Here is a 72,089-nt window from a genome sequence, read left to right on the forward strand (position 1 = left end):
TCACCCTAAGGTGGGTATATATTCCAAAATACAATATTTATATTCAAATTAGCGTATTATTTTATTTCGAAAATATTGATTCCTAGCTGTTTAACATTAAGAGGACAAGACTATGAATCAAATTGAGTCATATAAATCAGGAAAATTATTAATATATGTGTGTGAGTGGGCGGGATGGGGGGTATCACTATTGCAAAACATGCTTAAACTCAAATTGACTCCAAATCAACTCAAATTAACTCCCGCCGAAAAAGAACCGCGCTATTTTAATACAAAATAATGACTAAATCTTGAGGCTCAGGTAAGCAAAAAAGACATCAGATTATACTTTATTGAGGCTCTCACCCACCAACGAAGTGAACCACCACAAAATGGTCTTCAGCACGTATAAAATACATTTATATATACAATATCTGACTTAGTCTGAAAAATCCATTTCAACCATAGCTATATGGCTCGTTCAGCATTTGTTTCCATTGTTCAATTAATCTAAAATAAACTAGGAATTACAATTCTAGATAAAGGTCTTTTTATCTATTAAACAAATCTCCAAAATGCCCCTTGGTATTTAAAAAGAAAAACTTTTTGCATCAAAAGCACATTCTTATGAACTTCGTGTAGTTAAAACTTTACTGTGAAGAAGATCATGATCGATCATGATCGCAAAGACTTTCGAAAAATCAACTTAAGGGTAATTCCAATCATCTATATCCCATAGAGACCATGTTCAGTCAACGCGATACGGCACTGTAATATTCGCAGATCCCAATAGTTGATGGAGAAGGCAATAGGAATAGTAATGATATTAACAATATTTTGCTCTTGTATGGCACATATCACGTTAAGATACGATGTCTCTAAGTGCGATCAAAGGCCATTGGACATTCTTTTCCCAGAAATTTGCTAATATTTCTCGAAAGTTTTTGAAATCGTGTTGATCTCGAAAATGTCGTATCGAAAGCCTGAAGGGCTATAAGCGATACGAGTTTACTCCCCTACTTAGGTGAATATTTATGCCAATACAAAAAAAAAAAAAAAAAAAAAATCAAAATTCAATCTCATCCTCATTATATGTTTTGTTCATCACGTACGGACATCTTTCTTCTTTTCTATTTGTTTTCCTTTTGGGAGGGGGGAGGTGGCTGAAAAATAAATAAAAATCTTAACAACCGCTGAAGACAGTTGACCATTGTACAGATTTCAGGCTTTTTGAGAAATGCGGGAAAAGAAATAGCGTCATCTTTGTTACTTAAAACGATGGTTTGTTAGAAATGCATAGGGAATATAAAATATAGTCCTATCTTTATCTACACATCATTTGTATTTTAAGAGCACATTGAATACAAATATGTGAGTTAAACTGAAAAACCGTTGATGAATTACACAAATCCATGAAAAATGCTAAAGAACATATAAACACAGCTAAGAGTTGAAATTGGTATCTTAAAACTTGAATTATTTGACGTTAATTCTTTACACTTTCAATTAACCCGAATAAGGAAATGCACATTCCATTTTGTCAATTTAAAGCCTTGTTAAAAAAAAAAACATCTACAAAATACACTATGATTGGTCAATGTATGTCATGATAAGTTTAAATCAACGATAACATTTGATACAGGTAGAAAAAATGTTAAGTGTAGCAGTATTATACCAAAATCTCTTCTTCAACTACATGTACATTTCGTTTTATTAAACATTTATTTATAAGCATTTATCTCAATACTGTTAGATATGGGGCCAAAATGCCCTCTATATGGGGGAGGCGGAATGCCCCTCGCCGGAACGCCGTAGGCCCATTGAATTTTTCTCAAAGAGTCATTTAACATTGAGGCGTACAGCATGTTCACATTGGGCTCAACATACCACTGTTTCGTTGTATCTGTTTAATGACATGTCAGGAAAAAGTAAACTTAGTAATATACGCCATTCATGGAGTCTTGAATATACGTTTATGTCACCATGGTAACACAGTACTTATAATGGAAATACATTTTAAGATTAGTCCCATTAATATTATCTGAACAAATACATAAACATAATAGCAGCACAAAAATCCACTAAACCGCTAAAAAACCCACGAAAGAACAAACATGCAGAAAACGTCTGCTAGATATTTATAATTATACAGAACAAAGCTTTTATACTGTAAGAAAAAATACACAATTTGGGATATTTCAAGTTGAATTATTGCATCTCATGTAGATTTGTTTGATTACAAGAATTGTGGATTCGTTGTTCATGTTTGTCATGCAAGTATGCAAATACTCCTGTGCTCAATAGCAACATAAACACTGGAGGCCAAATTGTAAATATATTATATAGAATACAACGAACAGAAACGCTTTTTCAAAAAAGAATCAGCCATCTTGTAAAAGCGGTTGTGGTATAAAAATGGTGCGAGTGAAAACATGAAAGTACAACGCTGCAAAATCATATTTCATTTGATTTGAATATCTCCACATGTGTCCGACACAAAAAGCGTAATCGGGGTTCTCAAGACTGAATATAAAACTAGCGAATAAAGAAACAATACACTAAATATCACAACTGCACCGTCAAAAGTGAACAATTAAATCAGACAGGATACACATTTACACTCTTCAATGTGCACGTATTAACATACAGTAACCCAGAATAAAAGGTTCGCTCTAACACACCAGTCCTAGCAGGACACAAGCTAGGGTGAAATGTGAAATTTTTGTCTTATAGTGTGCATAGGCCTAGGGGCACAATTCATAAGGGGCTGACGTCATTAACTATCATTTTGTTACCAGAATTTCAAACTTTTAACTACCAAATATTGTGATCGATCGAAGAAGGTGGTTTAAATTCTAGATATTGTAATGTTTTTTTTCAAAACAATATCCCCCAAAGTTTTTAAAAAGTTAAAATCAGACCACCTCGCTGCATAGATATGTGATGGCGGTTGCCTGAATGATGGTAGTTTTTTGTTTTCAAAATTCAGGGCGGCTGCAGCCCCCTCCGACCCTTGCGTCTCTTATTCCCATATTAATGTGATAACATAATACCCGGGATCAAATTAAATGAAATTCAAAGTGCAAATCATTATCATGGAAGACACATCACCGATGGTTTGAATTTCAGACATTTAATGTATTAGACTGCATTTGTTAAACAATTTAAAGACGCTTTTCTGCAAACGTTGGCACAATCTTAAGATAAACGAGTGGTGATTTAAATTACAACCAACCATCACTCTGATCATGTGCTGATCACATTTAAAGAGTTGTCGTTACAGAGAAATAAACGATTCAATCAATGTGGAAGCAGTAAAATCAGAAAGTAGAAATAAATGATTTGACGAATCTGACAAACAAATTAATTAAATATTTCAGTGACAGAGGGTGCGTGGTGTCATACGATTGGAACTGCAGAAAAGTAAACGCAAAATATCTCAATTTCTACATTATAGGGGAGTATCTACTTACCTAATCTTATCTTATCTTAGCTTGATTTATCTTCTTTTTGTTAATATAATTAATCCTCCACCTTGGGACAATTGCAGGAATACTACAATATACATGACATTTTACTTTCTGATGCATGTACATCCACTAAATATATTTGGTAAATCATCATACCCACGGATAAATGTATACGATGTTTAGAATACATTTTGATCATACAATTCCGATCATAACAGGATAATTATTTGCTTCAAGAAGTGACTCGTAATCATTCGAATTTATAAAAGAAAATGACATCAAGCAAATGGAAATAAATGCATAGCAAATCACTGCCCCATCAGTTCATCCTACGAAAGTATTCTACTTCCTTTACAAATGAAATAAGTTTCCGACTTAATTACGAGATTTTTTCCTCGTTAACCGTTGCAGGTCTACAATTAAAAGTTTAATACAAAAATACATAGATTATGAGTTTTTTTCACATGAAAGCATGCATGTTCCAATAAAACATCATCGAAACAGGTCTCTAGAAATATATATGACATATTTAACTTCGTTCAACTTTGATAATCTAGCACACATGGCATGCTAGATCAAACAAAAACCCGCTAGACCGTATAAGAGGCTGCAGTGCACAGCACCACAATGTTTTGCGAGTCACATATTCTATATATTTATAATATATATATATTATAATTGATTTGAAGGCTTATCTCGCAATCATGGTCCACAAGTTGTTCACCAGCTCCGAAAGAATCCTGTGACTTTAGGCAGATAAAAGAGTTTCACAGTATCATACATCTGGTTATAGAAATCATGGTGTCCGTCCATTCTGTCCGTCACCTTTACACCTCGGTCGTTCTCGTGCTTAATTCTACACTTTCCATGAGCGGACACACAACATCGACCATATCATCATCCATTGCAGTGTTGTCGCCGATATCTCCGTTCATTTTGTACGAGTAGTTCTCCACCTTAACCTCCGGGATCTCCTCGATCTCGGGTGTCTTTGAAACTGTACTTGCGCCACTTCCAGGCCGGTACTTGACAGCCAGGCTGCCGCCACTACTGCAGCTACTTCGCTGGCTTCCTCCAGGCGTTGAGCCGTTGCCGATGAAGTTTGGGGATTTCTTCAGCAGGGGGCAGCCTTGGTCACCGCTGCTTATCCGGTTGTTGACGGGTGCGGTGACGGTACAGGCTTCGGTGACCGTTGTGGTGTTTGCGTAGCGCCCTCTAAAATCACTGTCTCTACGCCACCAGTGGTGAGCAAACCACTTCCGCCTTACTTGCATTTTGACCTTTAGGGAAAGAAGATAATAAACAAAACTATTCTACGGGCCCTGACCATCCTCAATGTAGGATACCCATCATTCATGAAGTAGCAAACAGAACGAAACGTGCACTGCAAATTCGTTGTGTAACGACTTTACACAACATTGGGTGGTTTACTGCTTACACAGGGGTTGTGTTAAGTTGTGTAAAAAAAGATTTACACAACTTTACACTGCAAATTCGCCGTGTAAAGTTGTGAATGTTTGTTTACACAACTTAACACAACCCCTGTGTAAAAAAAAAGTGAACCACACAATGTTGTGTAAAGTCGTTACACAACGAATTTGCAGTACATAGAATCAAAGGAGTGTACAACTTTGTTTCCTATATCAAACTACACTGTTGGTTATAATGGTGGAATATTTATTTTTACCCCAATTTATTGAATGATTTTGACAATGATTTATTCCTAATAGATCTAGATAATAGTATACATTCTCAGATTTTATTAAATGACAATTGGGGAGTTATGAGAAATAAATCATTGTCAAAATCATTCAATAAATTGGGTTAAAAATAATTATTCCACCATTCTGACCAACAGTGTATTTACCTAGTCTCAAAGGATACCACTCAAAAGTTGCCGTTATTTGGCCTGTCAAGCAGCCATCTATTTCATTATCATTTAGAACAAATCATTTTACTTAACTACACTAATATACAACGCAACAACAACCGAATGATACTATATGAAACATAAAATGTCTATAAAAGATGAATGGATGAATATCTAGCATGATGACTATATAAATGGATGGAATCTACTTTGATGAAAATAAACCGAAAACTTACCAGTAATAGATATAACTTAATGTCATGGCTAACTACATAGAATGAACGACTATTGAAGCCATGGTAAACGTAAACGAAACGAAACGTATGAAAGCAAAGTAGTACTTACTAGAAACATGGAATAAAAACAGAAACTTAGACGCACACCTCTCTTTTCACGGTCAGCTAAAAAAAGGACAGCACGGATGAAAGGTTGGGAACATGTAGTGAACAGAAAAATCTGAAAGTTGTTCAGTACCAAGATTCTTATAAGAAAGAAAGCAAGCAAGACAATGGAGGAGGAACACTCGCATGCTGTCACGAAGAATGAACGATTCACAACAAAGCAACGTGCAAAACATGCCGGTAAAGCTTCTACATACCACCCTAATAAGACCGAGGCAACTTTACCTTGGTGATTATGATCTTAAGACTAATTCCTATCTATGATACCGTCACCAAAACAACTCCAGCTTGATGGTTATACTCTAGAGACAATTACATAAATCGGATGTTTTCCGTACAGTCAATAACCCCTCAAGGCTCGTTTAGATATGACGAGGCAAAACCGAAGCGTTTTTCTTTTTTTTTCTGTTTGATGATGACGTAAAATGCAATAACGCTTCAAATATCTAAATCTTATAACACATAGCTCAATAAAAACGCGGAATTCCACCGAAAGAAATTCGAATTTACACCCTAATTGTCAGATTTTGGAAATTTGCTGCTGGTGCCACCATGAAGCATTCCTGGCACCTTCGAATGGTTTGCATTTAACACTACTCTAGGCATGAAATCAAATCAAGTTGGCAGGACAGACCTGCTTTTGGAACGCTTCGATCGACATAGAATGTAACGATAACTTTACATTCTTGCGATTAGTTGAAGACGAACATTATAAAAACATTTATGTTGGGCGCAGAGTTTACGGACAGATGTCTTGAAATAAATCCATGAAAACCACATGGAACTATGAATTAAACGACAGCTTTAGAGTGAAAAATCTATTCTGCACAGCTACTGCTAAAAGTTTTGAATTTCTTCCTCTAATATCTTTATATTTCCGCATCTTTAGCACTACATTTTCCAATTTTCATTTGATTCCGATGTCGTTTGCAACTATGTCGTCGGTTGAGTCCCATATGTAACATGTTATATTCAGCCAGTGCTTCAAAGCAAAAAAGGAATGACAGATAAACAAATTATGAAAAAAATATTTCAAAAAACTAAGTGAGAGGAATTGTGCGTGATTCACATAAACGAATGTAGTTGAGTAATTACTTCAGAGCAAACACACAAACAACAATTGAGCCATGCACATTGCATTGTGGGAGTCGCAAAGCACGGATGTATAGTCAAGGTAAGGATGTTGCAAAGTGGAGACGGGAGATTGCGAGATTGCAGGGGGCGGGGAAGGGGGCGGGCTATAGAGTATATAATTTGGACGCAAACGACGAGTAGTGATTTCTCTGCAATTTTAAGAGAGAGAGTGTGTGATCTTAGTGTGTTGTTTAATTACCGGACCGTGAACTAACTTTGGTATGACGGGGAGGGCAGGCGGCCGAACCGAGAGAAGAAGAGGTGTGTGTCAGGGCAAAATTATTGATGCACCTAGACACGGTTTGCATTACCTCGCCGTTGAAGAAGCAGAAGATGCAAGCAACGAACAGACCCTGGAGAAAGAGAAAGGGGAAGATAAGAGATGTAGGAGGAAGAGGGAGAGGAGAGGTGAAAAAAAAATTGTGAGAGAAGAAGTAGAGAGGGGGAAGAAAGAGAGAGAGAGAGAGGTGGATAGAGAGAGAAAGGGGGAGAGGGGGAGAGAAAGAGAGAAAGAAGGAAAAATGGACAGTGCAGAAGGGAAAAGAAGCATATTAAAAGAGAAAACAACATGAGAGTTAGGAGACGTGTAGGAGGAATGTGGAAAGGAGAGGGGGAAGAAGGAGAGACGGGGAAGAAAGAGAGAGAGAGAGATAGAGAGAGTGGGAGAGGGGGAGAGAGAGAGAGAGAGAGAGAGATGGGAAGGCAAGGTGAGAAAAGGCCATTCATAGAAACAGAGAAAGACATAGATATATGGGGATTTTCAAAAAACGGTAGAGAATAACACAAATATTATGTTAATCAATGTTATGTATTGTGCCAGAATTCATATACAATAATATTGTGTTCGTCCACTATATATTTGTCCTTGTTTTTACGAAGTGACGGTAGTGAATGAAATTTACATACAATTTGCGTGCGGATTTTCCTCACTACCGTCACTTCGTGAAAACCTATCGTTGCATGGAATATTTTCGATACAGGTAATCGAGCGATGGAAGAACTTGATTTATTTTAATTTAATTTTAATTAAGGAACTTTACAAAACTATCTTGATCTGAGGAGACACGAACGAACGAACGATCCGTGATATGAAATGTATCTATCGGTGGGCATAACTAGTTTATCCTGTACCTACTGCTTTGCGCTTTGGCGCCATCTACGGTTGATCAAACTTCACGGTGTCGTAATGAATATAAATGAACATTTTATTAGTATTATTATTAGGAATCGTAACAACTTACTTGGAAAGAGAGAATGACAGCCATTACGTAAGAGTAGATATCCGCAGCGAGTCCTGGGGGAGGGGCGGCAGGTAAGATGATATAATGAAGACCAAGGAGGGGTAGTAGGATGAGGGTTGCCCGTACGGCTCGTCTGTAATGAGAAGAAAGAGACAGGAAAATAAATAAATGGTTAAATTTGGCAGCATTTAGATGCACCCAGGTATTCCTGGAGGTATTTGTTAAATTGGTTAATTCCATTTTCCAATAGATAAAGGAGTATAACAAAGGCATACAGATGATTGCACAAAATTGTCACAGACATCAGTGAGCTGCCAAATGTGATTTATAAAAGTAATTAAATACAATCAAGACAATTATTGTAGGTCCGAATCGCTTTGTTTTAATACAATTCGGTTTGGAAATAGAAGGATGTTACATAATTCCATACCATCGAGCCTGAAACCTTAAAAAAACGTACACTCAAGTCGAAGGCAAACAAAGCATTACTTTTAAACAACTACAAAATAATATTTAAAAACATTTGTTGAAACTTGGTGACTTACGTATAGTTCTTTGATCCTGCCATCGGTGTCGCTCGTAGTTTGGTCACCAACACTCTTACAATGTTTAATAAGAGAATAAGATTGACCTGAATGAAGGAATGAGATAAAAAAAAAAAATGATTTGAAGTAAATCCCTATTTGACAAAATATTATAATGTATGTATTATGAAACACTACCAATTTACAAACATATGATTTTCGCTAGTACATGTGTTATACATCATTTCATATATAAATTATACTTTGACCATACTGTGGACATGATGCTAACGACATGTTTCTTTAAAACATACATTACACTACTACGCATATACGATGTATTCCCTTATTGTGTTCTTGAAAATAAAAAATCTCACCGCGAGTACAAAAATGACGAATCCAGCTATCAACCACTCGAACGGTGTACCTCCAACCCAGCATCTAATGGAATCACATGCAGGAGAGAGGGAGGGGGGGGGGAGAGAGAAAAGGGAGTGTTGGAGAGAGAGAAAGAGAAAGAGATGAGAGAGAGAGAGAGAGAGAGAGAGAGAGAGAGAGAGGGAGAGGGAGAGAGAGTGAGAGGGGAGAGAGGGGGGTGGAAGAGGGGGAAGGGAAAGAGAGGAAAGAGAGGTGTGGGATTGGAGAGAGAGAGAGAGAGAGAGAGAGAGAGAGAGAGAGAGAGGGAGAGAGAGGGGGTGGAAAAGGGGGAAGGGAAAGAGAGGAAAGGGAGGTGTGGGGTTGGAGAGAGAAAGAGAGGGAGATGGGGTTAAAAAAGAGAGAGACAGAGAGAGACAGAGAGACAGAAAGTGAGCGTTATTGGATTACTATCCAGGTCAAAGTCAGCATCTCGATAATTCGTAAACTGAGGGATCACGGAATCGAATGTATGCGATATCCTTGGCAATGATAATGAAAAATGCCCATTTATTTGTATTTTTTTATCTTAATACTTGTTATATAAAGAAGTGAACGAATGTGAATGGCAAGCAGCAATGACATAACCAGTCGTTATACCATTATGTTCGAATCTGAACAGCCTGCATTCGGAAGAAATAGGCCAATAAAACATGTATCATTGCCAACGACTGATTCGTATAAGACGCACAATGATTCCGATTGTATTGTTTCTTATTCAACAAAACAAATCTAGTTGGATAGAAGGTTTATTCACGAAATGTCATATTGCATACTCTCTGCAACAAAACAATTATCTTTCATTTTATATTTACTCGATGTATTCTATCATAAAGATAAAGGCAATGCATTATATTAAAATGATCAGACAAAATTATTAATGATGTTATGAATCAACCATTTCCTCTAGCTGATTAGGACTACTACAACTCATTTGGAAACAAGATAATATAAGTTTCCAGATTGCTGAATTCTTATTTTAATTTGATAAATACTTACGGACCAGGCGGATAATGTGCCACAAATCCTGCGTACAAACAGGCTGGAACAATCGGTATCGCTGTTGGAAAAAGATACCACAACAACACATTTATTTTCACAGGTGAATAGGTTATACAGTACACGCCGAAAATCTCCGCAACACGATTACACGATTTATTTTTAGGATTACACGGTTTACACGATTCACCTGAATCGTGTAACTGTGTAATCGTGTAAATTTACACGATTGAAGAATGTCGCTCTGAATCGTGTAATCGTGTAAATAGTTAAGTGCATTGGTCGGATGATTCGACCAGATGTAACAATCGTGTAACTGTGTAATCGTGTAAATTTACACGATTGAAGAATGTCGCTCTGAATCGTGTAATCGTGTAAATAGTTATTAGGGTTATAAGGGCATTGGTAGAACGATGCGACAAGCTGCAACAATCGTTAAATCTTATCCTGCTGACACCAATTGCTTTATACACAACTTACCTTCAGTGTACATCAGTTAATTACTGTACTTTATATTCGTGTATAAACCTCAGCACTTTCCACTAACATGTATCGTATACTAATCCGTGAGACAAGGTAGGAAAACGTCAGAAACAGGAAGACATGATAGATGAAATAGTAAAGGAAAAAAGATAGCTACGAGGAGAAGGGAACATATAAAAGGAAAATGAGGGTTGAAAGGCACGATAAAGATAAACAGAAAAAAAGAGAGAAAAAAGGGAAAACTAAAAAGTTGACCGGAAGAAAAGAAAAAGTGAAATAGAGTGATAAAAAAAAGAAGGGCGAAACCTAGTAAAATTAACAGAAATGAGAAGGCTATGAAACGGAGAGGAAAAGAGACAAATTAATAAGGTAAGAGGGGAACATAATGAGGGAAAGAGAGGCGAGAAAGATATGGGGGAATGGAAAGATATTGAAAGAGAGAGAGTGAGAGAGAGAGAGAGAGATAAAAAAAAGCTTTAGTTGAAAGAAAAGGGGCACCGATCAGATTTTAATAGGGGCATTTATCGGAGTTGATGGGGGCATTTATCAAAAGTGAAGAGGGGTACTTCTCGTACTTAAAGAGGGATACTTGCTAGAGATTAAAAGGACACTAATGAGAATGGAAAATGGACACTTATTGTAAAGGAAAATAGGAACTCGTCGAAGGAAAAGGGGTGTGTGTCAAAAGAAAAGGAGCTCTTATCAGAGTTGAAAAGGGGAAGGGGCACTTACAAATTAATAGGGACACTTGTCAAAGTAAAATAGGTACTTTTCCTACATACAAAGGGGCACTTTGGGGGAACTTGAAAAAGTGGGGGGACACTGTGCCGCTAGCTAAACGTAACTCAAAGACAGTTGGCCATTCACTTATTCTATTCATTCTCGGCTTGCAACTGTTCCTTACACTCTGTAGCCAGTGGCTTACATACTTACATACATGTAATACCTATTGTTCAGGGGGATCCTATGTTCAAGGGGAACCCCCTGAACAATAGGTATTATGTAAGGATCTCTGCCTGTAGCTAGGGCAACGGCCTTTGTCCCCGGCGAGGGTCAATGGCAGGCCACATTCAGAGTAAGCTTCTTTTGTATGTGACAGGAAGTGTGCCCTTAAGCCTTGACCGTAGCTCTTTATACATATAGCTGAATAATGCAATGTTGTAAAAGGTAATTTACGAAAATAAGGAACGCTAAAAAAGCAATAAGTGATCAAAGTCTAAGGCCCGAATTCACAAAGGAGGTTTGTCGACAAACCTTGGTTTTCGTGCGTCATATGACGCGTTTTTACAAACCAGGTTTGTAAAATGGATAATGATTGAATAAAAAAAAGTATAACGATATTCATAGTAACGAATGAGCTGGTGAACCGTAATTCTAATTGGTACAGCCTTGTAATGTAAGAGTATCACAACATACTTAATTATGTTAGCCCTCCTTTACATTTTGTAATCATTTTTACTTATTTACAACTTAGGAATAACAAAATCCCCCCCTTCCTTCGTCGTTCATCGCTTTTTTCTTTTTTCTTACCGAGGATTAAATCCGAGAGTGCTTTTCGGGAAGTGGACTGATTTTTTTAACTTTCAAACATTCTATAATAAAACTAGAGACAAGACACTGCAATTAAAAATATATACAAGAGAAAGAAAGCGTAATCTTCGCTATCCCCTCGTATCGTCCACGTTGTCCTCGTTCAACCAGGAAGTAACTTCTTGCTTTTACTGAACTAGACGTCCTTAACCTGCTCACCATCACCACTGAAAATAAATTGTAACACAATTCCAGCGAGCAATCGAATCGTGTAAATTTTGAATCGTGTAATCGTGTTGCGGAGATTTTCGGCGGGCAGATTACACGATTACACGATTCGACCTGAATCGAGGAATCGTGTAATTTTACACGATTACACGTTTACACGATTCAAATTTCGCTTCATTGGCAAAAAACGAATCGTGTAAAAATAAATGGTTACACGATTCCCGCGAGCAGTCGAATCGTGTAAATTTTGAATCGTGTAAATCGTGTTGCGGAGATTTTCGGCGTGTACTGTAAGTTTGTGAAGAATTATTTGTGATGAAACATGGGAACACCATCAAGATTATGATGATTATTTAAAGCCTTGTGTCATCGAAACCGGCGCCTAGTTCGTTGTAATGCAACACAATCAAGAAGACAAGAATTCATCGTAAAGGCAATTATAATACCCAGTTATATAAAGAAATTATGTGTGGATATGTGATGATAAATATGGCATTGTAATGTTCATGTAATTTCAAAAGGCGACCCCAAAGGCTCTTAAGTTGATTATTCTGAAGGTCTTTGCCATTGTGTTGAATTGCAATTCACTATAATTGGATAATGCACGAGTTTGTTATCAAATTATATCTAAATCGTTTTGTCACTGGTTACAGGTCCGAATATTTACGAAATGACATTTCGAGGGAAGTGTCACGTGAGGAAAATGTCGTGCTTTCAATTTAGTTTCATATTTCATATTTCACATTTCATATCTACAGTACGCACTACGGCAAGACTAAAATGGAGTTGTTACACCCTTACCCCACCTATGTAGAGACCCCCCCCCACCTGTTTTTTGTATTTCCCTCAAGTCGTCGCGACATACAGACGAGGAAGGGGCGCTTGTCTAAGTCATTTCACACTTATACCACCCCTCCCCTTCTTTCCTGAAAATTCTAGCCCTGCCCCTGACTATACCTACCCCAACCGATGATGAAGTAAGGAACAAGCTGATGGTTTTCTGCTGAGAATACAGCCACTACGATGACAGTGTGTAGATAAAGACCCTCACTCAACATCCAAAAGTAATTGCAGAGCTGGAAATACTGCTTTAAGACGTTATGGACCTTACAGTATACCTAAAAGATAACAAAACAAAAATATATATATATATATGTTTTTACAAATGAAATATAGCGTCATCTAGTGTAATTAGAACGCACTATACATGGATAGATATATGTATAAAAATAACATAAAATTAAAGTCATTGTATTGTTAAGAAACTGTCTAGACAACTTTTAAGTTTTTGGAAAAAATATTATTTTGTTGTATATCATTATGTGCAAGAAAAGTTTAAGCTATCAAATATCCAGGACGAATCCATTGCACTGTACCTATATATGTTTTGTTTTTCTTCAGAGAAATGAAGAATCATTCGCTTTTCTTTTGCTCTACTCTCTTTGAATCTGATATGAACTTTGTTTTGTAACCTGCTTTCTGCACGTATACAAACTAATGTGCGCAGACATGATATAATATACATGTTTATAAATATATAATATCAAGTTTAAATCATTTTTATTGTAAAGAAACTGTCTAGGAGCCAGTGAATTTTTTGGGAAAAGTCGATCGTGTTATATATTGTAATGTGAAAGTTGTAAGTTGAAGCTTTCAAATTCCAGGACGAATCCATTGCACTGTACCTAAATATATTTGTTTTCTTCTTCAGAGAAACAAAGAATCAATCCCTTTTCTTTTACTCTACTCTCTTTGAATCTGGTATGAACTTTGTTTTGTAACCTGCTTTCTGCACGTATACAAACTAGTGTACGCAGACGGTATTAATGTAAGAATGTAATCCATAAAATGACCCCACGGGAAAGTGTTATGTTCTGATCATAGACAGTTCTATGATTGGATTTATCAGAAAAATGCAAGATAAATTACAACATATATTGTCTTCTAACTTTCAGATACATTTACAAAATGAACATGGTCGATTTCGAACATGATTTGAGCTTTATTTCATCTACTCCATCAAGCATGTGCACGATCGATCATGTTGATGTAAGCATTGGGAGTTTATCATCAGCAAGGTAGAGTGGATGGGAGACAACTGCGTCCCTCCCGAATAATAGATACGTTAATATATTAATTATTAAAATGATTTAGTGTGGATAATTTAGGCATTTTATCAGGTCACTTTACATATTGTTCTCCCCGAATTTGGAATTTATTTCAATATAGGCTTTCGTGATAGTTAGAAAATGGATGGAGGCATCATTATTTTGTCTGTATTGTAAAGGAAAATAATACCGCCGCCATGCGTCCGATCATTTACTTGGGATGTCGCCGATCATTAACAAAAATGATTATGTTTATGTCCCTCGTACGTTGCATCAGTAAAGCCAGGGGGAAAAAATAGGTACAAAGATAGAATGTTAGCTCAAATTTTACAACTTGATGCAGCTGTTTCCATATTCCTAGACACATTTCCGAGACATTTCCCAAATGACACAAACTGATTAGCAGTAAAGATGAAAATTCTCGCGTTTTGTGCAACGACGTGTGACATAATGGCAACTGGATTATAACAAGGACCTTTTCATTTCCTTTGTTTCCAAGATATGGGTCATTACAGAATTTAGTCATTTTTCAAATTCGTTCCGTGCAGAGTTAAATTTTCAAAAGGCCATGGGCGCTTGTTATACATTCCATTTTCGTAATGTAACATATAAAGGTGCACAAATGTTTGGTAGGTGCCTCGTATCAAGAAGATTAATTCATCTGTTATCAAGCATTGTATTGTTCCGTGCTTTTAGGTAGGACAAGCCATATTTTGTGTCTAATTTATGCAATTCGCATTCTGACTATTGAAATACAATCACTTGCAAAAGGTGAATGACATTATTTCTAACGAGGCACTTCAACAAAGATGTGTGCAATAATTTGATTACATTACGAAAATGGCCTATTGCTCTAAAAACTTCAATTTCGCAGCTAAAAGCGCAATCGAAAAGAATGCCTTGTGTGCAGCGGGTATTGTGAATGCAGCGGGTATTGTGAATGCAGCGGGTATTGTGAATGCAGCGGGTATTGTGAATGCAGCGGGTATTGTGAATGCAGCGGGCATTGTGAATCCAGCGGGCATTGTGGATGCCAAGAGAAGAAAATGATATTCCTACCCCATCGTTTTGGATGACGTCCTTGTTGCTGGCTACCAGAGCGAAGAAGGTGATTTGGAAGAGAGCGTCGAAGATGAAGGAAAAGAACAAATTCTTGTGGATTGTTACCCTTGGGCAGCTCAACGACCTGATAGTAAGGAGGAATTGGAGTTTAAAAAATGATAATAGTAATGATAATGGTTAAACATCTTGTAGAATATTGGTATCTACCCAAAGGCGCACAAAGGCAATTTCGTAAGTAGTAAAATTATGGCGCTGACTGTACCAAAAATAAGTATGTGATTTCCAGACTAGACAATCATAATAGTGAAATCCAACTTTGTACACTGATTAAAAGTAACCATACTTTAATGGAGGGGCACCTGTACATCATTGATTTAACAGGATAATTCGATTATGTAATCATGAAAGACTAAATAATAAACACCTCATCATAATGCGTGCATATTTCTACATTTGAATCACAAGACTATTGAAATAGAACATTTTCGGATTGTAATCAAATTTAATGCACAAATCATTGCTATTAAGTGCTTCGTTACAAACTATATCATTCACCTTTTACGAACAATTGTATTTCAATAGTCAGAATGCGGATTGCATACATTAATTGTTGCTAGGTAGGACAAATAATATGGCTTGCCCTACCTTAATCATGACAATATGTAAATTCCAATTCGCATTCTGACTATTGGAATGCGATTATTCGTGAATGGAATAATTTGTACCGGGCATTTAACAAAGATTCGAAACTAGTCTATTACCTTAAGTTTATTTCCTGAAATTAGATGCTTTCTTGGTACTGAATTATGTACAGGTCATATGGATCCCCGCTCAATCTTATGAGGGAATATCGCTAAGAGGGCAATCTATTATGTACTGCAGGTGATTATCAAAACTGACATAATGTGTCATATAAGTGTAGTAAATGATACATACTTGAAGTTGAAGAAGATGAATAGTGCGATGGATAGTGCGATGATTGATATGCTGTAACCAACGTAGAACACAATCATCACATTGGTCTGCAAACATAGAAAACAAAGAGACAAAACAAAAACAAATATAGAGAAGACAAAACATTATCACATAGCTCTTCAATATGATAATCTGATAATAATAAGATTTTTAATATCTGATTAAGTATACCGCATACACATTATGATAAAATGTCCATATACGATTCTAAAAAGTTTTGGAAAGTATTACCACGACTAAGTCTAAGTCTGTGCGGGCAAGCACTGAATCCAATGACCGGGGTAATAGTATATATTTGTAAAGCGCTTAGAGACATTTGTATTAAGCGCTATATAAAAATTAAATATTATTATTATTATTATTAACTCTAGTTTTCAGCGCAGACTTAATTCCAAGGAATAATGCTACAATACAGGTACCCATTAACCTGACCTGGGTCAAATGATTCTTTCCCCAACATTACTCAATAATAAACAGCACAGTCGACAGAGAGCGGTCTACTATTTCATCGGAGTTGGGGAGGGGGAGGGGGTTATCAAAGTCTACAAACAGAGAGCGGTCTATTATCTCATTGGAGTGGGGGGGGGGGGGTAATCAAAGTCTACAAAGACTTGACAAAGTCAATGTACAAGTGCCCTTTATACATAACTCTCAGAAATATTCCATACATACTTACCTCTTTAACAGGTTGATAACACGTTGAGTAGTTGGTCCAAGTTTGGTTGGTAACGGTACTCACATACCACTCGCCGTTGGGCATGCATATTTTGGTCGCATTTCCTGAAAACAAAAATCAGAATTCGGAATTTAATAAGAACTTAAATGCTGTTATCACAGTAATATTTTGCCCACAGCCCATTAATACAGTAGCTTGTATCAGTAGCTTTTATCCCTTTTGCTTTTTAAATAGGCATGTCAGTGTACTAGAAATCAGGGCCCTCAGTGACAATGACATTGGACCCTTTTTTGATTTTTGACGGCCTCTTCAAGAGCAGGCAAGAAATATCAGCTCGCCAATCAAACATAATAAAATGGATATGAAATATCCACGATTTTATAAGAGAGAGAAAAAATTACATGTGTATACATTACTATTAATTACCACCTACGTAGCAATACAAATATTCACATGTAACAATAGCATGATGAACATGAGTAAAAGCATATTAAAAATTAACCTAAGCAATTTAAAATGAGTGAACATAACATTTAGGTATTATAAAATCCAAAAACGATTTATATGGGTATAAATAAAGTATTGAAATATTGACCTTTCGCTGATTTCTTGAAAGTCTTCGGGATGGCGGAATCATATGAAATCTATGAAATTATTATTTTAACAAGTGTACTCACGTAGTGAATCTGATGACGGTATCCACCAAGGACAGGGGTGAACAGCGACCTCACCGGCTCGGGTAAAATTCCAACAGTCCCAATAATCGAATGTGAGATTACAATACAACCCTGAAAAAAGAATTATGTTTCATCAATGAGCATACATATATCGTCACTAAAAACAAATTGTATTCCCCTTTCTTTTTACTAGGGCGTTCCCCCCCCCCATCCCCCTTCACTTAGGGACCACTAATCGATTCGCATTAAGCCAAATCTATATTGGTTGCTTTTAAATCACGGAGGAACATTTTGGGGTATACGTCAATATATCTTATATTATTTGATTAAACATCAGTAATACAAAAATTAATGCGTCGACACTTGGGAAAGATTTTGACGCGGTTTGTTCTTGTTGAATGTAGATAATGATGATGACAATAATAATAATTATAACGATGATTGAATTATGATAATGCTAATTATGATAATAATAATAATCAAGAATAGCATAATCATGTTAGTAACAATTATGATAATACATCACATTATTAGTAGCTGTAATCGTCTTGTGACCTTTACGATGTATACATGTATATTATTTTCGATGCATGGCTATATTTTATGTTTGATTGTTTTGGGGTGTTTTTTCTTTGTCTGTATACTCAAAATTATTTTACTTATTTTGTTTCTCTTGTTTTCGAATGTATATGTCTATTTGTGTATCATTGTAGCATGTAAAAACCTTGAATTTCCATTGTTAAATGGACAAAAAATATGAACCCAATGAACCTTATGAACCTTTGGCCTTGCCTTGAATTTTAAAACATTCCCGATAATATGTAGGTCTCCTTCTGGCTATGTATGTGAATAAGAACGTTAACTCCACTTTATGAGCTTACAATTCATTTTTTCAGTCTGCTAACACATTCCCAACATAATTGCAATGAGAAATGACACGTTCGGCAATTTCTTAAACGTGAGCAAATCCCATTATTGCGTATAAAATGCTTAACACTTATTGTTCAAACCTTCAGTGCATATTGCAATATTGCATGCGGTACAAATGTTAATAATGATCATGATATTGCAGGAAAGGCGGAATTGGTATATTAGTGGTGTTAATGTGGGTCAATCCAGTAGGGAGGAAGGGGTTATCATGGGTGGGGGTCGCTGGTCTCCAACTTCGAGAGAGGATTTGGATACCCCGTATTATGTTCTTTCCCCATCATTTTATCCTCTTCCCTTCTCCCCGCCTCTCCCCCTCTCTCTCCACTCTCGCTCTCTCTCTCTCTCTCTCTCTATCTATCTCTGTCTCTTTCTCTCCCTCGTCTCTCTGTCTCTGTCTCTCCCTCCTCTCTCTCTCCTAACACGCCCTCTCTCTCGCAAATCTTATCGTATTATCATTTAGGAGCACATACTCAATTGATCCTTGTAGCTGCCACTCGCAAATTTATGTAAATAAATATCGATATATATATATATATATATATATATATATATATAGGCCTATACATGCACCACTAATTTGCCCCATTTTCTAGCTCCCATTCCCCTTCGTAGTAATCAAAGTCCCCCAATGGGAAAACCGCACAAAAATATCATATATTGAAATTCCAACTCTTTGAAATTCCAGACAAACAAATTCATCAGTTTTCTTCTCTTTCACTCATTTATTTTCTCATTTGTTTATTGTCAAAATAAGGAACGTTATAACGTTTTAAAGTAGTTACCTTAGAGTCCAGATCAAGATAATTCATAGAATTGTTTCTTTACATTTAAACCCATTTCGTTGATGTACGTTTCATCAAATGAAAGAGATCGAAATCCCCTTTCTTTTAGATTGATACCCCAAGTCATTCATTTCTATATTGCTTCGATATTGACAATTCATGTGAAGCATAAACCATGACTCCGAACCCTCTTTGCTCTCTCAGTCATGCGAATTTCTAGCCGTCTTCTTTTGTGATCCATGAATTATTATGCCCTCCATTAGAATTACAAAGTGCACTTGAACTCATTAAATAAGTCGGAGGAGGAGGAGGCATGCATGTATCCTAAAATGCCTGCACTTTTATGTAGCGTGCGCAAGAAAAACTATGTAAATCAACTAGAGTACTCGTCACTTAGCGCACTTTGCATAAGAGAGAGGGTTAACCTTGTATAGAGAGAGACGTTCCCTGTTTTGGATTGAACGACACATGCTCCTGCATGCAACAATTGCACCGCGATCAATTCCCTTCACTGACCGAATTTCTTACTTCTAACCTGGAGAAATCGCTTTGCCTATTAAACCCCGTATCTTTCACATACACCTTCAACCAAAAATTAAACCTTACTGCAACCCTATAGCTCTATATATCTTTGAAAAAGTAAAGCTCGGGTAAATTGCCACCGGGGCAAACGGATGATCTGTCAATTTTGAGAAGATCTTCCTAGAATTAAAAAAAAATTAAGAAGGATAAAACTCATCTGGTAATGATGGTCAGGGGTTAAAGATCCTTTAAAATACCACTTGTCATCTTTCGACATCCCCCCTTTCCATGTAGTGATGCAAGCCACCCATGTCATTTTCGCATGGGCATAACTGTACATCATGCCAGAGAACAAGCTCTGTGTACTTAAGAATCATTCAAGTTCACTCTAGAAGGTCGAGGAGCATCTGTCAAATATAGACACATCTGATTATTTGCTAGGAAGGGACTTAAGGATTACATGGAAAATTGTTGCCACTATTTGTCAAGATTTCGAGATTTTCTTTTTCCTAGAACGCTGTAGATCACTGAGAACGCAATGCACGCCGCCAAAGCGATCGCAAAGACGTTCTGAAAAAAAAATTCCTAGGGCAATTTCAGTACCCTAGTATGAAATGTGCCAACATTACAATGAAATATGTATGCGACTAACACTTTAATAGGGTAATGAAATATCCCCTGATTTATAGACAATATTTGTAATCGGATTCTCCAAGCAAATACGAGTACTTGCTTAAAGAGGGAGGGAACAGAGAGTGTGGGAAGAACGTGATTTCCCATTACATTAATTGATTGGGTATCCCCACCCCCACCCCATACTGTTGATGCCCCTCCCCTCTGCTGCCTCATTACTTACCATCATTGGGTGAAGGTAGAATTCAGTGAGCTCTCGAAACATACATGCATAAGCATACGGCCAAGTCCAAGTGTTTATACCAAAGCTCTGCGTTTTTGTGCTCTATTCTGAAAAGAGGACAACCCCCCCCCCCCTCACTCCTCATCTTCACCCCAGCCCATAATGGATTTGCTCCCTCAACTCTACACCACTAGTTATCGTTATCGGGAGGTTGTTTAGTGAGTTCTCTGCAAAGTTTTCGCCGTTTTACTCCGCATCATTGTGCTCACCCCCCCCCCCCCCAGAAAAAAAACGGGCCATTATTATCTTCCCCAAGCTCCTACCCCCAAAACGCCAGGTTTTCCTTCCCCACTATTCAGAGTTCTTGAAAAACAGGGCCACCCTATCCCCGACTTTCCTCATCTGCAGCCCCCCCCCCCCCCCCATTAATGTAGGTGCCCATTCAGTGCTTAGGTACGCCAGTACTTACCGTCGTCCGGGGGCTGTTCCATGAGTTCTCGCAGCATACACTCATACGCTACGGCATGGTGTTTATCTCGTTGTTCTGCGTTCTTGTGTTCTACTCCGAAAAGTAGGTTATTATTATCATCCCCTTCTTGGAGTTCTGCCTCCTCCTCCGTTGCAATGGTCTGTGCTGAAATTTGGAGCTGGATTAAAAAAGGAGAAGATGTATTTACATAATAATGCTCATTAGAGGCCATTGCACAAATTACGATCAATCTGCAACTATTTTTGCTTTTGGGGGGTACTCAGGGTGATAGTAGAATGTGGGGCGGATTCTGGATTTGGTAAAAAGAGGGCCGTGCTGAGGGTGAGTTAAGTGTAATTTTTGCCGTGTAGTTACAAAAATGCAAGCCGTATGTGCCGACGTGTTTCCAAAGCATGGACGTGTTGCTCCCCCCCCCCCAGACCCCCCTCCCCATTACATTCGGATAAGGAAATCCGAGGTGCTGAATTTTAAAACTGCAAAATATCTAACACGTTATAGATGAAATAGTCGAACAAAGGCTACCATCATAACGAGAAACACTAGTTAAATAGTCACCTAGCTATTAAATATCGCACCCAAAACATGATAAAAAAAACACTCATATCAGGATGTGTTCAAGTTGGTGTGGATAGGAGGGGGAGAGGGTATTCGAGTGACATAGATCAAGAGTGTCTCCTAAGCAGAAGGCAAACATACAAATAAACAAACAAGGTAATTTACTCGCACACAAAAGGCAAAGTGGAATCGTCTGAATGACGCATTAGCAAAAGAATAACAACTGTCTTACTAAATCAACATGTATTATGAAACAACTAAAATGAATTATTTGATATAGGGAATACGAAACGAGAAATTATATATGGTAAACGCCATGCATCATGACACATTACCCGCCTCTGAAACCGACTCACTGATAAATCTAATTATAGAACATGGTTTCTAATGTTCCTCATCCTTCTCCCTTTTATAACTGTACTTTATCTTGTTGACGTCAGGTTTCCAGATTTTTACAAAATGATAAATGGGGGATGCGGACAGTAAATCATCACTCAAAAGAAAACAAAAGCAAATAGTTACCAACGACTACACAAATATAATGTAAAAGAAAAAACCAAGAGCAAAAAATGTACATGTGAATCGGATAAAGTGTAAAATATTGCAGACTGAAAATTGATACGGAAAATCTATGAAGGCAGCTTTCACACTTCCGAATACGAATGTTCTAATAGCATGAATGGTATTGGTGTGTCAAGTTGATTTGTATCCGATCTTCTCATTACAACTCATGTCCCAGCAAACCTCGATGTTTGTGTCCACACGTATCGCTACTTGATACATTATCCGTTTGGTTGGATCCTAAACGGCATTGGATGGGTCCGTTCTCATCCATTGGTTACCCTTGAAATAATAGTCATAGTGATTAAATTGATGACATGGTAATAACAATAATCACATCAGTTTTATTGGCAATTAGCTAATGCTGGTGATTTATATTCTTAATTACATTGTGTGAATGGACGTATGCTCATGAAAACGAACCCTCTTTAATGACGTTTCATGATGACGTGCGGTAACAGATGACAGAATAATGGGAAAGTACGTTTGTGATGTTTAAAGGTGAGAACGACCCCTTCCAATGCCGTTTCCAAGGCATGGTACGGCACGATCTACATGTACGTGTTTATGGGATTATAAATGAGAACAAATCCTTCCAGCGCGGTTTACCGCTGCAATGGTAACATAAAGGAAGGCCGAAGGAGATGAGGAAGACAGAAGCTTAGAGGAACGACGCGTCGTTTCTCTAAGCTTCTGTTCGACGGAATATAAGGACAGTTATCATGTTTTTCATTCGGCTCAGCTCATCGTATGGCCCAAGACAGAACACTCTGGAGGTCCATCATCGACAGAGTCAGTCATGACTCACAAGACCATCACGACGGTACCATATGGTTACAGAGTGATATACATGTAGTGTTTATGAGATTGCTAATGAGAACGAACCCTCCAATGCCGTTTACCTCGGCATGGCGACATACGACTACATCATGATATATGCGTTTATGAGATTGCTCATGAGAACAGACCCATACAATGCAGGGTCATGGTTACAGCGTGATCTACATGTATGTGTTTATGATATTGCTAATGAGAACGGACTTCAATGCCGTTTACCTCGGCATGGCGATAGATTTTTCTCACTACCGTCACTTTGTGAAAACAAGGACGATATGACTACATCATGAGCTGTTTATTTATGAGATTGATAATGAGAACGGACCCATACAATGCCGTTTAGGATCCAATCATTCGGATAATCTATCACCACTGCCGCCTACCACCTCGTCTGTCACCTGCCGTTATCTCCGTGAAAACTATCGCTTCTTTCCCCCCTGAGCCATCAACGATAAATGTCACAGCAACGAGCTCATCATCAATCCCACCTCATACAAATTAATTCTTTTAATAGCGGGATGACAGGTCTTAAAGATAAAGTTGAGTTCTGGTCATGGGATTGCATTGTGAGAGAAACGGCGTGGAATCGATCAGAAAAGGTTGATAATCCAACATATAAGTATTGGTGTGTACTGCAAGGTTCTGGCATCATCAAAATGATAAGAAATTTGGCCCAGTCTTAGTAAAGTTACAAGTACAATGTACTGTACAGAGACAAAATAAATAGGACTACATGTGGCATACAAATCCGTCTCGATTTGTATGCTGTTACATGCCATACTTAGAATATTCAGACATTTGAAGAGCCATGCTTTTCAGGGAACATTTTGTTATCTGATGTTCTTCCAAACTAATAACGCTCACAAATTAGTTTCACCTCTTCCCAGAACTCAACTTTCCCTTTAAGTTCCTTGGCCAAACAGATAGGTCCATGAGAATAACTATCAGGCCGAGGAATAGGAGCATCTTCATCATATGGATGATGCTTTCGTGAAGGAAATCATGGTGGAGAGATATACTAACGAAGGTCTAGAAGCATTTCCTTTTGCAACGCTGGCCAACTCAACATTAAACTTATGCCCAGAGCGTACAATCCAGTTCGTGAATCGCGCAAGGATCTATTCACAAACGCATTTTTTTTTTAAAGTTGTCTGTGATCAAACGGATGAAAACATTGCAAAGTCTGAATAATTACTGCAAAAAAACAATTCTATGTATTCAGAAGATCCGAGTAGTATGCTACCATATGGCATATAACCGATTCATTGGTAACAGAATCGCGAAAGCATTCGAGAAAGCAACTCCACGGTAATGTCAATGCCATATTAATTATCACATAGAAATCCTATTCCGGTTTAATACGTAGATGTTATGGTCGCATATTTCAAAAGGGAATGGACAAACTATACCAAAAAACAATTGCCTTCGGTTGGTTCTTTAAAAGTCTTAGCAATCCTGTTTGGTGAGGATGGTAATGGATTATATATGCTATTCATTGGTTGCCCTTTTAATAATCGAAATAGTGATTAAATTGATAAATTGGTAATCACAATATTTACATCAGTTTTAATGGCAATTAGTTGATGCTATATATCGGTGTCGCTAGTGAGTTAATACTGATTGCCATCATTGATATTTTCAAGGATGGGGGAAATAGCTATAATATTGATGCAGTTCAATTACGCAAATGACTGCAATTAATATTCAACCTACAATAGAGGTTCTGTTCCATACTGTTTCACACTTTTAGGAAAGGTTGAAAGTGGATTAGATATGCAAACATATTTTCCCTCTCTTAGGATTAGAAATATTGTCAAAAAACTATAAACTTTCAGGCGAAAACATTCTCTGCACCAACGATTTGCTTCTTTGATAATTTTTACTTTTTTCAGTAGCGGTCAGTAAAATGTTTCATGAAGAACACCTCTTAAGTTACAATGGCGAAACAAACATTGGTAAACCACTGTCGTCAATATACTAACATGAGAAGAGAAGAAGAAGATGGTACAGAGGATGTGGAGAGGGAGGGGACGGGGAAGAGAGGGGATAGATAGTTGAGAGAAAGGGTTAAAGAGGGAAAGAGAGGCAAGGGCGGAAAGATATATAGAGGCAGAGAATGAGTGAGAGAGAGAAAGAGAGACGGGACGGGGGAGAGCCGTTTAACAAATACAGACGGAGACATTTTTATCGAGCGGATAGGTTTCACATAAAATATCTGAAATATGATGTAAAAATCTAAGTGCTATGCAACTCTAAACCACGGAAATTGCTGGAGGATTGATTTTTGTGCATATTCTTGGTAACATTTGTGATTGCATTTTTTTAAGAGTTGAAAAGTTCGGAGTCGATAACAAACCACAACTTGACAGCCGTCACTCAAACAACATTCTGTAGAAAAAGCAATAGACTGCATTGTTTCACACTATTTCCCATTTCCTATTTCACACGCGGCGTCACTTCAAATGCGGCATTACATACACATGTGCGTCAATCACGTTCATGATTGAAATTAGAGCATGCGTCATTAATTCAACGCAATATGATTAAGAACCGTTCCCTTCGCATTGCTTTTGTGTTTTCATCACGCGTTTTTTCATTGTCACTCTCATATAGTGCGTCATAGACCACCGTCAGTCACTGACGCAATGCTACGTTAGCGAAACGACACCTCGTGTGTAACAGGCATTGCTTTAGTGTTTGGTTGTGTTTTTATCACGCGTTTGATAATTGTCACTCTCATATGGTGCGTCAATGACAGCCGTCAGTCATTGACGCAGTACTACGTCATTAAGACGACGCCTCGTGTGAAGCCAGTATGGAAGCCAAACGCATTGTAACTTACCAGGATACAGCTACTGATGACGATGATGAAAGCGATGCCGAAAACGCCGTGCTGATGGTATGGTTTGATCCGCATCCCGCTCGACGCCATGGTCGAAATGGTTGATGAATTATCAGAGATGCGTCAGCTTGTGTCAGGTCCCGATTGTTAATCCTGAACAAGTACTCAGACGTAGAAACAAGTCCCGTGTCTATTGAGCGTCTTTGTAGACCTGTAATATTATACAAAAAGAAACAAATGCAATATTGAATGATAATAGTTTGGTGTTATTAAGGGTAGCGAAATCAGTTTAAAGATAAAGTTGAGTTCTGGTCATGCGATTGCATTGTGAAAGAATTGATCATCCAGCATATAAGGATTGGTGTGTACTGCAAGGTTCTAGAATCATCAAAATGATACGAAATTCGGCCTAGTCTTGGTAAACTTACAAGCACTTTACACAAAAAGTTGTATATGGGACTACTATGGGACTGGCATAAAAATTCGTCCCGATTTTTAAGATGTTACGTGCCATATTTAGAATATTAAGGCATTTGAAGAGCCACACTTTTCAGGGAACATTTTGTATCTGATGTTCTACCACAATTGCATAATAACAATAATAACGCTCACAAATTATATTTCACCTCTTCCCAGAACACAACCTTCTCTTTAATATTACTCTTTTTGCGGGCCCTGCAATTATTGAAACGCAAGTTTTGCCAGGTACCGATGTAATTCACCAGGGTCGAGAGGGTACAAGTATGTGGGTAAGATACATTGTAAGTACCCGTCAATGATCGGACTCAGGGCCGCTCTTAGGTGAGCCAAGAGCCTTTACCAATTATACTGACCACAGTGCTCCCAGCCTCCCACTATATGCCTACTAATACACCACGCCATCCATTAATTATTCATTGGGACTTCCATCCCAAACGATAAATTACAGTCGCATTTGACTAAAAACGATAAGGATTTTGATAGATATATATAATACATATAATTATTAATCTTTTCCAATCGCTTTTCTGAAGCATTTTGTTGAACTCGTATTGGGTCTGCCAACGAACCCAGCAAAATTGTGCTGAAGGTTCGTGGGCATACAATATACATCAGGGAGCTGCAACACCGGCATTCAATACCCTTTTTGCATAGCTTCAGCAGATGGGTTTGGGAATTATTTATAATTACATCTTATCGTTTTCATTTTCAGTCAAATGGGACGGCAGGTCCCGCCTGAAATCCATTACCACCCGTAGCCTCTCGCTGTCACGATAGAGCGTCAGTTTATTTTGCGAGTCACGCACGCCTGAAACGAGAATCTTCTTCCATAATGTACATACATGAATAAACAAAACAGAGACAGCTACCCAAGGGCAGCTTGTTGAATCAGAGATTCCATTATGCTTCTCATATCCTGCCATGTGAGAACCCCCTACCCCCCCCCCCCTCGTCCACCTCCTCCCTCCAAAACAGTTCAAAAGTTGTACATATGTTGTTTCTTCTCCTTCCATTTCACATAAAGTCCCTCAATCTCCGTTCGCCATTTCTTATCTACTTCCCATAGTCTTTTTGACTTCCAAATTAATTTGCCTGTAGATAATATAGAAATTATCGAGACCGCCCAAAATGGAATATATTTTGTTTACATCATACCTTTCTTTCTCTTGTTACTTTATTGATTTCTTAATCTGTTTTTCCGCAAAGAGGTGGAGGCGTCCCCAATGCGCTACCTAGTTACGCCACTGGTATCAGGTGCACGACCTCATGTAACATTATGACGTCAAGTTTTATATCCTTTAAAGTGAAGACACGAATACCAGGAATAATATTTCTAGCTTGGCACAGAGGTCCATTAACTCTAAGACCTGGTGGCAAAGAATATTGTAACGTGGCGAACATTAAATCTTAAAGATATTGCTTAAAGACTGGAGGGGGTGGGGCTTGCGGCTGGAACGAAGATGAGAATGGTCTTTGGAATAACATAAACTGCCAGAGATTGTGCAATATTAAAGGGCAATGAACTGACAATATTAAAATCGAAAGTCTTGTATTTTGAAAATGTTGAAGTAGGGCCATTAACTGTACTTCAACCACTCATTCGATATGGTAAGTAGTCTTGAAGTTCTTTTCTAATAATCATCATGTGTATTAATTGATGAGGGTTTCTACATGTTCTAATAAAATAAAACTAAAACAGGATAGTGAAACGACACTTGAAATACAACTACAATTCAAACAGGCTCGTGAAGGAGACACTTAAAATACAATTCTAAAGAGATTCGACACAACAGGCATACAAGCCGTAGAAGATGGCAAATGAATACGCTGCAATTGATGCCTTTGCAATTGGAATATGTGGTTGGGTTTATCAGTTTTTGTGTTGCATGTCATTGTGATTTTCAGAATATTCAGGGAAACAGTTCATTTTGTTGAAGTTTAGCGAAGTGTCTTTTGCTCGATCCGATTAAATGCCCTTTCGATAATACATGGATTCTCTACGCAAGAAACCCTTTGATATAACCATGGATTTTACTAAAGCCGTAGGTGAAATGTTTGCTTACATTTTCCTTATCTTTCGAAAACGGTTATATTGAAATAATCAAACAATCTCTCCGTCAATCACTCAATCAATCAATCATTATTTTTAGTCTCACTTGAACTGTTAAAGTACACCTCCATGTAAAGCAGAAGATCGTTCTCTACAGATCCCAGCAAAGTATGTCACTGTACCGGGATCTGGAGTGACGTACGTAGCCTCCAAAGCAAAAATGAGACATTTTTAAAAAGTGAAAGAAAATGGGAAGGGAAAGGAAGAAAGGGGCAAGATAAAGAAAAAAACTGTGGGATAGCCTTCCGCAAACTCACCTTTGTCGGCATTATTGTTACTTTACATCCGCCGAGTAAAACCAGTGCCCCCTCCCTTTTAAGTTGATATAAGACGCCAGCGCGCTGCAGCGGTACGGTGGGTACAGTGGCGGTAATCAGACACTGCACTGAAAGGGTGAAAACTTATGCGAGTGCTCTTTTCCAACCAGAAACAGTCCCAATACAGCAGCTATAAATCAAAACCTGGTGTCGGCTTGACAGGTTATTAATTTATATTTCTTCAAACCGTGGGTTACCGAAATATCATTTCAAATCTCGGTTTCACGATATGCGACGTAATCGTTCTCCATGGAAACAGCATATCTCTGTCTTTCAATCTATCTCTGTTTATCTCTCCGTCTCTCTCTCTCTCTCTCTCTCTCTCTCTTTCAGTCTCTCTATCGCTCTATGTCTTCTCTCTTTCTCTATTTCTCTCTTTCTATGTGTCTCTGTCTGTCTCTGTCTGTCTTCTCTCTCTCTCTTTCTCTCTCTCTCTCTCTCTCTCTCTCTCTCTATCTCGCTCTACTGCTCTTTCTTCTCCAGTTCCCCCATCTCTCTCTCTTTGACCTCTCTGTTCCCTTCTTATCCTCCTTACTTTCCTCCCTCTTCCTCTCTCTCTCTCTCCTCATCTCTTTCCCCTATCCCCTACTCTCCCACTCTATTCATCTCTTTCTCTCACTCACTTCCCCCCTCACCCCAACCTTCTTTAATTTTCTCGCATGTCTATATCCAATTCCATTTTGGTCATTCGATGTAACCTCGATATCCTATAGGCCTAATACATTACCCTAAATGTGGCAATATCTCTGTCTCAGTTACACCATTTATATTCCACCAATAACCGCATACGAACTCCAAGTGATAAAGATGTTCGAAATTATGTTAACCGATTGGTAACAAGATATGAACTGAAAAAAACGAGACGCTGTTAAGTGTACATGCCATCGGTGATACAGGGCAGTGTGCACTACTTTATAACGCGAGGTTGAATCACGGCAAAGTACCTTTTCTTTTCAGTCTGTTACGTCCACTGCAAACGAGGCGTCGATTGCTTGCTTTTCCTAGGTCTGCGTCAGCGACTGACGCGGTCTTTTACGTGCCAAGTTAGAGTGATATCTTACAAGAAATAAAATAAATTCAAAATAAACAACGCAGACACTGTGTGGAGTTACTGGCGTAGTCACTGCCTTCTTCCATTGGCTTGGTGAGCGTATTTAATGACGCAATCGAAATAACGCCTAGTGTACAACAGGTGAATAAACTTTCGATAATATAAATATAATTTCGATAAGTGTGTAAAACATAAAATAAGCAAGCACACCTAACTATAAATAATAAATGGATTGTACACAATCTGCATTGTCGGTGTAGATTGTCTAGGTAATTATGGACTGTCCACTCCTGAAGATGCGAAAGCAAGTGAAATGACTCCCCTCCCTAGAGATGTAACAAGTCTTGGCAAATCAGAACACACGTACGCCAACATTTCTAAAAACATCCGGGATAAAAGACAAACAAAATCATCATCAATTCGTCTGTAGTATGTGCTCATCGGCATACGTTACGTAGCAATCGCACTATAATGTTCTTTTGTCTTGTGCTCCGCCACGCTTTATCACATGATCGATTGGAATGACGCCGGATGAGCAAAAACAGTTCGCCGCAATTTCCTCTTACTTTTGTTATTTTATAAGGAATACGATCAGAGCCTGCCCTGAAGAAATATGGTAATGAAAGTGATCGATCATAGTGATAACATCGTTTAAAGAAACACAGGAGACGTGTTAGAGGAGATAGAATAACTTGTTTAGTGTGGACACGTGACACCTACCAAACGCGCTAGTTCTATTTTCTCCTTGGTTTCCTTGAATGGTTCGATAACTTTGAATATGAGATGAAGTGACTCCAAGTTCACTATAAATCGATGAAGATGAGGAGTAAATTAGTTTAGGAAAGAAAAGTCAGGCAGTTTCATCCTCCAAAAAATCCCTTCTGACACGCTAAACAGACGGATGGCGATGTTAAGTCAACTCGGGAAACAACTTGAAAGAATCCCAAGTTATTTAAGCATTTGCAAGTTCATGCTCGTAGTTGGTAGTATTGGCTAGGCGATCAAAAATAAGTCGGCCTAGCTCGTAAAAGTTAGCATTCATTCGAAACCACATCAGAGTAGCTCTTGTTGAATGACTATCATGAGAATATTGAGCATGTTCAAAAGTTGTTGAGCTTGGAGTAGAAAAGACAACTCTATGGTCTATCTCGAGCCAGGTGAAAGACGACTGTTGCTGTCCAATGCTCTGCAAATAACTTGAGAAACAAGTCTAAATCGGGGTCAGTCAATAAGACCCACAGCCAATGAGACCGACACAGCAGAGAAATACATCAGAGAAGATAGGGAAAATGTTGGTCTCATTGGCTGTCTGTCTCTTGTCTATCGGTCTGCGGTGCACCTTCAAAAAAATTGTCAGAAGGCCCAGGAGAGTGACATTGTCGGTCTAGTAGTCTGTCGGTCTTGTGGGTCAAGGGTCTACAGTATTAAAGGTAATACAAAGTTTTTGTATGGGGTCATGAATTCGGTTCAAATGAACATATTGGAAGCATATGCGATTCTACAATATTCATACTCTTTGAAAAAGAGTTGTCCCGGTTGAAATCGAGTCTAAAGTTAGGAAATTGTAAATAATAAACTCCTTATGTTGTATAGCTCCCTCTCAAGGTCAATATATTAATTTAGCTATAAAACAATGTTTCTTGACTAAAATCGACCGATTAGCTATTCCCATTTGGAAATTATATACCACAACTGCATATTCTGAGATTTTCATGGTCGCAACTACCATAGTACGGCCGTAGGCGCTATTTGAAATTCATCAAAATTTACCGGGAGCACCGGTAAATTTTTATATTCAAGTTTTCTCAAAAGCAGAAGTGTTTAAGGGGCTAAACTTTCTAGTGCTTATAATACATCCACAGGGGCATCAAAATATATCAAAATTGTAAAGAATCACTATCCACCCAATTTTCAAAATTCCCCAAAATTTGTATTACCTTTAACCATCGAGAAAGTTATGAGAAGGCTCGTAAGACCGACATTGTTTGCATAGTAGGATGTCGGTCTCGTGGGCTGCAGCCGTCTACGTCCAAGTCGAAAAACACGTGGCGTAATTCGCCAAATAAAGACCAACACACCAGATAAAAGGAACTCGGGAATAATCAGCACCCAACCAATGCAAAAAGGGCTTCCATCATTACCCATTCTCGGCACGCAGCTCGCCTCCCATTCCCGGCGTTATTGATCCGGTCATTCACTCGGAAGTATGTTGACGAATCAGGTCGTATGGATCGGGGAAACATAGCCAAGTATTTGTCATCGGATGTTAGTCAGGGATGTATGAAGGGTAAAGCAAACGCCCTTCATCCTCCACTTGGTGGAGGACGATCGAGGCAGGATGGAATTTGTTCTACGGTCAACGTCTTCGTTGGTAACGCAAATGACTTAAAGATAAAGTTGAGGTATTGTAATGCAATTGTGAGCTTTGTATTATTAATATTACTATGCGTAGCAACAATGTTTCAAAATGCGTTTTATTTCTTAGATGCCCAGGAATCGTCATAAATTATGATTGAACCAAATTAAAACATTGACAAAAAGGTTATGCCAAATGGGTGTAAACCCATGTACTCGTATCTGTGTGGAGTGATTTTCAGTATATGGGAGTTTCAGTGCAATCGCGTCAGTCATTTGATGATCCCGAGACCTCACACACACAATATGTATGCATGAATAATTAACATGACCAAAGAACTAGACTATTCCCTTCATCACGCGATGTCAATCAGTACTCAACTCTATATTTAAAGACCATCATGTTCGATGATTGGCCTATGCAGCGCATGACCAGACAAAGAAAAAGCAACAGAAGAGAGAATAATTACTATTCATTTCAATCAATTTTTTTCTTCTTTCAACATAGCAGTAAATCTCCTGTGTGGTGCTATTTTTAAGCGTTTTCGATTCCATTTGTTTGATTGCGCAGCCCATTCTATACGATCTAGAAAGCAAAAACAGATCTAGGAATATGATTTTAAAAAACACAAACAAATTTCTGAAGGCATTTAGTATAGACACATATTTACCTTCTCTCTCTCTCTCTCTCTCTCTCTCTCGCTCTCTTTCTCTCTATCTCAAATTCCTCCCTCTGTTCTTCGCTCCATTTCTTCTGGTTAACAATTCGCGCATGACTTGAAGATTAATGTGCCAATGGTTTGGGAATATTGATTAATGAGTGTCATCATTACGTTCACGAGTTCAGCTCGTTTGGACGATTAGTCCCATTGCTTTGTTTTTGCGACTCCCTCTCGAAGGCAATCCACCAGATTTCCTTACCCCTATATGAGCCAGAAAAACTATGACCTCAACCAAACATAATATGTGGTATCGGATCAATTATTCGAACGTGAAATGGAGACCTTCTGCTCAGCAGAGAAGACAGGTTTCTGATTTGATGAGACATTTCCAAGTGCGACCTTGTGCTAACCTTCGTATTGATCAATCTATATCCTCACGCAAGCCTTGGTGAGGAAAGTCAGACGTCATTCTTGAAGCGTTCATGCATGACGTGACATCAGCATTGTGAGAGAATGATGAAGGCTAAAACATGAAGAATTATCGTCAAGACTTAAAGGAATAGGAAGAATAAAAGGGAAAGTCCATTCTGATATTAAATTGGTTTTAATAGAATCAGAAGAAATAGAGAAACAGGTCAGTGAAAGTTTTAGCAAAAACAATTAAAAATAAGAAAGTTATACATTTTTGAAGGTGCAGTCAGTCAATCTGTTTAATAGGTATCTTGCGAGCTTTCCTCCCGTTAGCACTGTACACAAAAACTACAAGACAATCTTCAATCGTACATCATCCTAGATATAGTTATTGCAAATATGTTTTAATACATCCCCTGAATGATACAAATATATTCCGTCATCAATAACTTAGAAAATTAAAAATTATGAAATGTTCTGCACAAAGGAAATTGGAGAGGAGTCTGCAAGGTATGTCATAGTGTTGCCAATTTGTGTTTTTGTGGTGACAAATTCAAAATCTCATAACTTTCTTATTTTGTTTCGGTTATTGGTCAAATTTCACTAATTCGTTTCTCTCATGTTTTACTTTATGAATTGAAATCAAGTTAATATGAAGATGCCCCTTCCAAAAAGACCAACTGCAAGTATTGATAAACGTGGGCATTCAAATTTTCAAGGTAAAAGACATGATCAGTTAATAATTTCAAGAATTAGGGGAAAAGGAAGAATAAAGAAGACAGCTAAAAGTATTGATAAATATGCATTCAAAAGGTCAAGGTTAAAGACATGTTTAATAATGTCAAGACCTAGGGGAAAAGGACGAATTAGGAAGAACAACTACAAGTATTGATAAAAGAGGCATTCAAATGGCCAAGGTAAAAGACGTTACTAGAAAATGTCAAGTTTAGAGGAAAAGGAAGATTTAAGCAGACTTACTAAAGAGTATTGACAAAACATGTGGAATTTGAGGGAACGGTCTAGGTTAAAGAATTGCTCGAATGTCTAACTGTCAAGCTTTAAGAAATCTCTAGAAGGTAAGAAGGAAGATTCAAGAGGAAATACTAAACATTTTGTCAAGGAAAATCAACAACCCTGTGATTTTGAGAGGGAAAAAGAGAAAAAGGGGCAGAGAGAAAAGGAGCAGAGGATGGAAAACAGAAGTGTAGATAGGAAAATACAGGAAGTAAGGGGAGAGGTAGGGAGAGAGAAAGAGAGAGTAACGGAGGGAGAGGGATAGGGAAGAGAGAGGAAGACGACGGATAGAGAGGGAACGATAGAGAGGGTTGGAAATTGACGGGGGAAGATATGGGGAAAACAGGAATGTAAGAGGGGCACAGAAGGGAAGAGAGTTGGACGGAGAAGGGGAAAGAGAAAGGGGGAAAATTAGAAGACAGAAAGGAAGATAGGGGTAAGATAAAGATAATGGACTGAGAGGGAGAGAGAGAAAGAGAGAGAGAGAGAGATAGTCTGGCAGCAGCAGTAGTAGTAGTAGGAGTAGTAGGAATAGTAGTAGTAGTAGAAAGTGTGTGTGAGAGAGAGAGGGGAGAGAGATAGAGAGAGGGATAGACAGAGAGAGGGGGGAGAGGGCTGGGAAGTGAAGAGAGAAAGAGAGGGGAGGGGGTTATGGAAGAGGGGTAGATTGAAGGAGAGCGAGAGAGTTACATCATTGATTGATCTGTTCGATCTGTACACAAATTGGTTTCTGTCATTCGCTCATTCATTGGATGGATGAGATCCTTAAGGAGTTTGCATTCTAGCCATTCCGTTATACCCCTGTCACACCAACGAGACCGACACCAGACCGACAAACATGACAACAGACCGATTGCTAAACAACGACGAGACCGACACCAGACCGACAACAGACCGATTGCCGAATAACGACGAGACCGACATCAGACCGACAACAAGTCGATTGTCGATTGACGACGAGACCGACATCAGACCGACAACAGATCGATTGCCGAATAACGACGAGACCGTCACCAGACAGACAACAGGTCAATTGCCGTACAACGACGAGACCGACATTAGACCGACAACAGACCGATTGAGGAGACCCACACCAGACCGAAAAACGTGGCAATATACCGACTGCTGAACAACAACGAGCCTGACATCAGGCCTACAACACGTCGATTGCCGAAAAACGACGAGACCGACATCAGACCGACCACAGCGACCAAGCACAACACATTCTATTACCCCTGAAAGTCCAAGAATCAGTCGGTTTGGCGGTGTGACTGAGGAGTTCTTTTAAAAGAGACTGAGGGTGGCTATTAAACACGATTGGTTCAAAGTATGTTATGCGCCGCGGGTTTGTATGCATTGTTTTGTGATCGGGCAATGACTGGCATGATTGGACTGTAATGCTTTAAAAAAAACCTAGAAGAAGTTTCATGAAAATAAAAATAGACGAATCTCCGCGTTTGCAGTGATTCCAGTGAACATGGTAAAAGTAGCAAAATAAGTAGTTATGTTGTACGCCGCCTAGCATGCCTAGGAGGAATAATTTAGATTGAAAAAATATCGTGTAAGGGTTTCTTTCGTTAATGTAGATGTGTATTGATAATCTGAAGGGACCAGAACAACAACATAAAAAGTCAGATAATTAAGTACCAAAATGAGTTTTTAGAATACCGGGGGTCGAAATGTTGTCAGAGAGCATTAGCCTTCATCCAAACAAAAGTCGGGTGAAAAATGAGAGGAAGCAGAAGGAGATGAAACGAAAGAGAGGGAGAGAGGGAGAGAGAGATTAGGTAGAAATGCTGGTGGAAAAAGTAAGGCTAATCTTAAGAGCTCATTAAGATTTTGATTACATTCTTTGATGTTGCTGGAATTACCCTCTTTCCCTTTGGATGCCCTCCCGCATGTCTCCGCCATGATGTTATCCCCTCTTGTTGTTCCCTTGTCTGAAATTCAGCTGACCTTTTAAGGGTAGTTCTAAGCAGAGGACATTAAAATTTACATTAAATCGCATCCCAAGCGTTCCAAAGAGAGCATTTGCGATTAGCTCAATCAACCGGCCTTATTCCAACTTGATTTATTGAGTGCCTTATGCATTTGACTTGGGATTAACAAGAAAAGTCAATGAGATTTATAGAAAAGTACAGCTCGAATTACCCATCGGCATGCTCGCTCTAAAATGGAGCAGGACAATATCAAAATGCACATGCAATTTATCAGAAGCAGTGCATTTGGGAGTCGGTTACGCCGCCAGGTCTCATCCAATATTTAAAAGAAGTGGGTGCGGTAAATGTGTACATTTTGATTACATGAAGTTTGCCACTCTGAAAGTTTGCGGTCGAAGTTTCCGTGCATTTATTTTAAAGGTATCAGTTAACAATATTTCTAGTTTTTTAAGGGAAATTCGTGCTTGTGAAATGCTATGGCTGAAGCCCATGTAGTTTTGATAGGACCCAAAATAATTTTCTGGCAATCGGACAAATAATAATAAGATTTTAAATTTTGTAATAAATCTTTGATTAAACTGACACAGTCGTATAAAAAGGAAAGATATATCCATATATTTAAACACTTAAACCTCACTCCTTAACCACCCATAAACTTTCTCTCTCTCTTTCTCTCTCTCTCTCTCTCTCTCTCTCTCTCTCTTCACTGTCATTCTGTCTTTCTCATCTTTACCTCTGTCCACCACTCTTTCCCTTCTGTAGCACTACTGTCTATTTTGCATTTTTATGCTTTCTCTCTCCCTTTCTCTCTCTCTCTCTCTCTCTTCCATGATTTCTGTGTTTTATCAAAGATTCCTCTTGCTATAATATAAAACCGCAAGATATGTTTCAGATTGCGGATCTGATGCGAGGGAAATTCCCTCACGCAGTCCATCATAAATCTGTCGTGACTGTTCTTCCTCGCTGATCTAACATTCATCATTTCATTGTTCTCATTAAAGAGATATACGATATTGGGAAAATAGGAGAAATGGAAACATCGATACACTAATGTGCCGATTGTTTCACGGTCAAGATACGACATGGCCGCAGATAAATGATTAGGGTAATTCTGGATGGTAGGTTGCTACATGTTTGGTACGTACCAATCAATAGACCCCCTCGCCCCTCCCCACCCCACTACCAAGGACTATTGCGTTTCGAAATAATTAATATCCTGATAACTACTATCGTTCAAAATACCTTTATCATCATCATTATCATCTTGACTATGAACACTCACACCAAATGACATTCAAAGAGAAAACAGACTTCCTTATTATTGTTGGTTTTAAAAAACACGGAACAAACGTGTTTCAAGCTGGTCAATTGTGTCGGATTAATGTAAATGGGAACAGCAATAAACCAATAAGATTTATTCAGAGTTCTATTTTTTTATATTTTAAATGAAAGTGTACTTGTATTTCTCTCTCTCTCTCTCTCTTTATTTCTCTCTCTCTCTCTCTCTCTCTCTCTTTTCTCTCTCTCTCTCTCTCTCTCTTTCTCTTATCCCTTCATGAAACCCATGTTATTGGTTATCAAATACATCAGATTTTGCAGGATTGCGCTTGTTCAGAACACGTTTATAAAACTCCATATTTTTTGCGGCATGAGTGTCATTTTTGATAGACATGGCGCATTATAAATGTTCACTCTTATTATTATTATTATTATTGACTAACCTAGGAACGGTAAAGAAACAACTGGATAGAGGTGATGTGTCTTAAGATATATTTTCATTTCAATCGTTCAACTCGCTCTCTGCCAACAGAGGTTTCGTATTTCGTTTTCATCGGACGAAAATCAATTCCCTGATGATGAAAATGCATTAAAATTTCATTCTCCAGGTATTCCGCACTGATTAATGACATCTTCTAAAGATAGTCTGGAGTTGCGACGGATATTTATTTTTTAAGAATCCTCCTAAAAAAATTAAATGATGTAATGTGTTTAATAAGACAAAAAGATTATCAGGCTAAGACAAATGTGTCGGAGTAATCAGCATAATCAGCAACAAGTTTAGTGATGGACGAATAAGGATTAGGGAAGCTTGTTAGTAGTCCCATCATCATGTCCACATGTCTGCCGGCGCTTTGTATTGTATTTGGTTTCCATCGAAGTTGTCGTATTTTGGTCCAACAAACGCATTAAATACTGCAATTAACAATTCAGAATAAGATAAGCGCCTTCTTTAGGTATACAGTTCCATTACCTGTACGCCCGTGATCCCCTTTAAAGAAAAGAGGTCCTACAACCTAACACTGCGGGACGTGCCGGGCGGGCAGGAAAGACGAGATCGAGACAGGAAACTGCCAGAGTCGGTAATGACATGGAATTAAATACATGAAAATTGATGCCGCTTCGGAGCTCTGCCATTAAAACGTGACGATTCGGTCGGGAAGAGAAAGGGGGAGGGTACTGGTCGAGGTTGACAGAATGAGAACCCGAGCACATAAAACGATTTTACCGTTCAGTGTGTCTCTCGCTTACATCATGTTATCTTTGTTTTCTCTTGAAGATATCGCTTGTCTTCTTTCCTTCTCATATCTATTCCGCTTCTAGAACGTAACGACAGCCTTTCCCCCTCGCTGTTCCCCTCCCTTCTTGCTATGGCTACAGTCTATGCGCTGCCCAGTCGTGATCTCATGCCATTGCTTTTACTAAAAAGAACTAATGGGATATTTCGAAGATTTAACCTTTTGCAAAGTTGCATCTAGTAGGGTCATCATTGGCAATTATTCATTTATGAATATGCATGTATATGTGTAAAGCGCCATGAGCGTCAGAGCCTGGCGGATACCGGCGCTACACAGTATAAATATCTACAGTGTTATTATTTATTATCATATAAGAAAGTATTTCTTATACTAATCTAACGAAACATTTATTTCCAGAAGACAACTCGAGTGGACTTGAGTTGGAAATATCGACGTTAACCATCCTACATATAATTCTTCGCCGTAAAAGTGGTCCCTTTATTTTTTTCTTCTCTTTCAGGAAGTTCACCTTCCATTAGGGTGGCTCAAGTACTCAGATGGATAAAGAAAACATCATGCAGGGTTCTGCTTGATAGCGGCCTACTGGATGAATATAATGAATAGTGTATTCAAGGACGCGTTATCTGAATGTGACCTAAGTGATTGTGGTCCCTGGAGAAAAATGTCCATACTCGATCAGCTATAAGGAGCAGTTCCCACTAAACACCTGTATCGAAGAGTTCGGTAGAGCAGTGGTCTCGTAATCCGGTGACCCGGGTTCGAAACCAAGGCGATGCGCTAGTGCCCTCTGTTAAGGCATTGATCCTCATTACCAGGTCCCTCGGAGAGGACCTAAAGCCGTCGGCCGTCTGGTTGCTTACTAACAAGCATTTATGCTTTCTTAGCAGTCAGGTAAAATAAACCACCACCACAATGTGATCAACAATGTCAAGAGTTTCGACCTACCGTCGTCTTCCTTCAGAGGTCTACGGAGGGGGATAAAGCAAGTTGAACAGGTTGAATCTTGCCCTCTACATTTAATTCTGAATTCGTTTTGGACATTTTGTATTTCCCCGTTCTCGTTCCAGATCAGATCCAATGCCCTTTTGCGCAGGTCAAGGAGCTAAACACAAGGGTTCTGCCCCAATGCAAGGCAGTTTGGAAGCCTTCTTTTTAGTGAAAAAAAATGGTGTGAACAAGCCTGATTACCCAATCATACATGTTGCAAAGCTTGCTTCATGTTCATAACAAATACAGGAGAAAAGTTACCCTCTTAACACTGCCGCTTATTTAAGTAGGTACTCACCATATTTTAGAGAAACAAATTGGATGGACAAGTCCGATACCTCCTTTATACTACTAGTTAATATACATGTTACACTGCTAATATGTTTATTACAAACACCGGAAAAAATTACCCAATAAAATATGGCGGCTGATATGTTAATGAACCAAGTTTATTACAACGAGGCGTGTAAGTCTCATCTAAAGCGAGATTAACCTTTTCTCGGCGAAGACAAGGTGTAATAATATAGATCAACAAACCCATCAACTTCATATGACAGTAAGTATTATTCGAGCGTCAGACTTCTCTTAATATAAAAAAAAAGTAATAAGTACGGGGAAGATAACATTATTCAGTGTAGCATCAGGTTTTTGGTTATCTGACGGGACGTGCCGGAGTGAAAGCAAATTCAGAGGGACACAATTGGGGTATGCATAATGGTAGGGTTGAGTACGGATGTGAAAAGGGGGTTAATGAAGAAAAAATGAAAGATGAAAAATTGGTTAAAGAAGAAAATCGAGGAAGAAAGAAATGGGAAAGGAAATTGGCGAGAGGTAGAAAGCAGGAAGCCGAGATAAGGGAGCGGGAATAAGTCAAAGGAATAGCGCAATATCTGAAGAAAAATATTCGCAGGGATATTTAGAATTCATTTTAACTGACAGAAGGCAAAGGTAGTTAGATGAGATAAAGGAGAGAAAAGGAGACGGCTATCTCACGTATAGATAGCCAGACAAATATAAATTGGGGGGGGGGGCAAAGAGAGAGGGGAAAGATACATTAATAAATAAAGTCTTGCCAAAGGGCATTAGTACATCACCGGGGCTTGAACCATGACTTTTGTGTTTCCAGTCGAGTGTTGTAAAGAGCACTCGACTACAACACCTTAACTTGATGTAAAACAAAATGATATACCCGATATTATAATATAACAAACACAAATTCAGGAAATTGAAACAGTTCACGAGGTTCACAAATAGTTAAATTTCGATTCTAATTCACTTCAGAGGTTAGAAAACAATATTCAATAGTGTCTCCTGAAATCGACAAAATGTGCGTGTGCGTTGTGTGTGTGCATGTGTGTGTGTGCGCGCGCGTGTGAATTGTGTGTGTGCGTCCGTGTATTGTGTGTGTGCGTGTGTGTGTAAACATATAGCTACATTACTGTGTTGCATTCTTTCATGACTAGTTGGCGCAATCTACGGTAGATATGAAATCCTTCTTATCGGAATAAAACAACATCAACAAGTAGTCATCCATTTGTTAAATTGCGACTCGTCATGAAGGAAATCCATGTATCATATGTTTCTTGATTGTTGTTCAGTATTTGTTTTCTTTTCTTTGTCCAGTCTCTCTACATTTTTTATTTCACTAATATGTGTTGTATTACTCCACTTTCTCGCTATTTAATAATGTAATCATCCATTGTCTAGACGCCAAGATAAAACCCAAAACTAATCGCAACATACCATGGTAAAACATTCAACACGGTTAATGTGTCCGCTTAAAGGGTGTTGAAGTCTTACCATTGGTGAGGTACGCATGGATAGGATGAGGGGCGGGGTAGACGGGGGCATCAATCTTACTCGGTGGTTGAAGTAAGAATCATAAAGGCCAACGATTACAGGGACGGTGGGGTGAGATTCATCTTTACGTTCCCTTCCCCTTCTTCATTTTTTCCTTCTCATTTTCTCTCCATCATTTCTTATTCGCTGTAAAACGGAGGAGGGGCCAGGGGCCCCCATACTCCCCCTCATTAGCTACGCCAATGAACGTGGGTGTATCTGGTCAAACCCTTCTGCAGACTTGATCTTCTTCTGGTCTAAATTAAGTGAATATCAACAGCCATCTTCTTCCAGGCGTTAAGGTGGGGATAATTCGTGACGCATCGTCGACGTAAGATCACAACTCCAATATATTTTACACATATCTCCATAAAACGGTCCATTTTATTGACACTAATGGGGCGCGATAATCGGTGAAGCGTGTGCATCTTTAAGACAACATGCTTGTTGTTCCTTTGACATACCAAAGAGTTTCTACCTGATATATAGACGTTATTATAATGCTGAATCCTGTATGATAATCAGGCAAAGTGTGTCTTGTCATCCAAAGATGATTATTCACATGTCCTTTAAAAACACATTTGGTTTCTTTAAAAAATATTATACAAAATAATTCCGCAATAATATTTCATTTTAAAGCTAAACTAAAATACCATCCATAAGATTTTTCGTGGGATATGCGTCCTTCAAAAGTATTGTATCTTTTTTCTTTCATTTTCGATGGCGTCTTCTTTGCTTCCGGTAACAAGGTCACTGTCCTAGGACTGACCCGCAATGCCATTAAGTTACAATGATTACAATCGATTCTCCTATCTTTGGCTTTGCTACTTTCCCCTCTTTGTCTGCGTGGCCATTAGTTATGATAATCCAAATCTAATAGGAAAAGCTACAATCATTCCGCTAAGATGTAAACTTAATTGAAAAACAAAACAAGCTGATGCCGTCCAGTCATTCACATTTAGTTAGGGACCATTTGCAGCCAAGCAGAAGTACATTAGTCCGCGGGTTTTTTCCTAGAAGAATTTACCGCAAATCTGGAATTTAATTAAGTAATTTGCCTGGTTTTCTTGATCCTCTATACCCCATGAGCCTCTTTGAAAAGTGTCGTCTTTGATAAAAAACCCATCGTGATTAAGGTTAGATTAGCATTACTTTAGGGGGAAGTTATAATGGATTCAAGGCGTATCGATATCGCCAGCGATTAGGCATATTCGCTAATGTTTGGGACAATAGTCGACGAAGGATCATATCCTCGTCCAAGTAAAGTCTTGTCGCCAAACAAAAAATCAAAAATTACTGACAAATGACCAACTGATGATTATCTACAAACGGTATCAAATATATCGTCGTTTATATCACTCATATAACTTGAATATGTTACAAACAGAGGAAGAGATGCGTCTATTTGTCTTTTAAATGTTAGTATATTCCTCTAGCCGAGACATATGGCATTGAAGCATTCTTGATCAATCTCCTATTTCGAAGCAATTTTCTCACCCATCGATTTTGACCACTCATTTTGATCAATGAATCTCTCATACTCATTAAATTCAGTGATAGCCGTTGGGCGCAGGGAAAGGTTGTGGCGGAGGTTTATTTGATAATCTTTACCCGACTCTGCATCTGAAATATTCATCTGATTGTTCTGGCAACAAGGAACATCTCATTACACTAGGAGTATAAATTCAAGCTAGTCATTTATGCGTGCGTGTGCATTTTAAATTTATATTTATGTTATAATTTACTTGTATATAGGGTCCCGATTACAAGCAGTCTTGCTTCTCAGAGACCCTGACCATTATTACTTGTGTATGTTGTTGTTATTTGATATCATTCTTCTAGTGTGTAGATGTTTTGTATATATATATTTTTTTTTTATGATCAATAAATGAAGGGACTTCCTTCCTATTCAATTTAATTCAATACCTCTCTTTCACTGGGTGCAGATGTGTAGTTGATTTAACACAAAGGTGACCAGAGGTCAACTGTAGCACATGATACGGGCTTTTAAACCTTACATGCCCAGTTCTTGGATATTGAGCGCAATGCATTTCTTGAGAAATAGTGTTACGAATAACGGATCAAATTACCCTCTCCCCTCAACCCAGAGATTAAAAATAAATCAATCGCTTCTAAGATTGTAAACACAGGCCAATCATTCCCCCATTTTATCCACGTAGTACCGCTTTCTATTTTCGCAAGAGGACACCTTGCTTACATCCGCCCAGTTTAGCCGGGGGTCCCCCAGGGATCAGCGCTAGGACCTCTTCTATTCGCTCACATTTCAACAGCGCTAGTACATTGAGGCGATAGTAACCCAAGATGCAGAGGAGGGTAACTGATATCGGGAATACTCTAGGATACAAGGGCTGATGTAAGCTCTTATAGGGTCAAGTGTTTCACTGTTAACCCAACCTCTGATGGTAAGGTGTTAAAGGCAAACTATTTATTCACAAGTCTTCTATCTTCCTCTGTAGATAGCCAATGACACACAAGAAGCATTTTGCTATGATCTTGATTGTTATATGTTTGTAAATTCTGTATATATTCTATTTTTCATGGTTGAAATTATATGTAAAATGTAATAATTTTACTATGGACATGAATCAAATTTAAAAAAGACTCCAAACTCCGATGTTCCTCCACGAAACACAATAGGGTATACATTTATTTGACTTAGGTAAATGGCGTCCTTTAGCGTATTATGGTAGTTAGAAATTGATAAATTCACACATTCTAAATGCCTTTGTGCGATGCAAATCCTAATGCAAATCCTGATTGCAAATGCAAAAGATTATCTTTCTCATTTACATTTTACAGATTTTGTTGAGTATCTTGATTTTGGATTTCAAATAGAACAATTTCCCGAGCGTGCCATTAATCCTTTAGCTCTTTCAAGTTACATCAGCAATGTTTCTAATTAAAAAAAAACCTGTGACGAAACAAGATAACGCGAAACCAAACCCGAACAACACATCCAAAATCCAGAATACAAATTTAGGTCAACTATATTGACGAAGCCTGCATTCCGACACTGCATTATTTTTTCTGTACCCCAAATGCAGTTATTGTATTACATCGCCCTGTCCTTCTTCTACAACCCCCCCCCCCCCCTTCGCGGTGTTTCTAGACAGGTTTATATTCCAACGACACCTGAAATTCGACCGAAAAGTAAGATGTGTCGCTGATATACGATATAAGACACATCTCACTTGCACATGTTCAACGAGTATAGAGCCCGGGGCAATAGCAATTTTCTTAATGCATTCGATGGAAATATTTGATCCGATAGTAGAGTTACTATTACCTCCGCGATGGGGCTAACAAGAAAAGACGATGGGAGACGAAATGTATTTGCGACACTTCGACATGGAAATGACACAGAATAATAATCTTGATTGTCAGTGGCTGGCAGACAATTTGCTGTCCTGAAGGCTTGACTAAGATGCTTAAAGCTCGGGGGAAAAGTCGTCTGTACCAATATTTGCTATTGCCCTCCATGTTCGTTTGTTTCTTCTAGGTCAATGTGTGCTGGGATTACGGTTCTGAATGGAGGGAATCAATGAAAGTGTTTCGTTTTCTTGAAGGATCCATTATCATACATTTCATAAGCATAAAGCAGAAGAAAGGACACACAAAAGAAGTAAAGTAGGGTGTAAAATGATCAAATCTCGAGAGAGGTGTATCCAGAAATTAACCACGGGGTAGCAGATTCCTCCCAAGGCCAGATGGAGGGAAGCTGTCCTGTGTTCACTCAAGATTGTATTGAATCTGCTTTTCTGGTCCCTTACACTTCCAAATGCATAATACCATGGAATTGTATTGCAACTTCTGTTCCGTGGACATTGAGCACGTCGGCATATTTCCTTTTCTTCGTTCCGTCATTTTTTTCTTTTATCTTTTATGTCTGCTGCCGATTTATTACTAAATAAATCAATTCAAACAAATACTGTATATTGTCTATTCATTGCCAAATTCTAATAATATGACCCTGTCATTATGAATGTATACAGGAAACACTTGAGTTGGCAAGGTCACAAAACAATGACGCTTCAACATAAATCTTATTCTAAGACCGTGTCGGTGCATTCAATCTCGAGGTCACGTTTTTGTTGAAGGGATGTGCATTTTGGGGGGTTCCAGACATACAGAGTTCGATTTTCTCAGGCATAATTTAATCAAAATTTGATTTCTCAGAACACCGACGAGACTTGCAGGCTCGTGAAGGAAGCCAATAAGCCGGCCTTCACGTTTAATCTATCAACAAAAATGAAATCATTTGCAATACGACATATCATTTGTCTAGGATATTCCTTCTAAGAGTACGATTCGTCATGCATTTTTTCAACAATTTGTTTTACTATAATGGTGTCCAAATTCAAAATTATTTTCCCGCTTTTGCAAGAAATGTTAAAGTGGATTATTAGCCAGGTACTAAATAAAATGAAAGGTATGTTAATTATATAATCGTCACAGAGGGAATAGCAACGCTCCCATTGGTCATACAGTAATTGTAAATATTAATGAACAGTGATGAAGGAATGAGTCTAAAGCAGGATATTTTTCGTATTTTACAAAATATTAAAACCATACACTGTAATTATAGTAACATGACGATGGTTTTACGAGACTTTTTAGAAGATAAGCTGATTGAGAATGGACAATAATTACAGAATGATAATAAATACAAAGGACAAAAGAAAATTGATACCAAACATGCAAGGATGGAATAATGACGAAGGATAGAAAATTACAATAAATACAATGATGGCCTTTTTAAATAACCTTTCAGAATTTCATCTGCGCTTGATATATAAATTCTTTGTCCGAATTTTCCTGTTCTTAATGAAGTACCGCTCATATATTTTTCATGATATTGCTATTTATCTATTATTCAACACATACGGTCCGACAAAACGGCAGACATCCCCGTATGGTTAATCTATTGAGGTTAAATAGCGGCATCTAGGTTTGTGATCTATTGATTTGTTTTCCTCATCCCAATACTGACACATGTTAAAATACAAAAAGGGCACATTTCATGTTGTTATATGCAAGAAAGTATAAAAGAGAAAGTTATTATTAATTTAAAAGGAAATGAAAATGGCTACGTATTTTGATAGGCCTGTTTTGCATAAGAATGGGTCATTTGAACAACAAAAAGTGAATGGTGAATTTGTGTATTCCACAAGCCATATGATAAATCATTACTTATGTAAGTTTAAAAAGGAGGTAAAAACACCAAAGGGTATTGCTTTTGTTATAAGTTGACAGAGGAATTATTTAAAGGGAAATTATTAAAATTGGCAACACATTTCACAGGTGACGATAAAGTTGTAAAAACTGTTGTTCGAAGGTAATGTATCAAAAATAAATTCATTTAAGTTTACCCAGTACGATGAATCGATAAAGACCCACGTATAAATATCTTTATTTCTTCTGTGAGGTACTACCAAATTATTTGGTTTTATACATTAAAAAAACCGTTTTGTAACTGACAATGTTACCCTGTAAAAGGCGTACAAATGAATAAAATAAATAAATATGATAATTGCAGGGCCCTCAGGAAGAACAGCATTGAAACTGTTGAGGATTCATTCCCTGGATAAACATTTGTAAAATGTATTCAAATTAACGAACCTAATATGTCTTTAGGAGCTTAGAAATATATTTCTTTCTGATTTTGTAGGATTAAATATTCTTTCCCTTTTCCGAAAAAGGCAGGGGGTGTTGACATTTAAAAAGAGGGTACTTTGTATACCCTTATTCACTGAGGCTATGATATGTCAAACAGTTCCAAGGTATGCAACCAATCAAACGATAATCTATTTTGCTTTATAATCAATGATACCCAAGATGAATTTATCTTATTCTGTTTTATTTCATGTGTGTGTTACGACACTGATCAATTTTCTTTTGTACGACCGTTTCTCCTCTAATTTCTAGAGATTTCCTTTCGAAAAGCTTTCTTGGTCCGCGATAGTCCGAATTCCCTGCCCACCGTTACATCTTCCATACGGCTTTTTACTAGTAATTACCGTCCGCAGATTGAATTGGCTTGAAGGCTAGTCCCTGAATCCAGAAGGAATTAGTCTGGATTAATTGAAGTTCGGAGGAGAGGAGGACAAAGCATAGCTAGTGATTGATCTGGGAATTAAATCACGCGCATTACGATGTATAGCAGCGGGTCGCCGCGGCGTAAAAGACGACGTTTCGTTTGCTGACCTTCTTCTCAATTTTCGTCCTCGGACGGTGTGGTTGCGCCCCCTGCACAATCTTGAATATATGCGAGGATTCGGTTATACTTGCAATGACGACAATATTGCGGTTAACAAACTCATGAATACTGGCTGTCTTGTCGTTATAGGTTTAGCCTTAAAATGTTACTTGTTTTTTTCTTTTGTCAACTTAAAATCTATAATAAATTAGGTAAATAGGTTTCTACAATTACAAATTGTGATAAATCATCAAATCTTATTGTATTTGTTTTGCGTTATTTTGTTTTTATTGCGCTCGTTTTTTTTATTCATGTTGTTGTTTTTATTAAAGTCTTAACAACTTTTCTTTTCATTGATATTGGAGCGCTAGGAGCATCAAGATGTGACGAACATTTTATTTTAAACACCATTTTCATAATTTCTGTGCGTATACAGTTTCGAGAACGATTTGAGGCCCTTCTCTTTTGTTGAGCGACTACCGAAAATGAAACAAATAACGATGCCTGCACAACATAAAGCAATCAGAAATACACCCACTCAAACATGTAAACCCCTCATGGATACATTTCTATGCATGATAACTAGAGTGGGATATTACGATCGGGAACTATTGATCTGTCTAGCCTAATGGTCTCGACAAAAGATTTATCTATAGAGCCTATAATTGCGAATTGACACGATAACTGCGAAGGATGTAAATGTAATACTTGTGATTTTGGATTTGGATTTTTTTTATTTCAAAGGAGAAAGATTTGTTAAAATTGGGTCTGGCAAGTTAAAGGAGATGTTGTTATTTACACTTCTCATTGAAAAAGATACACACAAGTGTATTGCGAATAATGATTATTTTTAAAAGGGAACTTTGAAAACAATCGTATGGTATATTTGAACTTCGAAATTTAACAGGTTTGAGATCAAATATAATATCAGCGTTAATTATTTCCTGATTACGGGGTCATTTAAATAAACGTTTCAGTGACATTTGTCATGTAAATGCTGTATCTTCTGTCTCATTGTCTCTGTTTCTCTCTCTTTCTTTTCTCTCTCTCTCTCTCTCTCCCTCCCTTCCCCCTCTCTTTCTCTCTCTCTCTCTCTCCACATTATCTCTCCATCTCTCCTACGTTAGACCAACTTGTAGCAACCCAACGCTGCCTAATAAAAGCGAGTATATTTCCAATTTGCATAACATTTACTGAATTGCTTATAATTTGTAAGATAGAAAACGATTTTGTCGTCATCTCGATATCTCCCTTCTGGTAAAATGACAGCGTTTCATTCTGACCTGGCAAGACTATTTTCTCATTGGCCAATTATCTACAGGCTGGCCCATCATGCTCATGGAAAACCTCCCCTTTTAGGGTCTTCCTCTGATCATGCCTAACCGCTGATGTTCTGTCAATCCGCTCAGAAAAAGCGTGCACCCACTACGCTTAAAGAGAAAGGCGAGTTCTGGTGAAGATGTAAAAGAGTTTATCTTTTGAAGCTTTCTCTTTGTATGCCAGTTCGGAAGTCGGAATACCATAGTAGAAATGTCCCTTGAAAAGAACGGCTGTTCAAAATTCCCTATAATGTGAAATATGACAAGAAATTACCTGTGTGAAGTCCCGTAAAACCACATCAGCCAGCAATGCTGCTTGTGATCATCAGCAATACTGCGTCATTTGTGTTCATTCCAAAACATTTCAATTCGACAACAAAATCTTACTTTCTACATATTCAATCTTTTCCAATCGCTCCCGACAGTTTTGTTTAGGATATAATCGCATGGCCAGTACTCGACTTTATATTTAATGTATGCCCGAGGGATACATCTCTGTGTGGCAAGTCATGCGACATCTAGCAAGCAATGTTCTCGACTGGTTCTCATGCCTGCTGACTTGAGAGCCGCACGATTATGATTCAATTTGCAACCTCATCCCGTTTTCCGGTTGAGGGCAGTACTATCGTTAACATAGATGGCGGAACAATTTATGGATGGTGGAAAGGAGGATAGTTTCCACCCAACTGACTGTAATCCAGACTAAAGGGGGATCTTAGTGATAGCTTTAGCATAACTGTTGCCATGGTTAGGGTTCCGGGGCTGACCCTCTTTTTGCTTGACGTCTGGTCGCTATTTTTCATCAAAACAAATGTAGCGGAAGCACAAAGAGAGACAAAGGTTAAATGTTGACGATTGTTGTCATCATAACCGTCATCATTTAAGGATTAGGGTTCCGGTGCTTTTTCCCCCACGGTGGGAACTACTAACACACAGTGTGACAAATGATAAATAGTGCATATACACATGCAGACTGATACGCTAATAAATTACGTTGATATTACAAACTTTCTTTGATATGAAATTTATCAACAAAAAACAAAAAACAAAACAAAACAAATAATTTAAAGAATATATACAAGAAATCCATTGTATATAGTAGGTATAAAACCACTAGGCTGAATGTTGTGAAAAGAAATATACGGGACGTTTTCTATTGTGTGTTAAAATATAAATGCATGACTACACCCTCCCTAGCATGCTAAAGCACAATTCGTCTAGATCGTATTTGCATCAATATTTTTCTCTTTGACATACTTTTGATGGATCGATCTCTTTCAGTCTTCACTGCAATTTACACACTAAAAACACAATAATCTTCCATTTGCGTAGAAGCGACGATCAGACGGTCGGTCCGATTATGTTTCTGAAATGTGCACGATGCAGAGATTGACTATGTCCTCGATCCCTCATGCGCATTACGCCAAATTAGGTTTTGTGTCTTCACTTTGGAGCGGAAATGCAGAAAATGACTTGCAACAGCGTTCACACTCTCGGTATCGGAATGAACATGAAATCTCTAAGAGTCTAACGCACGGTAGAATTTCGTGAAGAATTGATAGTTTTACACTATCGGATGTGTTCCCATTCTGGGTAGTGTTCACACCTCATGTGAGGTGAACTCTTATGTACCGCGCAAATATGTGTACACTTTCGAGCGCTATCTCAACAACAACAAAAATAAAGCGCATTTCCTACTGTTACAGGTGCCAAATTGACGATGTACCACTGGCGCAAAGTTTTTTTGTTTTTTCTATCACAGATAAATTAACCAATTCAGTTCTGTTCGATGGGCTTTAGTGTTTCGTCCTGTAGTTCACATCAAAATTCAGTTTGAAACAGACAGCCTCTTTTGCTGCCTGTTTGTTTTTCTACGTCTCTAAAAATTCATTTGACAAGAAAGGTTGTTTTTTAATTTTCTTGTTTTGCAGATGTTGAAATATGTCACTAATTGTCATAAAAAACACGATAGAAATGGAAATCAGCGGAGAGCGCGAACACGTATTGTTCGTGAACGTATGCTTGGAGTGTGGTCGACTTGCGTATTCTGTGGTTCTGACTTGACTAGATAGACAATTGCAAACCTTGCGGAATCTTTTCGAGGTCTTTCTTCCGGAAACTATTTTCAATCAGACAATCTTTCCACAATGGGAACACGTCTGGGGAAGTAATGGGTTTTATATTAAACTTCGGGATGGACAAGTCGACTAAAGTGGATACTCAAACGCCACCCGTGGCAGGCAACCGGAGAGCGTAAAACCACATAGAGAAGGGATGAGGCGCAAAAGTTCAAGTGGTATTATGGAAATTGCCTTCTTCTGAAGATGCAACTTCTTCCATCTGAATTTCAGATACGTTAAACAAACGCAGGGGATGTCCAAGTGTTATTCTATCACTTGGGCATATTGAAGGAGTGTTTGCGACGAAGTCCTAGAGATTGGTCTGCCAGTCAACGGACGGACATACGGGGAGAAGTGGACATGACCACAAGAAGACGTGACGTTATCGAAATCGTTTTGTTTTTGTCATTTCCAAGGGGATTACATTTAAACCTTAAACCCTGACTGAAGGATAAAGTGTCCCAGTGCGGTCCCCTAAAAGTGTCAATTTTAAAAACAACTATTTTTGTACTCTTTATTTTGTTGTAAGACTTGTTGTTCGTGGTATCTTTCAACTGATGTCTAAATTCCACGAAGAGTCTCTCTTTAAAAAAAAAAAAACTTTTAACAAGCAACAGTTCGGAAGAGACGCTCAAGTTCGTTACACCAGTGACCCCTTTTAAGATGCTTAAGCCCCTCTTGTTGTGTTGTGCTTACTGATCTTGATAACGTCCTTACACGGGCTACTTTAGTTCAAACTTGTCATTACGAGCATCTTTAAATTAGCTAATATTTTTTGTTAATTGTTGTCTTGTGACACCTTAAAAGAAATCGGTAGTATGATGGTGCTAAAATAAAAATTGACATCTTAAAGGGAACCGTTTAATTGACAAAACATAGCAGGATCTTGGAGAAAAACTGTTGTATTCCCTATTAAAGTCAGGGGTGCAAGCGATGAACAAAAATTGGTTTTAGCTCTTGCCTCGTAAACGTACAAGAAATGTGATTGATAAAAGCAAAACCTGTTTTTGATTTGAATAATTATATGACCCCCATATCAGATTGTCAGCCAGTCTTTGTTATTTTCATGTTATTGATGAACACAAAAACATTAAAATCTACCTGTCTTCGAGGATTTCCAAACAGTAATATATGGAACAAATTTTCATAAGATAACGGTCAAATTCATGACAAAAAAAAAATCATAAAACAGCACATTTTAAAGGAGGCCTGCATACAATTTTGATTTCATACATTTATGTAACGTTCGCTACTTGAAAAAGTGCTAAGTAGAACAAACATAAAACCGAAAGCGTTTGTGTGTGTGCGCGTGTATGTGTGTTTTTTGTGTGTGTCTTTTCGACATACCATTTACATAATGACTTTTAGTTTGGGTCAATTCTGGAAATCGCTAATCTGTTTTTAGAATACGGGAGCCCTAGGTCTTGGTTGCATACCCACTCTCCCTCGCGTCCCCCATTCATATCCCACACTCACACGTCTACCCACCCTTACAAAACGCACTTACACGAAGACGTGTTTAACCTTTTCTAAGCGAGAATGACCACACGGCCTTCGCATCATTGCTCATAAATATCTCATTAATTCTTAGACGCTTTAATTACATTATTAATCGCCAGCCCGTCGGTACTAGTCCTTAATTTGTATCATACAATAGGAGGGATTAACTAATTAAAGGAACCTATAATTAACCAGCGACACTTAACATTCTTATGTCATTGTGGCCATGCACCGTGCCAGACTAAACCCGATCGCTACATCATCGGGAGCCAAAGGCAGACTAATGATCCGTTGAAAATGGGTTCCCTCTACACAATCAGTTGAACTAATACTTGGTATGCTCATCATTTGCTTCGAAATACAGGAAATTTCCATTGAATTCACTTGCAAAAACACGTAATTTTCAGATGATTGTGTTTACAAAAACAGGTATTTTTCCCAATGATTGTGTTTACAAAAACAGGTAATTTTCCAAATGATTGTGAAGAAAAACTTAATTTCCAACCTGTCATCATCAATAATTAGGATCTCTTTAAGGTGATTGATGAGGAGCTATATCATCTGTTTGGAGCCAGAGGTCTATAACTCATACCATTTTAACTCCCCCCCCCCCCCCCCCCCCCCCCCTTCAGACTCCAAACAGGCGATATTCCCTTCTCATGACCTACGTGTTAGTTCGAACTACCTCAGTCTTCGAGTTGTTATCGGGGCTTGAAAATCATTTTATGGTTACTAAAATATGATAATACTAACCTTCAATCATGCTCCTTACCCATAAATCAAGTTTTTAATTCTGTAATCAACTTTCTTAGCATTTAATACTGATTTGGGAGACAAAACGAGCTGGCTGAAAACAAAAATTACATCATAGGATTTTCTAGTACATGTACTAGTATGTCGATGCTCATCCAATATTGTTGATTTGATTACAACAAATTGATCTGATTTGATGTTATTGTATTTAATACAACCATTGTACAAATCCAAATTCCAAATTCCCGAAATCAAGATACATAAATTGTACCCCTTGCCCTTAGGGTAACTTTTCGACGGGGCAAATCTGAATAATCGCTGGAAGAGCCTTTTTCAAAATAAACAGAATTGCTTCTGAAGTAGCGAGCCAGAATTGTTTGCAGGAGAAAGAGAGCGAGGTCGGCGGCTATTTATAAATAAAAATGCTTCCAATTTATTTGTTTATATTAAACATCATACTGCGAGGGCGGGATTTTTTAGGAATGCGGGAAAAGTGCACCGTAACCTGTGGATTGGACGTTCAAGTGTATAGTTACGATACTGCTACTCTTCTCTTCCTGTCCCCCCCCCCCCTCTCTCTCTCTCTCTCTCTCTTTCTGTCTCATTCTCTCTCATCCCCCTCTCTCATCCTCTCTCTCTCTCTCTCTCTTATTCTCCCCCAACGCACCTTCTTTTCCCCCATGGTCTCCCTCTTTCTCTCTCTCCATCCCTTGATCCATTTATCTCTCCCACCACCCCCCCCCTTCTCACCCAAACACACACTTACCACCTAGTCTCTCTCTCTCTCTCTCTCTCTTTCTCTCTCGCTCTACCCCCTCTCTCTCTCTCTCTCTCTCCCCCCCCCCCCTCTCTCTCTCTCTCTCCGTTTATATTTCTTCTTTTCATTCTCTCCTTCTCCTCCTCCACCTCCTTATCATTATATAATTTTCTCGATAAGTTTAACCCAAAATTCACAATGTGACGGCAATCGTTTCATAACGAAGAAATTGATAAGTGCTGATCAACTTTTTTTTGGTGACAATCTTAGAGCCGATAAGGATTAAACATCATCTCATAATGTATAATGGATGGCTTGAAGAAGGAAGAGCAACAAAGTCTTCCATCTGAATTTCAGATACGTTAAACAAACGCAGGGAATGTCCAACGTGGCCTTTCATCGACGCCTCTAATCAAGAAGGGCATAGCCAAAGGAAGGTTAAACTATTTTATTATTTTGGGTTTTGCTGCTATGTTTTGTGTATGTCCAACGCTTATTCAAAAGTCTCTAAACCATAAAAACTGCGCTCGAATGCAAACGGCTGTTAATTGTTTTGTCTTATTCAATGCAACGTTATTAATATTTTTTTAAATTTTACCAGATTGGAAATCCATTCTTTAAGGAGCCGAATCAGCGATTTCTTTATTTTAGACTGGAAATCCCAACTAAGAGTAGCAAAAAGCATTTAATCCACTTTCTCAAAAGAGTCGTTCAAATCGCTAATTCTGAGTAGATTCTAATATAGTTCTGAGAACAAAGTCGTTACTAATATATATATACACTATCGTTCGTTCGTACAAAGAATATTAAGGAGTACATCATCTAAGTAGGAAGATCTTTATTTAGCCAACATCATCGAGCTCCCCAAGTCCAGAAGCACCGTGAGGGGAACGTAAGAACGTAAGAAAACATATTTTACAGTATTAGGGCTACATTAAACTCCAAAAATAGAGTGATCTATAATATGACTCCAAGAAGAGTGGATCAATGTCTGTAGATGACCGTGCAAAAATGTTTTGTGTTATGGTTCATGATGTTCTTAATTGCATTTCATTTCGTACTATTTCTCTTATTGCAGAATTTCTAATATTATACTTTAAAAAGGAGACAGCTTCAAAAGATAAATTACACTGTGTGCGTTCAACCCTAAGGTATATATATTCCTAATCGATCTCAATATAATGCATCGTCTCAAAATAGCTTAAAGATTAGTTCCAGTATTCGCCGAAGTCTGAAACTCTAAAACTGTCATGCGTAGCTAATAGAAAATTAGCATTCTCATACTCACCTGCTCCGAAACATTCCTATACGGTAAATATATATATCCACCTGAATTTTGCATGAAGGAGACTGTTACAAAGGACGATTAACTGCAAATGTAGCCTTCATCCCAGACATTTGTTGCATTTGTTCTACTATTTTGAAGTATGATACCAAAACAGCTCGTTTCCCAATGCATTGCGCCCCCCCCCCCTCTATATTTGGTCTTTCAATTAGAGCACAGGCAGTATTGACAACCGTAAACCATGGTAATATTCAGATTTACCTAAGATAAAAATGCTTTTAAAACCTTCGATCAAGAATAGACCTACGAGTAACACGAAAAAGTCACTTCAGACGTTTTTCCCTGTCAAGCCTTTTCTCTTATTTATAATGCATGTAACGACCTACAAGTCAAGCTGGGCAGGTGGTCAGATGAATGCGCTTCGGTTGATTAATATTCTCCGTGTATTTTCTCTTCGAAACCGGGAGTTTGACACTTTGAGGTTACTTTCGGGTAACACGAATCATATAATTACTGCATACTGTCTTGATGGTCGTATGCCCACAGAGTATACAATTTTCACACAACTGCGCCAGGAGTGTCAATTTTGACAGACATGGCGCATTATAAATGTTCACTATTATTATTATTAACATCATCCCTTCTTTTGAGGTTTGCATTCTCATAAATATAAGGATTTGCAAAAACCTTCATTCAAACTATTGTGCATATGAAGTGAACATAGAAAATACTTAACTATAAAATAGTCATTATTATTTAAAGGTCCACTTCACTACTGGTAGCCTACTTGCGACCTCTATATAACAAACCATGCCTAATCGGTGACCATTGGTCCCCCATGATCCTCTTTTTCTTATGTTAACTGAGAGCTGAGTTGATGAGATAACCACCTGTCCAGTGACCTTGCAGGGCAGTCTAATCTCTCCTGTAAACTATGGCAGATACGCTTTAAGAAACGTCAACGTGTGTCTTTACTATAGCATCCAAACACAAGGGTAAATTGAGGCTGTATCTTAAATAATTGTCAAGGACCTATTCATGAATATACAAACAACTTAACGATATAGTTATTTACATATCTTGATTAGGTGTGTTAAATTACTCAACCTGAGGCGGGTTTAGTGGTTACATATTTTCCCCAAAATACATCAAAGGTTACTACGTGATGCCTTTGTCTTTTTATAATATTTATTTTTACTCGTAGGCTACAATACGTGACACAAATACGTATCAAAAGGAATAGTTATATAAGCGTAAAGAAATTAAATCATAAACAATCACTAATAAAACATGGGTGCCTGGACTTTTCACGAAAACCTCCTATCTTATGACGTACTTAAGTCGTGATTGAAAGAACCACCTTATTTATCCTGGTTTTGATTTCTAGCCGCAAATCTCATCATATGAGACTTCTCTTGTCTTTCTCTTGTCTTCACAACGACTAACACCGAGGCATGTCTGCGCATCTATTTACGAGCTTATTTTGACGTCGGATTGGGCAGGGCAAATTGGAGAGTCGTGACTTCTCGGCGAAAACACACGATGACGGTACACGATTACCGCGTGATTTGGGGATGCAGAAAAGAAAATGAGGGAATGAGAGATGGGGGGGTACATAGTATAGGCGTTTTTTCCCATCGGTACTTGATGTTGATTTGTATGCACTATAATGAGTTCCCTTGTCTGAGGTTTGGGCAATGTTCAAATACAACTGTTGAACTTTGTCGCGTGGGCTCTGTCAGGAGTCGATAAACTTTTCTCTCTGCAAGTAATAGTTGAAACCTTATTTAAAAATTATTAAAAATGTCAGAAGGGGGTAAGCACCTTATCTTAATGTTGCAATGCGTAATAATAATCTGTTGAATTGAAATAAATGTACGGATGGTCAGTATTACAAAACGAATGAAAAGTTTAATATAATGATTCGGTCACTATCTTTCTCTTTAATGTTTGTAGCTATAGTCGAAGTTATAAACAAAGAGTTTATCCTGAAAACAGCACACTTAATCACTTGACTACTTTATATACTAAACAAGATCATGTATATTTTCAAAACCTTCTCATTTGGCATTAGAGTGCATTTTCACCTTGATACGTCATGAAATGTGTTTTCGTTCTCACACGACCTCGCTCATGAAAGCAGGGGAGGTGAAGAGGATGGAACATAAATGTGATAACAACATAAACAACAACGACGTTATCAAACATAAGCGGAGATTGAAACAATTGCATAGATAGCTGCGGATATCCTTCGCTTATTGGCACTTTTTCCTGACAAGACGCCAGTGTCACCATTGTGTCCAAACGTCCGTATATTTGGCCAGTGACCTAGGCTGTACTGGAAAATAGGCAGGTGTCATCTCAGTTGGGATTTGCGTTAGGTTTTTATCCAATTATACAATTCAATGTTAGTTTATTGTCTTCATGGAATCTTGTTTTCGTCTATCTCATGTATACTCTGAGGGATTCTATGTACAGAACTCGATTTGCCTTTCAGCATCTGGAATTACATTGCAAAGCAGTAGAAATATAAGGTAAAAGGCACTGGAACTCTTGTGTATGTCACAGGTACATGTAGAAAGAAAACAGGAGAATGGCGTCGCGTATATACGGTATAAAAGATACTATTCCTTGTCTTTACGAACAATATATACTATTTTTCACGCAATATCAGTTCAACATTACTTCCTAAACAATTGTATTTCTAGTACATTTAAATACAAATATGGAATATGAAATCGTTATAGAATCATTTACAATTATATATAACTTTATTTATTATGTATAGGAAACTATATCATAATGATCTGCTTTATCAGAAAACGTATGAATAATGCATACGTTGTTTCTATGATTTAAATTATTGCAATTGTCGATGAATGGTAACACGTAAGGTTAAGTGTCTACGACGAAAAAATACGCCTATAATTCGTCCTCGTGAAAAGAATACAATCAAAAGCAAAGAAGCCATAGAATTGTGATCTTACTGGTATTAAATGTGTTCACATCAAGATAAAGATATCACGGTTCGTTGGGAGAGACGCGATTAAAGAAGCTCGAGTAGAAAGGCAGAGAATGGCAAGGACATACAGAGAGAATAGGCAGCAATTAAGGGGCGAGGTACAGTAATATGTTATTGTAAGATCAGATGTAGGAAATGTATTCAATAGTCGTTTAATTTAGCACATTGTTGGTTTTGATAGAGTGTGCGAAAAAAAGAGTTTTGTTTTGTTTGGGTTTTATTTGGTTGCATTTTGAACGATTTAAATTGAGCAACATGAATACATCGAAACCAACGGTTCGTTCAGACAGCTGTTCATGACAGCTCTTGACAAGCTAGATAATTATATGCTCTATGCATCCAACTAGTACTCTATTTGTTTGCCATTACATTTTCAATTTCTATAGCAATGCATAAGTATGTGAAAGATATTTTTTAATAAATAATTTAAACCAATGGAAATTAAAATTGCAAGTGGAAATGAGGACATACACAATCCCTGCTATAATTGTGTCACGCAATTTGAATGCAATCTGTCGACTAGGTGTTAACATTCCATATCGTAAATGTTTCCGCAATGCTTGGCAACGTCAAGTAAAAGGCCTGGCATCCTGTTCAGTCCCCGCGAGGGTCGGATAAACCGCCACGGCGGGTCAAAACCAAAAGGAGACACTCGTCATTCGTCAATATTGACAGCAAAATATGAAATATGTATATATCACGTCTCTTGCCAACGCTTAAGAGGATTATGAAGGACGAATATTATGACCTTTGATGTCTTAACCGCTCAATCACCATTGAAATTGTACATTTTAATATCAACTGACAGGACACTTACCGAATTAGTTGAAGGAAATCCACTTCGATTTAGGGATATCTCTTCGCTGTCCGGAGGATGTTCAAATTTGTCGACAAGTCCGCTATGATCGACGATAAGGGTATGTCCGAAAAGGAATGCTTTCAAATGCCGACTAGTCAGGTCATGATTCACAAAATTAAATAATTCAGGAGCTATTTCACGCAGATTAATTTTCCATCATCTTCCAATTGATTCGCTAGAGTCAGTTGAGAAGTCTCCAACAATTTTCCTTTCAAATGTTAGGTTTTTGATCACCGCGATGAATGTTTTCACAAGTAGGGAAGTGTCTTCTGCAACGTCCAGAATCCCGACATATGTTTCGTAAAAAGGTTTGTCCTCTTAATCTCCAAGAGTAATTGTTCATCTGTGATTTCTAAAAACGATAAGAATCCAGTGAAAATTCAACAGGGCGATAGCCAAAATGTCGAAGTATAAAAATCAGACCGGAGACAAAATGAGAGAGTTGAACGAGAAGATGAGCCGAAATCTCAAAACGATGAGCTTTCGTGCTACGCTGAATCGTAAAATGGGCCAAGTTTGGATGGAGGAAAGAGTCGCCTGCTGGGAGAAGAACTCTTTATCGATCCGATCGCTTCGAAGGTTAAGGTGGAGTCTGCGAAATTCCTCGCGCCTTTTTTTTCCTTTTCCGCCACTGTCGCTCTCTAGCGTTCTCTCTTTGCGATCGCGATCTCCGATCCTTGCTCGCTCTGATGTGACCTGTGTGCAAAGAAATGGAAAATACGATTATTCTAAAGATAGAGGTTTACATACGACAGAATGCACCAAATACACTGTTTATCACTGAAGATACCTTAACACGATTAGGCAGGTTCGGAAATGTTTTGAACCGGGGGATAGAGAGAGAGAGGGTGGGAGAGAGAGGGGGAGAGAGAGAGAAGAGGAAGAAAAAAAGGGAGTGGGGAGAGCGGGAGAGAGCGAGATAGATAGAAAGAGGTGGGAATAGGGACATACAGAGAGAACAAGGGTGAGAAGGAGAGATTGAAATAAGTTGAGTTGCAGAAGGAGATGAGAGAGGGGTGGAGAGGGACAGGAAAACAGAAAGATAAAGGGTGAATGAGAGACAGAAGGAAGCAAAATGAGAAGAGGGGGAGAAGGAAAAAAGACTAGGAGGGGTGGGGTGAGGTCAGAAAAGGGGAGGGAGATAAAGGGTAAGGCTGGGGAGTAGAGCAGAGAGAAAGGGAGGAAGAGTGAAAGAGAAAGAGAGATGGGAAGATAGTGATATGAACCCAAAATATGTGCAGCCAGGTATGCACAGAAGACATCAGTCAAGGTGTTATAACCCGTGTTTGTGTTAAACGCGCGTTCAAGGAAGGATATGAGGAGCATCCAATGGATGCATTCACGCGGAGTTTGCTAAGTGGTATCAGGGGACAGGATTATCCTTTTGAGTCGGTGTGTGATATCGCGAGGCGTGTGCGTACACGGGTCGCGCGCACGCTCCGGATCTCGCCCAACCGCAGCTCTCCCGTCTCTCCTTCCTTCTCTCACATCTCGAGCAGGCTGGCCTGAATCTACGCTACCGGGGACACGCGCACTCCCTGGAACAGAAAAATTCAGGCGACTTCTTCCTTCACTCTGCCCCCAAGCGCCTCCCTACGCCCGGAGTTAGCAAGAGGAGGAGTGTGTGTTTAGCAAATTAGACCGAATTCTATCGATTCCACACTGCTTGTTCTACACCCTTGCTCGTGCCTTTACATGTCTTAAAACAAGTCACGTGATGACTTGTTATCACACGAGTCAATCAATATTCGTTCCGCCATTATTAAAAAACAAATCTCGCACTTGTCTCTAGACGAGATTTTGTCCTCATCCTGATTAAGGAGGTCGTGACACCTGCTCCTCAGTCTGATTAATTGATTTCTGTGAATCTCTCAAACTTTTTTCTTCTTTCTGCAGGTAATCCTTGGACATTAAAGGTACTATGTCCCATTTGCAGGCCAAAAAAATGAAATGTTAAATCCAACGGCATTTGAAAGATACATGTAATACTAATTTAGAACTTCCCTAAAAAAGGTGGGGCTTGAAAATGTTTTCAAGTGGGGAAAAAACGACTATTAGTTGTCAAATCGACTTAGGAGCTATAGAGCCAATAATTAATAGTCTTGATTTCCAGACCATTGTACCGAATGGTCATACGTTTTATGCTGAGCAAAGATTCAATCAGTTTAATTTTGGCCATCACAAGAAGTGGGTTATTGATGTAGACAAATGCTTATGTACCTTTTACAAGCTCATTTTATGTACGTTATTTTCCAAAGAAGAAAAAAGCCAGTCAGTCACTCAATAGTGTCTGACAGTGAAGTCTAGCAAGTAAACGGGTTTCCTTGCATAATTTGAATATTAGGACACTGCTAACGTTTAAATTTCACAGATAGGACATACATGACATATTCATAATTCCTGCAAAGTTCTACAGAATTTTAGGTGGGCTGCAAAAGGGACATAGTACCTTTAAAGGTAATACAAAGTTTGGGGAAATTTTGAAAACTGGTAATAACAATTTGTTTGCACCGCTTCCTGCCAAATGTGATTAATGTTTACTCAGTTGAATGTCATCATCATGCTTAAACGTTATGTTGCATTTAATAATGCAACTATGAGGTTTTAATAGAGAAACGTAACATTTTAAGAATCGACCATCACATTTACATTGACATGTTTCTATACAAATAAAGTACATCTGAATATAGTTGTATGATTATGACTTGTGATTTTCTGACACGGAAAATGAATAAAAGTGAGAAATATACTAAAATAGCCATTTATGTATAAGGAGGTGGATTTACGGTGATTGGTTTTGCAAGAAGAGCATTTAACTAGCGCCTTAAAACTAATCTTACAATCATGATTGTCCATATAAAACTGAAACTGGCGTTAAGCACCCGACCTCATAAAATATATCCTTCATACTAGTTTTCTCTGCTATATATAGGAAATATTAATCTGTCATGACTTCTATACCTTCAATTGAGTACCTCAAGGTTGTCTACTTCAGATGTGAAGTTTTCCGGTGGATAAAGATTTATAACCATAATAGTATTTTGTCCAGCTTTAACCAATATCGAATCATCATTCAGATTTGTTCATCGTTAGAAAATGTAATGCTCAATTATCAGCTGATTAATGATCACACACACACACACACACACACACCACACACTCACACAATACACTCACAAACTCATACACAAAGACCGTATAGACACATTTTCATTTTAAATTTCACCTTATAATAAATAATAAGACTTTTCTTTTGAGGCCGCCATCCTAGTCAAGCATCGCTTATGATTGCGGTCTTCTGCACTTTTTCTTTCACAGATAGTTCGGATAATACTTTAAATTCATAATGATATGTTAAAGAAATATTGAGTTTCGTTATTATATGTATATATGTTAATTACATAAGGACATGAAGTTATTATTGTTTGTATATTTGTTATTCATATGCTCTTTGTTATTCAGTTATCATTTTTGGAAAACTGCAGAAATAAAATCGAATAAAAAAAAATCCCCAATGTCCAGAAACCACCTATGAGCATTTGCATGTGCATTGTTTACAATATGCCTAATATATCCGTGTTAAAAGAACATTTTACTTCATGTGTAAAGCGAGACATTTCAATTTTCAAACTTTTGACTAATATCTTTGATTGTAAATGTTTAACCAAAACCCAACTTTGTCTGTAATAGGAAAGAGGCTTATGGGGCTTAGTAGCAAATACCGAGTAACTGCTCTTTTTTATATAACAAAATCATATGAAGTAACAATGATTATGATTAGTATGTTAGCACCACCATTGCTGCATTGAGGCTATGCCCCAGAAAAAACCCTTTAAAGACATTTCCATATTTGAAAGAGTGCTCCAAAGGCGCCATTTCCGACAGAGTCTGACAACAAAATTAAGGATAAAATTTTGCTTAGTATCAGTTTCTTAAAGATTTCAGAATCCTAGATCGAAGGAGGCATCAAAAGTGAGAGGAAGTTTGAAAATGCACGCATGCGAGGTTGAAGAAAGTGGTCATTTTGAACCATTGGCAAATTTGCTTCGAGTCAAGAATTAAAAACCCGCGCTGTTGACTGCAGAGTGTATCAATACCGACCGAACCAAGAGAGATCACAGTGCACTGAATGGCGAGTCTGTCTTGATATTGAGTTCTACATCGCCAGTGCTAGTCATGGTCTTGTTGGAACCGAAAGAATATTTTGTGAAAATGATAGTTCCCAGTTATCATAATGTTAGGCATGCTTAGTGTGTTGCCTTTACACTTTCTACACTTTCAGTTTGGACATGTCAGAATAGTCAGGGCAAAGATTCGTGTGTTTGTCTGTTTTGTTGTTTACAAACTGGATGACTAAATCTCTTTCAGAATATCCTGCATTATGAACGTAGACTGCGTTTGCACGATGGTATACAAATAATACGTGTTTGCGAAGGCATTAGTGAATATGCACTGCACGCAGGTTAAGTCACAGTAGGATAATGAACGAGATTTGTCAAGTTCGTTGTCCGTCCCATTGAGACTTTACTAAGTGGAGTGCATATCACTAATGCACGAGCTAAAACATGTATTATTTGTTTCATAAGATGGGTCTACAATAAGAGTATAAAATGGAAAAATTGGCGGTTGTTATCACCAAAATGCACTCCCTGTGCATATGGTAATAATTAATGCACGCACACGTGATCCCTTTCGACGCTTATCATTGGTTACATTACTAAACCAATTTTATAAAAACTTATTAATTACCGATTGCTCGTTGTGTGATGACCCCGAATATTCACAGATCTTCAATACATGAAGAGATCCCACTTTGTACATTTTGAAATAATTACTCCTACAGCGATGGAGGTGTTACATAAATAGCCTTTGTTCCCCCTTTTTTTTTTACAGAATCCTTCAACCTTTGTATTATGGATTGCACTGCTTGTGCATAAATGAATAATGATTACAAAACTTTCATTAGCACGTATCCAGTATTTCGTTTCCGTGTATTTCACAATTTGGTCTGCAATGACCTTTTATCTGCTCAAGCTCAGACTGCAACTATATGAACTGGCTTATTCTGTACTCGTAGAGCGCTGTGATGCCAATACAAACAATCGATAACCTCGCTCCCCATAGTGACCAATCAATGAATACGGGTATTTATACCGCAGACAACTTTCCCTTCCATTAAAAAGTTAAATTGAATATCATCATCGGCCTTCTTTCTGTGTGTGCCTAGATTGACGCCATCAATGCGATGGTTAATAGAACTTAGAAATTCTTCCAAGACACCGCCAGAGACCCCGGTTACATCGACGAGAACGACTCCGGACTGGACACAATAAAACATTACCCATAATGGTCAATGCGCGGTCGAACTGGTATCGGTATGGAATGGGGTTGCCGATGTGACTGAGGTAGTCGTGCTTTGATCGTCGCTTGAAGGCTTTGAAATCAGGTTACATAGGTGCCTCTTAAAAATGAGAATATTGATGTTTATACTCGCGGGGAGGTGGAATGAGAGAGAGAGAGAGAGAGAGAGAGAGAGAGAGAGAGAGGAGGGAGAGGGGGGAGGAGAAGAAGAAGAAGAAGAAAAGGAAAAGAGAAGTCACGTTTTTCTGACTTTCACATGAGATTCTCATTAGTACCCTTACAAATAATTAAATTACACACAGTTCCTAATACTTCATGTTAAATATCAAGATCTATAGTGAAAGAAACAACAAGATGGCAGCCATACAATCGCAAGATAGTATTGCAATTAGCAGAGAGATTGGAAAACTACTAACGTGTAGGAATCTTGAATATACAACCACATGAAAAAACAATCTAGCTACTTCGAGGCAGCATTTCCCCCATGAATTACCCGTTCTATCATTTAATTCATCTTCTGGTTATTTTTACACTCAAATAACATGTAATAATAAACGCAATGCGAGGGAATAGCGCGAAATTAATGAATGGCCCCGGGTTGATAAAGAACATCCATTCCAAACAATTCAACCTCTCTTATGTTTCAATAAGTGGGATTTAATGTAAGGGATGTACCCTAACATGCAATGTAAATATTTGGAAAAATTTAGAATGCTTTATTCTGACACGATTTCTCTCGCCTAGCTTATTACCTATATAGGTTAAACTTACATAGAACCGGATTCAGGAATCTTTAGGCCTAACATAGACGGGTGCCTGGAGGCAAGCGCAAGATGTTGAAGGAGAAAGGTATGTATGAATGAATGAAAACAAATGTCATCCATATATCTAGGGCTTGGGTTGTCCTTAGTTACTGTTGACATAGCCACCGTCCTGATCTTATTGAAATTCCGATGAGTTTTGTATGAATATATTGCATATGTCATTGGCAGTTCTGTTAATATTAGCATTGTGTGACATGAAAAGGCCCCTCCGTTTTATTTCATTAAGAATAAACTCACGAGATTTAATTGATGTTTGCTCCGGAAACGTTGAAAAGACTCGTAAGTTGTCCTTGAGTTATGAAGCTAGAGTATTTGATCTCATGTAAGGCACAAGTTTGTCTGTTTTGTTTTTCTTCTTCTTTCATCCTTTTCCTTTTCTGTTTTGTCCTGTTTTCTTTCTTTTTGTATGTGTTGTATTTGTGTGTTTTGGGGGTGTATGCACAAAAAGGATAATAATTGTATACCTGATCCAAAATTATTTATTAAGGTTTTCGTCGACTACCCTTTTTAACTTTGATTTTAAAGTTGTTATTTACGTTGATTTACAGTCCGCATGGAGATTACCTTCATATAGTCAATTTTATTAATTTGGCCATCTGCAGATATCTACAAAAATACATCAAAGGTGACTTTCATGTATATATATTTGTGCATTTTAGCTATTTCAGGAAATATTTTAATTAACTTTCTCTGTAGCTATACACCTTCGCCTGACTAAAGTTTCCAATTTAATCACTTCTCTGCGCTCCATATATATCTTCTTTTTATTGATTCCAAGGTATGAAAGCAATACTTTCCAATAATGTCCTAGAAACGGAGGGTATATTGCCATGGTTCACTTCAGACATTTTCAAAAGCACTCGACTTCCAGCATTCTCGGCTGAGCAGAGCATCAAGTATGTTCTTCAGCCCCACCAAAGAGTGTATCTATTTCCGTGTGTTTTCCGAAAACCACTTTGAGAAATAATAAATGGGTTTCTAGCACTCATGTCTAGCACACTTCTGAAGAATCGAAATAGGGAGCGTGCAAGAAGTACCCCTTTTTATCTCGTCAGTATAAATCTGAAAGTTTTGTATAGTTTGAGCGGGAGAGTGGTAATCTGTTTCTATCGTACTGGAGGAGTGGGTTGACAGTATTAATCAGGTTATTCTGACATTAACAATCAGGTTTTTATCGTCGCCCTGGTAGGGATCGTGGAATAACTTCACGGCAATGGATGATGCTTCTGATTGCTTTCAAGGGCCAATTGATATATTTGAGACTGTATAGATTTACAAGAAGCAACGCAAAACAATCAACTTCCCTCATCTCTTTCTTATCTTTTGAATGTGTGTGTGTGTGTGTGTGGGGGGGGGTTATATGTTTTGTTTCTTTACGATTTCCTGCCATGTATCTGTTCATCGGGTTATCGGGCTATTTCTGTCTCACCTCATTTCTACTTCCGTATTTGAATGCATATATTTTTAAGTATCTGTCTAATGATGTAAGTTTAATATTAATCACTAACTGTTTGATATATAGCTGTCGCCTCTAACTACGACGTTCCCTACTCTTTCTGTCTTTCTCACTCATCGTATGTTTGTTATGATTGAACCTTATACGTATTCGTGAATATCAAAGTTAAAGCTCACTCTTAATTCTTAGCAGCCGAAAAAGATTCTGCAACATCTACATAATCTACAAAATATTCAACCGGAAATGTTACTATCCGGTCTGATGTTTAGTGCTAGATGAAATAGATTGCAAGGTGATGTAATTTGCCTAGTTGACGTACAACTACAACTGGAAAACTTAAAAGAGAGAGATAACTATGAGAAGAACATTATGTCCCATGAGCCGATATTTCAAATAACAATTTTTATTTTATCTCTCCAGACTAGGAAAATCAAACATGATAAACATAGGCTAAAAGTATCAATCGAACTGTTATATATATATATATATATATATCTAAACCAATAAAGTATTATTTTCAGTGTGAGAGCCGTGAACACAAACTACTGAGCTCAAATGCACTAAGGAACTTCAGACTACACTGAAACCCTGGGACACTTGAACCGTCTCTTCCATAAATTGTTTCGTCGTATCTAAGTGTTTCGCCTTGTTTACTTGGTTCACTTTAGTTTGGTCAGTTCTTCGTTTGTTTTATCAGAATTTATTATTCTACCTTCCCGGTAGTTCTTTATATTGCTTTGTTTTGTTTTGGTCTGTTTTGCTGGAAATGTACACTTACTATAAAAGGTGCTAAATGCCCCCAAAACAGAGGTCCCTTAAATCTTTTTACAGTGTTTTAAAGAGTCGTCGATGTCAATACATTTATTTCACGGGAGACGGAGGGTGTCATGATACGGCGAGGTGCCGTGGCTTTAATTACCGTTCGTGCGGTGAAAGGCGATAAGAACACTCTCGCACTATAATTGAATGTATAAATCAAGGATGTTTATTAGAAAGGGTTGGCAGGTTGTAAGTTTATGGTCTCTTACGCGATTATAAATCTGTGTGATCTTTGTACGACCACTCTAGACAATCATGGAATGGGGCATTTTTGTCGCCCTTAATAAAATCCCAGCCCCATCCTCCTTAGAGGAGATGACATATATTTGACTTTTCCCTTTAGGCTAAACATTCTAGTTAAAAAGATTTCTCCAGTTTCTTTTAAGCCCCTTTTTCATTAAAAAAAGGCTCTGATGTCAAAAAAGCATTGAATCGTGTGCTCATACGATGGATTTGAGATCCAGTTTTGGTTTATGCATGTCAACAATAACATAATTTAGTACTCTACATGAAATGTAAGCTTCCATAAATCACATAAGTTCTAATTTCGTCATGTCTTTGATTTGAATTTAATAATAATACATTTTTGTTTAGGCGGTGTTACACTGTGAGGAATGTCATTCAGATTGTGTCTTGATTGTCGGCAGCATAAGTTGCATCTTTATAATATTGTTGTAATTTTTGTATCATGTTTCATTAAAGCGCTCAAGCCGCTCATGTCTATCAGACTCGACACTCTTGGCGCTACATAATTAACCGGCTTCATCATGGCCGCAATTAAGGCATCTAGCCTGTCCGGTGTCAATCTACCTCACCTGGGTCGAGTACGGCAAATATAGATTAATGATTTGCCGAAAGACAGTCCGATGATTATCCACTAAACACGAACTCCTCCATAATTGAGTAGAACAGAAGACCCTAATTTGCAATCTCGTCTCTCTTGCATCAGTTTGAAATATAAATCAGAATATGTTATTGCTACCAAATATGAATATAGGTTAGAGTTTAAAGGTTCTGTTTTTGTAGAGAAGCCCATATCCCTTTAAAAAAAAAGAGAATCTTTGTTTTTCGTTAGGAGGAGCGGAGGCGGGCAAACGTCATCCAAATAACATTTGTTCAATATCTAAATCGAGGGTGGATATAACATTTTATTGGGGTAAATATATAGTTTCGTCATCAAACCAAATGTAAATATCAAAATTAATTATAAGGGGGCACTTGATCGAAACCTAGCGCTTTTCAAAATCCCCCAGGGTTTTACATTAATGAAAAAACCCTTACGAAAGGATGACATTTAGAGATTATATTGTTTCATGTCTTTTTTTCTTATGAAGGTACATAACTATCACAAATAAGTAGGTTTCGATTCTATCAACCATGTACATAAAGATGAAATGAATAGAACGTTCAAAATAAGACATGCAAGTTATAAGTGGTCGGTATTTGTTCATGTAATCAAAATTCGAGTACCAATTACTCCCGTGTTGGTTTAGGGGGATTTACGAGAAAGGTTGGTTATCTACACCAGATATGAACATACTGTTAATAAACAGAGGACAGTGATGAAATTAGGATCATAACTCTATTTCCATCCACTTCTTCTATCCCTCTCCCTCTCTTACTTACTCACATCCTCACTAACCTACTCCCCTTCTATTTCTATTTATCTCTCTCTCTCTCTCTCTCTCTCTCTCTCTCTCTCCTCTCACTCACATCTTTCCTCTCTTTCTCTCTCTCTCTCTCTTTCTCTCACTCACATCTTTCCTCTCTCTTTTGTTTCTTTCTCTCTCTCCCTCTATATCTCCCTATCTCTCTTTCTCTCTCTTCCTCTCACTCACATCTTACCTCTCTCTTTTGTTTCTTTCTCTCTCTCTATCCCTCCCCCTTCTTAGTTATCCCCACTCCATTCTCTATTTCTCCAACTCCATCTCTCTCGCCATTTCTTTTTCAAAATATCCAACTATCCCATTCTTTTTATCTTGTTTTTCCTCCTCGTTTCTTTCTCCTCTTCTCCCTTTTATTTTACATAAACATAATCATTACGAGGTTGATGACTCCATGGATGATATCAAACATAGCATGACAACAAATTGCGACGAGTTGCAAAGAAAAATAACCCTCTGTTTGTGATGAATTCATTCGCACGATTACTTTGTAATCCCTGTCATTTGTCAAGATTGTAACATGCCAGACATATTTATGCCAGAGGCGCCAATCTATTTCTTTAAAAACAATAGTTTCATCAAAATGAAAGGGAAAGTGTGCTAAACCCCTAATCCGATTAGCACATTATGATAGATCTAATGGATTATTATAAGATGACTGCTGACATCTTGGAATATTTGTTTTCTATTCGGTAAAACCCCAGAAACCCCAGGACTTTCGACTTCGTGAATATATTTTTTCTGTCTAGGCATGAATTCATTGTTTTGGTGTGGGATCACGACTGATATTTAAAAATATATATATTTTATCAACGAAGATGATTAAAAGCGTGGTTGATGGTTGTATAATCGTAAACAAATTGCAACATTTTACCTCCGTCGGTAAGCGGTAAACAATATAACCTCGGTCAGATATGAAGCAGTTAACCGCGGCCCTTAATTGTTATGACGTACGTCACGGTACGTGTAATACGCTTCGAAATGCCTAACGTGAAACGCAGAGGTAAATGAAAACACGTATACATAATACAGGAGCTTTGTTGCGCGCAGTAACCATTTATCCTCGTAAACAAAAACACGGCGGATAGTTTTGTAGGCGGTTTACCGCGTTAGATCTGAATGAGCCCAAAACGTTTTTAGCCGTTACTCTACCGTTTCATCTTTTGTTCTCCTCATCTTTATTCCGTTCTTCCATTGCTGTCTGTTTACCTTTCCAAGTTCCCTTTACTTGTTAACATCAGTTAACCCTTGCCGCTTCTCGTATTTCTGCGGTCGCGGGTAACAGCATCGCGCGAAGCTTTAATTTGAAAGTTGTTCTTGAAATAGCTCATAAACCAGTTCACCAAAAACACCTGCTTATGCAAATTAGTGAATCAATTCATCAAAAGTCAATCCGAGTTTCAGCGATTAGCAATGCCAGGTGGTGTTTTGGCGACTCGGTAATATGATTGAAACTGACTGCTACTTCACGAGGCTTAGCTTGTGGCACGTCCTGGCTGACCAACTTTCTTTCCCGGTTTCTGTTTGTTTTTTACTGCTACCAATTCATCAATTTGTTTTTGCTTATTGCAATCGGAAGTGACAATGAATTGCTTGAGGTAAATTTAAGCGAGCTCCCGTTGCTCTTTGGGAAATTCAAACCACCAACTAATACCTACCTTACACCATAACCAGAACCGACCATAAAACGACAACATATGCGCCCATCGGGGTTGTGTTGCCAGCGGTTGGTTTGCTGCCAGTTTTCAGTCGGTCCGTTATCGGGGTTTGCCGGCCTTTTGTCGGTTTTTTGTCGGGTTCCAGAAATTATCGGGTTGTGATCTTACAAACATGCTCAAGAGATCCTTCTCCGAATTGATTGGGCACTGGTCGGGGACTACTCGGGGACAGTTCCGGGAGAACGGGGGACCATTTAGAATACATTCGGCCTGGCTTCGAACTTAAACATCGGGATTAGATTAGTGTGAATACCAGGGTGAATCCTCTCCGAATCAAAAGAGATGAGAATCTTCCAGTATATGCTATATAGCCATGGAACAAAAAGAAGAAACGACAAGCGAATAATCCAAGCCAGTCCACAAGGCTCCCCGAGAAATGAAAGGGAAGACTGCCAAGGATGGTACGGTTCTTTGCGATGCTGGCCGTGAGGGGCCTGAACTACCAAACTACACCGGAACTACCAAAGCCACAGAAATCTACCAAACAGTGATTACTATGAGAATTAATTTTTGTTTTAATCTTACAAGAAATCACTGCCATTTGCACTTGATGATGGCTATCGCAT

The 72,089-nt window shown here is 38.2% G+C and overlaps 1 protein-coding gene across 3 annotated transcripts; it reads right to left on the bottom strand.

Moving 5' to 3' along the window:
• Nucleotides 1-3,559: 3,559 nt before the first annotated feature.
• Nucleotides 3,560-26,354, bottom strand: LOC100891263 (calcitonin gene-related peptide type 1 receptor). 3 transcript variants are annotated; one of them, XM_030990762.1, is made up of 13 exons: nucleotides 26,147-26,354; nucleotides 21,331-21,508; nucleotides 17,772-17,882; nucleotides 17,095-17,198; nucleotides 16,380-16,465; nucleotides 15,441-15,567; nucleotides 13,235-13,391; nucleotides 10,033-10,093; nucleotides 8,997-9,060; nucleotides 8,641-8,726; nucleotides 8,096-8,228; nucleotides 7,166-7,207; nucleotides 3,560-4,729 (listed from the first exon to the last, which is right to left on the bottom strand). In XM_030990762.1, the coding sequence occupies exons 1-13, from the start codon at nucleotides 26,234-26,236 to the stop codon at nucleotides 4,277-4,279; spliced, it is 1,692 nt and encodes a 563-aa protein (XP_030846622.1). In that variant the 5' UTR covers nucleotides 26,237-26,354; the 3' UTR covers nucleotides 3,560-4,276. The 3 variants fall into 3 exon arrangements, with proteins under 3 accessions (XP_030846622.1, XP_030846621.1, XP_030846623.1); XM_030990761.1 differs by having other exon boundaries at nucleotides 7,070-7,207; XM_030990763.1 differs by having other exon boundaries at nucleotides 4,557-4,729; nucleotides 7,054-7,207.
• Nucleotides 26,355-72,089: the final 45,735 nt, after the last annotated feature.

This window comes from Strongylocentrotus purpuratus, unplaced genomic scaffold (genome assembly GCF_000002235.5).
Source record: "Strongylocentrotus purpuratus isolate Spur 01 unplaced genomic scaffold, Spur_5.0 spur5_scaffold_19, whole genome shotgun sequence".
Taxonomy (NCBI): Eukaryota; Metazoa; Echinodermata; class Echinoidea; order Camarodonta; family Strongylocentrotidae; genus Strongylocentrotus; species Strongylocentrotus purpuratus.

Coding starts and splice junctions, on each gene's coding strand:
- LOC100891263 (XM_030990761.1), bottom strand. CDS start 26,236: ATGGCGTCGAGCGGGATGCGGATCAAACCATACCATCAGCACGGCGTT. Junction 17,199..17,771: donor ACCGTCATCAGATTCACTAC/GTGAGTACACTT, acceptor TTTTGTTTTCAG/GAAATGCGACCAAAATATGC. Junction 10,094..13,234: donor TTACTTCATCATCGGTTGGG/GTAGGTATAGTC, acceptor TTTTTCCAACAG/CGATACCGATTGTTCCAGCC.